Source organism: Apium graveolens, chromosome 6, assembly GCF_009905375.1.
Source record: "Apium graveolens cultivar Ventura chromosome 6, ASM990537v1, whole genome shotgun sequence".
NCBI lineage: Eukaryota > Viridiplantae > Streptophyta > Magnoliopsida > Apiales > Apiaceae > Apium > Apium graveolens.
This window is the reverse complement of record NC_133652.1, coordinates 23553723-23625811: the sequence shown is the minus strand read 5'-3', so window position 1 is coordinate 23625811 and position 72089 is coordinate 23553723. Positions and strand designations below refer to the sequence as shown.

Sequence of the window (72089 nt, the reverse complement as noted above, 5' to 3'; positions counted from 1 at the left end):
TTTGACAGATAAAGGAATTAAGAAGGGTCTTAACACAGCCTTCTTATTATCAGTAGATAATAAGTCAGTAAATGTTGGATTTTTAAACGCAGCGGGGCATGGCAAAACACTTTTACACATACAAAATCCAAATAAAAGCATATAAATCGTGAATAAAAATTTGAGGGATCGAATCTAACCTTTTAAAATTAATTCAGAGACAACGATCAGAGATCCTTAGCAGTTGCTCCTCAAGTGTGAAGCACTCCACCGGTATCCACCAAGAAAACGACTTTTAGGAGGAGGAGGAGGTGGAGAGAATTTGGTTTTCTAAAACTTTTGGGTTTTTTGGGGTTAGAATAAAATAGGGTCTATAATAGTGTATTTATAGGCAAAATTTTCAGCTGAAATTTTCCCATAAATATTATTATTATTATCCCATTTATTATTCTCATTAATAATTAAAACACCTTTTAATTATTAATCCTTTTTCTAAACACTTTAGAAATAATTCTCTCTCTTGATTTAATTTCCAAAAATTAAATCCTTAATTAATAATATTAAGAACTTTTCTTAATTAATTTATAATCAATTAAATCTCATTTAATCAATTATTAAATTTGCCAATTAATTATTTATTTCACAAATAAATAATTATTAGCCATTATTAATTAATTCCTCCACTATAAAATCATTCTCTTTTTATGGTGTGACCCTGTAGGTTCAATATTAAGCCGGTAGTAGAAATAAATAATAATAAAACTATTTTATCATTATTTATATAAATTCTCTAATTTATTAAATATGATTAATTAATTAATCACATTTATTCTACATCGTGAGTGATGCTTCTCAACATATCGCGACTATCCGGATAATATGAATTCACTGCTTAGAATACCAAGAACCTGTCAGTAAATAGTTACCGTACAATAAACTCCTTCTATCCTACAATGTCCCGATTAAATACAAGGCATGGATCTCGTGTCAAGCCTATCTAATTCAATCACTTGCTTACCATTTACTATGCATAGTTCTATGCAAATTAGAAACTCCTTTCTAATTTCATTTACTCTGGCCAGAGATTCCTGAACTAGCATAAGTGGATCAGCCTTGAACATTCGCTTCCTTCACTGGAAGGGGTAGATCCTTTATTGATCATACACTATCTTCGTGTACAAATTCCTATACCCAGAAGAGTCCTAATAATTGTCCCTGGAGACTAAGAACTAAACCAAAGCATAGTTCAGTGTATACAAGATGACTATGATGACCTCAAGTCTAAGGATACTTGTACAACTATCACTAAGTGAACAACTGCTGACACGTGAGTGAACTCCATCAGTTGTTCAGCTGTGCGAGTCATGTTCAGTGAACTTATTCCATAATAAGCACCTACATACTAGCTATAGTGTCACCACACAAATGTCTATGAGAACAGACATCCTTCATAATGAAGCAAGCATAGTATGTACCGATCTTTGCGGATTATTAATTACCAGTTAGTAATCCTACGACCAGGAACTATGTAAGTTCAGAGTTATCATCTTTTTAGGTCTCACTATTATGATCTCATCATAATCCATAAAAAGCTTTACTCTAAACTATGGTATATCTTATTTAAACACTTAAATAGATAAAGCCCGAAATAAAAACAAAACAAGTCTTTATTAATATCAATGAAATCAAAACAGATTACATAAAAGTTATTCCTAATTCCTAATACACGATTGGACTTAGGACATATTCCTTTCAATCTCCCACTTGTACTAAAGCCAATCACTCTGGTATCTAATACCCATCTTAACGATCAAAGTTACTTTCATAAAGTAGCTTTGTGAGTGGGTCTGCTATGTTGTTATGTGTGTCAACTCTATTTCAATACAATATAAGAAATGTTATCGCGCTCCCACTAACCCTTTTGTAGACGCATGGTTCATCTTCGTTTTTGATAAAATCAAACTCTTTGATTGTCTCATCAAAACGTATGTTCCATCTACGAGAAGCTTTCTTTAAACCACTTATGGTTCGCAGTAGCTTACACACTAGGTTTTCATTTCCCTCGGAAAGAAAACCATCTGGCTATTTGCCAGATCACATAGTCGTAGTAAGCAGCATTCGCAAGCAAAATCCGAACTGATTTCAACAGGGCTACAGGTAAAAAGTTTCATCAAAGTCAATCCATTGCCTTTGTTTGAATCCTTTTTCCAAAAGCCTGGCCTTAAAGGTCTCCACCTGGCCATTTGCTATAATCTATCTTTTGTATACCGTATACATAGATTTCATTCTGGATTTCATGGCACTATGCCATTTCTCTGAGTCAACACTACTCATAACCTCATTATAGGTCACAGGGTCGTCAACATCAATAATCGACAACTCATTGTCATTCTCAATGACAAGGCCATAATTCCTCTCAGGTTGGCGAGACACTCTCCCTGATCTATGAATGGGCTGTTCCACAAAAGGTTGTTCAGTCAGAACAGGTGTTTCCACTTGAACCGTAGTAGTTTGTGATTCTTGAACTTCATCAAGTTCAATTTTGCTCCCACTGTTTCCTTCAAGGATAAACTCCTTTTCCAAGAAGGTAGCATGACTGGAGACAAACACCCGATGATCGGTGCAAAAGTAATACCCTAAAGTCTCTTTAGGATATCCCACAAAACTACATTTTACGGATCGATATTCCAGCTTATCCGGGTCAACTTTCTTGACATAAGCTGGACATCCCCAAATCTTAACGTGTTTAAGACTCGGTTTCCTTTCTTTTCCATATCTCATACGGAGTTTGAGGAACAGATTTGGAAGGCACCTTATTCAGTAAATATGATGAGGTTTCCAATGCATAACCCCATAGGAATACTGAAAGATTTGCATAGCTCATCATGGACCGAACTATGTCTAACAAAGTTCGATTTCTCCTTTCAGATACCAATCTGGAGGCGTCCACTGGGAGACTATACCATTTACTTTGAGATAATCTAGAAACACTCCATTAAAGTATTCACCACCTCGATCTGATCGAAGAGTTATAATACTATGTTTGGTTGTTTCTCCACTTCATACTTATATTCTTTGAACTTTTCAAAGGCCTCAGACTTGTGTTTCATCAAACACATATCCGAATCCAGATCTATCATCTATGAAAGTAATGAAGTATGAAAATCCACCCATGGCTTGCTTAGACATTGGTCCACATACATTTGTGTGTACCATTCCTAGCAAATTTGCAGTCATCTCTCCATGTCTACTAAATGGAGACTGCAGTGCCACTATGAAGTGAGATTTTCATCATCCCTTTTCTTTTATTAGTTTGTTCAATCTGAAGTAAATTATGTCACATATATACAGACCATTATTTAAAGTACCACGTCCATAAAGAATATTATCTCTAAGAATAGAACATTCATTATTCTCAATAATAAATGAAAATCCATCCAAGTCTAACTTGGGAATAATATTCCTCACAATCGAGGGAACAAAATAACAATTATTTAAAACAATAGTCTTGCCCGTAGGCATATGTAAATGAAATGATTCTACATCTTCAGCAGCAACTCTTGCTCCATTTCCATCAGTAGAATCACCTCCTCTTCCTCAAGAGTCCTACTTCTCCTTGGTCCCTACAACAAATTGCAGATTTGAGAACCACAGGCGGTATCTAATACCCAAGTAGAAATTTGATTTAATGACATATTCATTTCTATCATGAACATACCTGAATCAGAAGCGGTAGTCTCACTACCCTTCTTCTTCAATTCTGCAAGGTAAACCTTGCAGTTCCTCTTCCAGTGCCCCACCTTGTTACAGTGAAAGTAAACAACTTTGCTCTCGGGGTCTTCAACTTTTGGTGGAACCGGCGTTTTCTCAACTACTTTCTTCTTCTTGGAAGAGTTCCTCTTCCTTTTCTTAGGATTGGAACCTTCACCAATTAGAAGAACAAAACTCTTCTTAGGGGTAAACTTCGATTCCGCAGTCTTCAACATGTTGTGGAGTTCAGGCAGGCTGACATCCAACTTATTCATGTGAAAGTTCACAACAAACTGCGAGAACGAACTCGGAAGCGATTACAAGACCAAGTCTTGGCTCAGTTCCCCATCCATGGCAAAACCAAGTTGTCCAAGACGTTCAATCAAATTGATCATCTTAAGTACATGGTCATTCACAGATGATCCCTCAGACATCCTACACCCGAACAGCTCCTTCGATATCTCATATCGAGCTGTCCTCCCTGCCACATCATACAACTCTTATAGATGCATGAGGATAGTGTGAGCATCCATATGCTCATGTTACTTCTGTAGCTCAATGTTTATGGAAGCTAGCATGATACATTGAGCAACATTTGCATCATCTATCCACTTATGATACATAACATGTTCATCATTATGTGCATCACTAGCAGGTTCAGTAGGCTTAGGTGAGTCAATCACGTATTCCAGCTTCTCAATCCTGAGAACAATTCTCAAGTTTCGAAGCCAGTCAGCATAATTAGGACCAGTCAATTTGTGAGCATCTAGTATGCACCTGAGTGATAGTGCAGAAGACATAACGTACAAAGTAAATCTGTAAATGATAAACACATAACAACACTTAGCAAATATTCGATTTCATTTTAAAACACTATATGAATCGGGTCTTTATTCATAAGTGGCTCCCACTAGTTTATCTAGTTTATTCAACCCTCTACGTGAAAAATTAAGCATTCATAATGCTAGTGGGAATAGGGATCCTACATTCCATTACACAACCCCGGCTGTGGCACGAAACGCCATGTAATGTTCAATAGGCAGACAACTCTTGTCAATTACATCTTATGTTATTCCCTAATCAAACTTTAGCCTCTTGAATAATTGAGTCACGGCTGTGGCACGACAAACTCAATATTCTAAGTCAAGTCAAACCCAACATTCCGTACAAATGAATCAGTCCCCAAAGGCCCACGGCTGTGGCACGTAACGACCTTTAGATTCTTATTCAATGTACACATCTCTATGTAATAGACAAGTATTTCTTATTTCGAAATCAAAGCCCTCGGCTGTGGCACGAAACGACAATGATTCAAAAATAAGAACTACTTTCTATCATGTTGGAAGGCTATGACCGACACAAGCCCGTTGTGTTATTGGCCAATTACTACTTGATATTATTTAATTTTAGAGGGATTATATTACGTTACAATCATAATCATATTATAAAGAGATTCTTCCTTTTAAATTAAATATTTCAAATCAATAATCAATAATTAGACGATTCCCAGATCGGGTGGAGCATTGTCAAGAGGCGTCACTTAATAACCCTTTCTTACAGATAGAAATCTGTTGTTGACAGAATCATCCTTTCTCTCATATCGAAAATTCATATTCAATTACGTGTTTCACAAACACAAGAATCTCATGATTGTATTCATAATATTATTCTTAAGGTTATGAAACAATTTCACTATACTAGGTTGTCTAACAAACGCCTTATGTTTATTTAAGTTCACCTAAATCTATCATCGCATGATAAACTAAGCATATATCACATATATCAACATGAATAAACATCAAGGTAGGCATGTTACATCATCTAGCACATTAGTCTAAGCATTATACATCTCTATGTATCACATGAAGCATTTAAAATCAATTAAAATAATCAAAAACAGCTTTAAAACACTTCATGGAAATATAAACAGTTCAAAACTTATATATAAACTAAAATTGATCACTCCATTAGATCCGTCTCGAAAAAACGAATCCAACGGTATATTGCACGCCTAAAACGGAGTTACGAAACTCCCAGAAAAACAATTTTAAAAATAACAGAGGGGCTGTAACGCATTACAGGAATGCGTTACAGGGCCTGTAATTCATTCCCGTGATGCGTTACACCCCTTATAAGCCAATATAGGGTGTAATGCATTCTACAAATGCGCAATAGGCTACCCGCGTGCGCTGCACGCGCCGACAGTTGCAGGCGGTTGTCAGCTACCTTTTCTGCTGTGTCTATCGTACCTATGCTGTCTTCTTTCTATTACCCGTGCAAACAACAGACAGCAGTACGGATTATGCAGATATAGATATATACATACATACAATTCATATATATATATAATTATTTAATTACGAATTTTAATTACAAGAACTTCAAAAATTCATAATAAAAAATCTATACATCATAAAATTATGAAAAAAATACCCAGACGATCTACAACACTTGTAGAACCCAGATCAACATTCAAAATTATTCTGAGAAACGATTTCTCATCAGACAAAATTAATCCATGATATAACTTGTAAAAATCATAATTAATTCATACAAGCACATAAAATTCTGAAATTTTTACCACAGATCTATATGCATACAAATTATGCTCTGATACCATTGTTGGATTTTTTTAACGCAGCGGGGCATGGCAAAACACTTTTACACATACAAAATCCAAATAAAAGCATATAAATCGTGAATAAAAATTTGAGGGATCGAATCTAACCTTTTAAAATTAATTCGGATACAACGATCAGAGATCCTTAGCAGTTGCTCCTCAAGTGTGAAGCACTCCACCGGTATCCACCAAGAAAACGACTTTTAGGAGGAGGAGGAGGTGGAGAGAATTTGGTTTTCTAAAACTTTTGGGTTTTTTGGGGTTAGAATAAAATAGGGTCTATAATAGTGTATTTATAGGCAAAATTTTCAGCTGAAATTTTCCCATAAATATTATTATTATTATCCCATTTATTATTCTCATTAATAATTAAAACACCTTTTAATTATTAATCCTTTTTCTAAACACTTTAGAAATAATTCTCTCTCTTGATTTAATTTCCAAAAATTAAATCCTTAATTAATAATATTAAGAACTTTTCTTAATTAATTTATAATCAATTAAATCTCATTTAATCAATTATTAAATTTGCCAATTAATTATTTATTTCACAAATAAATAATTATTAGCCATTATTAATTAATTCCTCCACCAATAAATCATTCTCTTTTTATGGTGTGACCCTGTAGGTTCAATATTAAGCCGGTAGTAGAAATAAATAATAATAAAACTATTTTATCATTATTTATATAAATTCTCTAATTTATTAAATATGATTAATTAATTAATCACATTTATTCTACATCGTGAGTGATGCTTCTCAACATATCGCGACTATCCGGATAATATGAATTCACTGCTTAGAATACCAAGAACCTGTCAGTGAATAGTTACCGTACAATAAACTCCTTCTACCCTACAATGTCCCGATTAAATACAAGGCATGGATCTCGTGTCAAGCCTATCTAATTCAATCACTTGCTTACCATTTACTATGTATAGTTCTATGCAAATTAGAAACTCCTTTCTAATTTCATTTACTCTAGCCTGAGATTCCTGAACTAGCATAAGTGGATCAGCCTTGAACATTCGCTTCCTTCACTGGAAGGGGTAGATCCTTTATTGATCATACACTATCTTCGTGTACAAATTCCTATACCCAGAAGAGCCCTAATAATTGTCCCTGGAGACTAAGAACTAAACCAAAGCATAGTTCAGTGTACACAAGATGACTATGATGACCTCAAGTCTAAGGATACTTGTACAACTATCACTAAGTGAACAACTGCTGACACTTGAGTGAACTCCATCAGTTGTTCAGCTGTGCAAGTCATGTTCAGTGAACTTATTCCATAATAAGCACCTACATACTAGCTATAGTGTCACCACACAAATGTCTATGAGAACAGACATCCTTCATAATGAAGCAAGCATAGTATGTACCGATCTTTGCGGATTATTAATTACCAGTTAGTAATCCTACGACCAGGAACTATTTAAGTTCAGAGTTATCATCTTTTTAGGTCTCACTATTATGATCTCATCATAATCCATAAAAAGCTTTACTCTAAACTATGGTATATCTTATTTAAACACTTAAATAGATAAAGCCCGTAATAAAAACAAAACAAGTCTTTATTAATATCAATGAAATCAAAACAGATTACATAAAAGTTATTCCTAAATCCTAATACACGATTGGACTTAGGACATATTCCTTTCAGTAAAAGCTCTTTTAGCTATTCTGAATGATGAAATTAATTCACTAGCATTTCTGGGCTTATTATCACAACAGAAACTATAGATAAGCTGACAAAATCTAGCAAAATAAATAGTAGATTTATCTTCATTCATTCTGTCCCCAATAAAACCTAAGACAACACTTGCATTGTCAAAATCAGTTTGATTTATGAGAGCATACTCGATTTGTTGGCTGAATATGGGAATTGCATCAAAATTGGAACATTTGTTTGCAAAAGCCTTGGTTATTCAATCAAAGAAGAAACTCCATTCCCTCCTTATGAAAGATCTCTTCAACTGGCCCAGCTTTGCCAATGTCCTCTCATATCCCAGACTGGCCATCATGTTTTGAAGAACTGGATCTTCAACAATAGAATAAACACAGTTCTCAGGTAGCTGCAGTGCTTGTCGAACCGTAGACAATGTCACAACATACTCATCCTCCCCTGATGAAAAAATAATACTCGGGGACCCTTGAGCACCACCATCATCATATACACCGCTTATCCAGAACTCCAATACTTGAGTACCAGAGACTGCTTCAGGTTCGGTCAGAGCATACCCACATAATAAATTATTATTACTGCTTTACCAATATTCTGTAAAAATATGACCAATGAGAGAATGACCATAAATAAACCAAGTAAACAAATACTGCCACGTCAGAATCAGAACTTGATTTTTATCAGAGCGAAAATGGTCATCAGAATATGGTTAGTATCAGGATTTAAAATGTCATCAGAATATGAAACGACTCAGAGACAAAATCTTGCAAAAAGATAAAATTTCATTCATATATTAAGCAAATACATTTCATGAAATTTAAATTACATGCTTAAAATTACAAGATTGTCCTAAGCTACAAATCCTAACATCAACAGCTTTAGTCCTAAGCTAAGAAGCCAGACAAAGCTGACGGTGAAGAGAAATAGATTGATAACAATTATTTCTTCTTCCTACTCTCAACAAAGAGAACAGCAAGACAAATGATTCGCTCCTGCTGTCGGAGAGCTTCTCTCCTTTCCTCTTCCAGACGCTCAAGATGGCGATGATAGTCCATGTAGAAGAATAAGAGGTCTATGAGAACCTCTTGGGGAACTGAGTCCCAGATATCATCAGGATTGGCAGTGACATGCCACTCCTGCTTCCACTCAGTACAGCTCAATTTAAAAGTGTCATAGTTCAGGACCAAGTTGAAACGAACCATGTTTTTGATGAGGATGTAAAAGGAGCGAGTTTGAGAGAAAATGAGAGATGTGTTGGCTGGAATGAGGTGTTGGTTTATATAACCAATAGAATACTAAGAGATGCAAGGAAAATTGAATGGTTATAGGTAAAAATAATTATACCTCATCTCCCTAGATTGATGAGAATAATAACAGCCATTGGAAGCTTAAAAACAGGATTTAATGCGCACACGAAACAAGTAAAAATTACTGTGCATAGACGAGTACCACTAACCCAAATTATGTTGACTGTTAATATCTCACCCAAACATATTCTGTTTTGAAATAAGACTGTTCCAGATTTTAATCAAAAATAAGTCAAGTAAAGAATCATGATTTAATATCAGAACTTAGACTTATATCAGAACTTAACAGTCATCAAAACATGATTTCTTAACTCGAAAGGTGAATGCCTATTTCTGTAATTATTCACACAAATTCTGATTTCGTCTCTTCAGAACTTAATCATCAGAACTTCCATCAGAAATTATCCTCAGAATTTATGCAACTGACACTTAAGCTGTTCATCTAAAATAACATTTATCACCACAGTAATTTTCATCATTCATATGGAGTGTATGTGTGTGCAGTAAGCTAAATATCAGATAAAGATTAAAGTCTGATTCACTTCAGTACATCTTAGAAATAAGGCATAACTGAGAACTTTGCTCAAAATCTATCATGATTCTGAAGTCTACTTTAGAATGAGTTCATGCATGAATCCACCTCAACTGTTTTGTGCTCATTTTATGCATCTTTTGAAATTCCATTTTACAGTGGCTTCTCAGTGTAAGTGAGTCACGACTGTTTATTAGAATTTATGCTATTATCAGAGTATTTCTCCAGTAATCATAGAGTGTGAAAAGTCACCAAGAAAATATTTATTTTGCTTTTCTGATGCATATTACTTAATACCAGCAATGCACTTGGGTCTTCCCTTCCACATTTTTACTCTAGATCTCAAAGGAGTACCTGATTTTTATTTCTTTTTCTTTTTCTTTTGATAAGTGAGGCTTATCAGCCCTTAGTATATTCACTAGATTTACTGACATCAGAACTTAACAGATAAAAAACATTATTCTAGTTTTTGACTTAGTAATAAGATAGACAAAGTAAACTTAACTAAGCTTAATATCAAAATTTGCTTGTGTTAAAAGATTTCCACATAAACAATTACTTCAAACATGGGAGCTTTAGTATATTAAAGACTACTAGGTCAAAATCTAGCATAGTTATCCTCATTGGATTGAATAGTCACAGAAACATTTATATCACTATCAGAGTTTAGAAATTCACATCAGACAACAATCAGTACTTAAGCAATTTTCAATTAAGCACATAATACACAAATATAGTAATATCTGTAAATACTGATCATAAAAACTGATGTATCAGAACATAAACTAAGCAGACTTAAAGAAAGAACCTGAAACCATTCCAAGTTCATTTACCAATCTTGTAAAAGTAGCTTCACATAGTGGTTTTGTGAAGATATCTGCTAGTTGTTGATCTGTTGGAACAAAGTGCAATTCCACTGTACCTTCATCCACATGTTCCCTTATGAAGTGGTACATAATGCTGATGTGCTTTGTCATTGAGTGTTGAACTGGATTACCTGTCATAGCAATAGCACTTTGATTATCACAGTAAATAGGGATTTTAAAGTATGTTAACCCATAATCCAGTAACTGATTCTTCATCCAAAGAATCCGTGCACAACAGCTTCCTGCAGCAATGTACTCTGCTTCTGAAGTTGATGTGGAAATTGACTTTTGTTTCTTGCTAAACTAAGAAACCAATCTACCTCCAAGAAATTGGCAGCTTTCACTTGTGCTTTTCCTGTCAATTTTGCATCCTGTAAAATCTGCATCTGAGTAACCTATTAGCTTAAAGTATGATTCTCTAGGATACCACAATCCCAGATCAGCTGTACCCTTAAGGTACTTAAAAATTCTTTTCACAGCTGTTAAGTGAGGTTCTCTTGGATCTGCTTGAAATCTTGTACAAAGACAGGTAGTATACATGATATCAGGTCTACTAGCAGTTAGATAGAGTAGTGAGCAAATCATACCTCTGTAATCAGTAATATCTACTGATATACCAGTATCCTTATCCAATTTTGTTGCAGTGGCCATGGGAGTGGATGCACTGGAACAATCTTGCATTCCAAATTTCTTCAGCAAATTTCTGGTATACTTGGATTGACAAATGAAAGTGCCTTCTTCATTCTGCTTGACTTGAAGGCCCAGAAAATAGCTAAGTTCCCCCATCATACTCATTTGATATCTTGACTGCATCAGTTTGGAAAACTTCTTGCAAAGTCTGTCATTTGTAGAACCAAAAATGATATCATCAACATATATATGCACCAAAAGTAAGTCATTTCCATGGTTGAGGTAGAACAGTGTTTTGTCAATAGTTCCTCTGTTAAATCCACTTTCCAGAAGAAACTGAGCTAAAGTCTCATACCATGCTCTTGGAGCTTGCTTAAGGCCATAAAGTGTTTTATCAAGCCTGTAGACATGATTTGGAAATTTGGAATCTACAAAGCCTGGAGGTTGTTCAACATAGACTTCCTCTTCCAATTCTCCATTGAGAAAAGCACTTTTCACATCCATTTGAAAGACTGTAAACTTTTTGTGAGCAGCATAAGCCAAAAATATCCTTATGGCTTCCAATCTAGCAACTGGTGCAAATGTTTCATCATAATCAATTCCCTTATATTGAGAACATCCTTTTGCAACCAGCCTTGATTTATTCCTTGTAATTATGCCATCACTATCAGTTTTGTTTCTGAACACCCACTTTGTACCAACAACAGATCTGTTCTTTGGTCTTGGCACTAGGGTCCAGACTTTGTTTCTTTCAAATTCATTTAACTCTTCCTGTATTGCTTGCACCCAATCAAGAAAGAAAAGAATTATAGAGACATTCACTTGAAGTAGTTGTTCTAGTTCTGACACCTGCGTTAGGATTTCCAATTATTAAATCAGGTGTATGTGATTTAGTCCACTTCCTTGCAGATGGAAGATTTTCTCTAGAACTGGATGCTCCCCATGATCCATGCTGTCTTTATCAACATTTTCTGATGCTCCCCCTGAAATTATGCTCTCTGAGTTGGATCCTTCAGAATTTGAGTTTCCAGAATTATCAGAACTTGGCTCATCAGAAATTGATGAATCAGAACTTGAAGAGCCAGTTATAGGTTCTGATGCTTCTTGAGATGTGGTTGTATCTTCAGTATGCTCCCCCTGCACAGGTGCATCTTCCTTTGGCGTAATCACCACAGTTTCAATAACATCAGAGTTTAATCCATCAGAGTTTGCAGTATCAGGATTTAGATTGTCAGGATTTTCGGTATCCGAATTTAAACCTTCATTTTCAAATCTCAGCTGATCATGATCATTGAAATTTTCAAGTCCAGTAATCTTCTTATCATCAAAAGAGCCATTGATAGATTCCATGACAACCCTTGTTCTTAAATTGTAGACTCTGAAGGCTTTTGTGGAAAGTGGATATCCAACAAAAATTCCTTCATCAGCTTTTAAATCAAATTTGGATAGCTATTCAGGATGAGTCTTAAGAACAAAACACTTGCATCCAAATACATGAAAATACTTCAGATTTGGCTTCTTTTTATTAACCATCTCATATGGTGTCTTTCCATGCTTGTTAATGAGTGTAGGATTCTGAGTAAAACAAGCAGTCTGCACAGCTTCAACCCAAAAATAGGTTGGTAGCTTTGCTTCATCAAGCATAGTTCGTGCAGCTTCAGTAAGAGTTCTATTCTTTCTTTCAACCACTCCATTTTGATGTGGAGTTCCAGGAGCAGAAAATTCCTGCTTGATTCCATGGTTTTTGCAGAACTCTTCCATAATCAAATTCTTGAACTCAGTGCCATTATCACTTCTTATTATCTTCACTGAATCTTTGACCAATTTATCCAGTTGCTTGACATGACCAATTAAGATAGATGCAGTCTCACTTCTTGTGTGCAAGAAATACACCCATGTGTATCTGGTGAACTCATCCACTATGACCATAGCATATTTCTTCTTTGCAATAGATATGACATTCATGGACCAAATAGATCAACATGTAGTAGGTGATAAGGATCAAGAATTGATGATTCAGTCTTGCTCTTGAATGAAGATTTTCTTTGTTTTGCCTTCTGACATGAATCACAAAGACCATCAGGAGCAAATACTGATTTTGGCAGTCCTCTCACAAGATCTTTCTTGACTAGTTTATTTATATTGTTGAAATTTAAATGAGAGAGTTTCTTGTGCCAATTCCAGCTTTCTTCAATTGATGCTCTACTCAACAGACAGATTGTAGAACCATCAGTACTTGTTGAAAGCTTGGCTTCATAAATGTTACCATGCCTCTATCCTTTCAGAACAACTTTTCCTGTAGATTTGCTTACAACTTCACAGTGTTCTTCAAAGAAATCCACATGATAACCTCTGTCACAAATTTGACTAACACTCAGCAGATTGCGTTTAAGTCCTGAGACCAGAGCTACTTCTTTAATGATGACATTCCCAAGATTGATATTGCCATATCCCAGTGTTTTTCCAATGTTGCCATCTCCATAAGAAACACTTGGGCCAGCTTTCTCCACAAAGTCTGATAGCAGGGCTTTATTTCCAGTCATATGTCCTGAGCATCCACTGTCCAGAACTAGGAGGTTTTTCCAGTTGTCCTACAATCACAAAGACCACTAATGATTAGTTTTAAGGACCCAGACTTGCTTGGATCCTTTGACTTTATTAAGTTTGTTAACATTTGCAGCAGATTTAGCATTAGAGTTTATGTTAATATTTTTCTTATCAGCATTTACACTATCAGACTTTGTATCAGAACTTACACTAGTTTGAACAATGCTAACTTTCTTTAAAGAAGGTTTTATTTGATAATAATCATAGTACAAACTGTAATATTCCTTATAAGTATAAATGGAATGCCATAAACTACCACAATGAAAACAAGGATTTTGTGGCCTATATCTAACAGACTGACTCTTAACTCCTGACTTTGAGGGTAAGGAGTTTATGTTTTTATTTTTCCTGTAAAAAGAGGCAAGATGGTTAGAACTTCCACAGTTATGACATATTTTTCTAGGAGCATTAGGAACAGGCTTAAAATTATTACTTTTATTTATACCTTCCTTTCCATTCCTATTTTTCCTAGGTGACTTAACTTGTTTATATTCTTAACATCTTTCAGCTTATGCTTAAGCTGCTTCTTTGTCATTAAGCATGCGTTAACTTCAGTTGGCTTTTCTTTTTATAGTTTGTGAGAAGATAATTCCTCTTTAACTTCTGATTTCTCAGTATCAGACTTTACAGCTACAAACTTAACAGGTTTTACCTTTGGCTTTTGTTTAACAACTATAGGCTTAATTTCTACAGTTCCTTTATCATTCTTGTCATCTCCATAACCTAAGCCCTCTTTCCAGTTTCCACTACTTAACAAATTTTGAGTTGTTCTGCCAGAGTTAGTCCAAGTCCTGATAATCTCTCTTTCCTTTTCTAACTCAGTTATTAGAGATTCATTCATTTTAAGTACTTCATCCCTAACATAGAAAGCATCATCTCTATCTTTTTGAGTTTGATGGAACATGACTAACTCGTTTTCTAAATAATCATTCCTCTTTTTACAAGCAAGATTTTCAGAAGTTAATCTTTCACATGTTAAAGTTTGATCTCTATAACTAATGAACATGGTTTTAAGATATCTTCTCAAATCATTAATGTCATCAGTATGAAAGGCATAAGTAGTTTGAGGTACCTTTAACTCAGCAGCTTCAGAACTGCTATCATCATTTGCCATCAAGGCATAATTCTCCTCACTTTCAGAATCTGAAGTGTCTGTCCAGCTTTTCTTCTTTGTGACAAGAGCCTTGCCTTTGTCACTCTTCACTTTCTTGCAATCAGGAGATATATGGCCTTTCTCACCACAGTTGTAGCATTTGACATTTGTGTAATCTCCTCTGTCAGACTTCCCTCCTTTGCCTTCAGTTTTTCTGAAATTCTTCTTATCAGAACTTGCACCTTTCCTGGAAAACTTCTTTCCCTTTCTGAATTTTCTGTATGCAATTCTTGTGATTCCTTTCACCATAAGAGCACACAGCTTCATCATCTCTTCATCAGCATCCATCTCAGGCAAGCTTTCAGTTTCCGAGTCATCATCACTATCAGAACTTGATGACTCAGTATCAGACTTTGTGAAGAGCGCTTTTCTCTTGCCTTTCCTTGAGGTAGCTGCTTTGGGGGATTCTTCCTCAGCCTTAAGAGCAACTGTCCTTGACTTTCCTCCTTTCCTCTTGCTTCTTTATTCCATCTCAAGTTCATGAGGCTTGAGCATCCCATAAATTTCACCAAGAGTTGTTTCTTCAAGATTATAGTTGTCTCTTATAATTGTGGCCTTCAAATCCCAACTTTCAGGAAGAACTAACATGAATTTAAGATTTGAATCTTCAAGATCATACTCCTTATCAACTAGTGACAAATCATTCAAGAGTTTGACAAATCTGTCATATAAATCAGTCAATGACTCATTAGGCTTTGAGTCAAAGTGTTAATACTCTTGAGTGAGTATAGTCTTCTTGTTCTTCTTAATCGAATCCGTTCCCTGGCATCTTGTCTCCAAGGCATCCCATATCTCCTTTGCAGTCTTGCAATTAACTACCCTGTTTGATATTACATTATCAATGGCACTATGCAGCAAATGTCGTACCTTAGCATCCTTAGCAATTGATGCCATATCTTCAGTAGTGTAATCACTCTTCTCCATTGGTACAGACTTTGCTGCTTCGCCTGCAACTACAACAGCGAATTTGGTTGGCTTGTGAGGTCTTTCATTGATTCTGTCAAGATATTCTGGATCTGTAGCTTCCAGAAATATAGTCATCCTCACCTTCCATATGGGGTATTCAGATGGTTTCAGTATGGGAACTCTGATAGCCTCATATCGACTATGGATTTGAGTCTTTGAAGGTTCTTCAGTTTTGGTGGGCTTGGTTGGAGTTTCTGCTTCAGACATGATTATTTTTCGATCTTAAACTGTTTTTGTGTTAACAGATAGGCTCTGATACCACTTGTTAGGTCACACACACTGTAGAAGGGGGGTTGAATACAATGAATATCACAATCAAATTGAATTCAAAGAACACAAGTAACAGAAAACAAACTTTATTAAACTCGGTTACAATGTAGAACTGTCCTATCTCAGTGATGAATAAATATCACGAGAGCTGCTAGGGTTATAATGAATATTATTCTCGATAATGATAACACTTATAGTGTAAATCATATGTCTGTGTTTATATACTACACTATTACAAGATAATCGCTAATTGATATGGAATATAATTTTGCTTCCTAAAATATATCAATCAGATATCTTTTCTTCCAAGTATTCTATTCTTCATAGAATTCCTTCTTCATGCATATCTCTTCTTGCGTTTGTCTTGATCTTCTTTCCTTTCAATCAGCCGCCTTCCTTATCTGAAAGTTTCCTAAAGTCCAGATATTATCTTCTGATAAATATCTCCTGATAACTTAAGTTCTGACAATTTAAGTTCTGACTTCAGTATAAGTGCTGATTTCCAGTTAAGTACTGATTTATCCTGTTTAAGTAAGATCTAAAAACTAAACACAAATCATATTAGACATGGCATTATCAAATATATCTAACATATTAATTTGGTTGCACCCCGACGATAGACCTAAAACAACTGAGCAAATTGATAAAATGGTATCAGTTGAAATTCCCGATCCAGAAATTGATCCAGTTGGATATAATGCCGTGAGCAATTATATGATCCACGTACCATGTGGTCCTGATTATACTAAATCTCCATGCATGGTCAAAGGCAACTGTATAAAGCATTTTCCTAAGAGGTATTTTCATTAAAATCCTTGAATTATAAATACTTTACTTTGTTAATACCTCCAGTTTTATTACCAGATTTTTTACAATTTTAAATATGTTTTGTTACAGGTATAATTCTCATACATTTTTTGATGAGTGTGGATTCCCCATATATAAAAGAAGGATGACTGGAATTACCATTAACAAGAAGGGGGTCAATCTTGATAATCGCTTTGTTGTCCCATTTAATTACGATATTTTGGTGCACTTTCAATGTCACATGAATATGGAGATTTGCAATAATTCAAGATCATTAAAGTACCTTTTCAAATACTGTTTAAAGGGTCATGAGACAGCAATAATGTGTTTGAGGAAAACACGTACAGGTACTTCTGCAACAATCCCAAAAAAGCACCAAAAGGTCCGATTGATGAGGTAAAACATTATTTGGATGGGAGATATGTTTGCGCGTCAGAAGCATCTTGGAGGATATTTGCTTTTGACATTCATTCCCGTTGGCCATCGGTAGAGAGGTTGCCGATACATTTACGCGAGAAGCATGTTTCGTTTAAGGCTGGAGATGTCTTGGAGGATGTTTGCGACAAGGCAATATAAAAAAAAACAAGTTAGAAGCATGGTTTGATGCAAATCAGACTTTCCCAAATACGAGGAATTATAGTTATTCTGAATTTCCAAATAAATTTACTTGGCATCCTCGACCTGGTATCTGGAAAGAAAGAAAAATAGGAGATGTTATTGGGAGACTCTCTGAAGTGCATTCATCAAGTGGTGAACTATTATATCTCCGCATGCTGTTACTTAGGAAGAAATGTTCCAGGTCTTTTGAAGATCTTAAAACTGTTAATGGACACATCCATGAAACATTCAAGGAAGCATGCGCGGCCCTTGGTCTTCTATAAAATGATAACCAATGACATGAAGCAATTGCCGAGAACTCCCATACATCATTGCCTCCACAGTTACGTGCAATGTTTGTCAATATTTTGGCATATAGTCCTATTTCAGATCCACTTAGACTTTGGGAAGCTAATTGGCAATGTATGTCAGACGATATTCTCATCATCAGGCGACATATGCTTAATGATCCTCATCTATACCTATCAGACGAAGATTTGAAGAATTATGCAGTTGCAGGTTTATATCTCATTATCATAATACCTGAATAATTAACATAATTCTGTTTTAGATATTATATGTAGTATACTTTTAAACTAAAATAACACTTCATATATATTTTTGCCCGCATAAATTGAAAAATTGTTTAATGACATCGGGAAGAGTTTGAAGGGCTACGCGACAATGCCATTTCCAAGTGAAGTTTATTTTAGCAATGCTGTTAATAGACTACTCCAAGAAGAAACTTCATATGATAAAGAAGAACTGAAAATTTTGCATGAAAAGAATCATGGAATGCTCAACCCTGAACATAAGAACGTTTACGATTCTATCATACAAAATGTTTATAATAAGGTAGGTGGTGTTTTCTTTGTATATGGAAGTGGAGGATGCGGCAAGACATTTCTGTGGCACACATTATGTTGTCGCCTTCGTTCAGAAGAAAAGATTGTGCTTCCTGTTGCCTCATGTGGAATAGCAGCCGTATTGTTGCCTGGTGGTAGAACTGCACATTCAAGATTCCATATTCCTTTGAAACTTGATCAGGACAGTACAGCCGAAATCAGACATGGAACCGATATTGCAGAATTAATCCAACAAACTGATTTGATCATTTGGGATGAAGCGCCAATACAACATCGTCATACCTTTGAATCTGTTGACCATTCTTTGAGGGATATAATGTCTGTTATTGACAAAAGGAGAGCAAAAAAGCCATTTGGTGGTATCACAGTAGTTTTTGGCGGAGATTATAGGCAGATTTTACCCGTGATTTTAAAGGCATCCAGAGATGAAGTAGTAGGTTCCACCCTCAATAAATCAAAGATTTGGGAATTTTTCCAAGTATTGTTACTTAAGCAAAATATGCGGCTTCATGCAGGAAATACAGAAATGGAGAATAAGGTTATAGCGGATTTCAGTAAATGGCAGCTTTTAGTTGGCGATGGTAAAGTTTAGAACTTTAGTCCTGATGCAAACACCGGTGAAATGCTAATAAAGATTCCAGATCAATATGTTATTCATACCATGCAAAATCCTATAGAAAGTCTTTTTAAAATTACTTACCCGGATTTTCTAAAAAACATGTCTTCACATTCTTATCTAAGATCAAGAGCTATCCTAACACCAACTAATGTTGTGGTGGACGACATCAATAACAGCATTCTTGAGAAAATTCCTGGAACTCTACACACATATCTTAGTCAGGATTCAATTGACCATGCTGGTGATGAAGATAATGATTTCAGATCAGTATTTCCAGTAGAGTACCTGAACTCATTAAATATGCCTTGCATTCCTAAGCACGAGTTAAACATCAAAGTTGGCGTCGTTGTCATGCTTATGAGAAATTTAAACCAAATTATAGGATTATGTAACGACACGCAAATGATTGTGACATCCTGCAAGAAGAATAGTATTGAGTGTAAAATATTATGCGGATCCCATGTTGGGTCAAAACATTTGATCCCGAGTATAAAGATGATTCCAACAGATACCAGCTGGCCTTTTGAGTTTAAAAGAATTCAGTTCCCACTCCAGACTTGTTATGCAATGACAATTAATAAGAGCCAGGGCCAATCACTTGACACGGTTGGTCTATACCTTCCCAGAGCAGTGTTTTCTCATGGTCATGTCTACGTTGCCAGCTCAAGAGTTACAAGACCAGAAGGTCTCCACATTCTCATCGACAGTATGATGGTACCACCACAAATATTACATCAAATATAGTCTATGAAGAAGTATTTTACAACCTACCGAGCATAAATGATGAGAATGTATCATATTAGTTATTTGTATTGCACATTTACAATCCTGACTAAGTTACTCATCATTTTATTATAATTGGTAGTTTGAGAAATTATTTGTTATTAAATTAGAATTACATCAGGTCATATTGGTTATTAATGCTCATATGTGAAGTAAAATGCAGGTTCTCGAATAGTTTTTTATGCATATCAAATTCTCAATATAATTAGATGTGATATGTTTTATATTGATAAGGAGATATTGTGATAATAAGAGAAGATTATGGGATAAAAACAATATTTATCAGATAACTAACTCATATTTAAATATTTGTTTAATATCACGTTTATGTTACTAATTGATCTTCTATTTTAACACAATCTTTTTTTCCATGCTAATATTAGTGTAAGCTGTTAAGGATCATCATACAACTCTAATAGATATCTATTGATTGAGATTTTCATGGACTAATTATCAGCATATCACCTTAACTATAAAGATAGTGTATATCTTTATTAAAATTATAGTCGATTGTCTTAAACGCTCCACACATTCGGATTTTTTTTTGCTATATATTCAACTCGCAAACTAATTTCAGAGTTCATATGGCAGAACATCCAAGTATAATTACAATTCATTACCTATTTGTTGATATGAACATTTAACATACTCCTTTTTTGATAACATCTATTAACTTTTTCATTACTCAGATATGCATGACCATCATCATTTATCCAATCTGGATGGTAATCATACTGCTTGGACTTTGAAGGTCCGTGTGACAAGAATGTGGGTATCAACTAATCGACAAGGTGTTTTAGTCAGGCACCATCTTATTCTATTGGACTGTGAGGTTTGATTGAATAACTATATGACTTATACCACATCTATGATTGTATTTTCCAGCCTCTATCCTAAGATTTTCTTTTTTTTCCAGAATAATCACATACTTGCAATTGTTCCACCAGCTCTTTGGAATTTATTTGCCTTTATCATTCATCCTGGCACATTGTTAGGCATCAGAAATGTCCAGGTTCTTCCAGCTGCTGGGTTTTTGAGGCCTGTACATTCTGCAAATTACATCATGTTTCTTCCCATAACTGTGGCGGTGTTGAAACCTGAGGAAATTTTGAGTATACCGCGCCATAAATTTGATTTGGTTCCTATGACGCTCATATATAATTCTCTTCATTGTTCTGCTCTCGACGAGCTTCCTATTTATTCCACTGGTATTGCGTATAAAATTTTAAAACAAATTGCTTATAATTTGTTGTTTTTAACTTTAAGTATATTGTTGTAGATGTTATTGGAATTGTTGAACTCCTGCAACCAGTACAATCTATTATGACAAGATTTGGTGAAAAGGAAGTGTTACGCTTCAGAATTGCAGATGGCGTGTAAGACTCTTCAATAATTTTTTTGAAAATTATAAAAATACTACACCATCATCCAATTTTCATATTTTACGTATTAACACTATTGAACATCCATAAGTGTTTGACGTTTTATTATATTCATTTTAGGAGGGCCATCCAAGTGTGTTTTAGTGGTTCTTTGCCAACAAATTTTGAATCATTGTACCAAGTTACTGAAATTGAACCCAATATTATGATTCTGGCATCTGTTAGAGTCTTTATGTATCGAGGTTAATGTCTTTTTTTATATTAAAAACCTTTAAAATTGTAAGCCTTCTCATAAGTTATATAATTTCTTCCAGCTCTTAAATAATATATATTTTTCGCTCTTAAAAACAGGAAGAGCGCAGATCATCAATATTCCGTCAACAAAGCTTTTTGTCAGTCTTGATTATCATGATGTCTTTTATTTAAAACAGAGGTAACTAAATATAAATTATATATTTTTGATTTTTACATCATTTTTTTCATATATATGCTTATAATTTTATATACTTTGCAATATAGGTTGATGGACATTTGACAAATCCAAATTTGACGCTGCAGAACCATTCCCGTCAACGAAGCTTGAAGACATTTTATTTTTACTGCATTTCTATTAAATTGATGAGACATGTCATTTTTCAATTGTTGGAATACTGATAAACTTCCTGATTCAACCGCATTGTCGTATTTGTTTTTATTAAACTTATTTACCACGCTATGGATTATTTTATAATTTCTGTGTAAAACATAATTCTCTCAGTATTTGTCTTTATTAAATGTTGGAACAATTTTGATCACATTATCTCAACTCAACAGTTTAAATAAATATATTAATTTAATATGTATATTCTAAAGTTCTGAATTTTTTTTATATATAATTCCATTTCGAAAAAATTAAACAGATTCTGTTATAAATATTCATATCATTTTCATATCTTATGCATATTTTTAAATGAATTAGAGAAACAGACAGAGTTATGAACAAAAATATACAAGTTAATAAAAAAATGGAATCAATAACACTTTGATTGTGATGATTGGATTAATTTAATTGATTAACCTTAATTAATTAGTTAACTCAAAATTTAAAATATAATATTCCGTTACATCTAAATTATACTTATATATTCAAGAATTATATTGAATAGATAGGAAGATAATTGATGATTAATGATATAATCATTCATGATTATATTGTTGTCGGTCTTTATCATACATATTTAAAAAAATTATCAATTAGCATCAACTTACCATATTGAATAAGATAATTGATGAATAATTAGATAATCAATCAGGACCATATTGTTGGCAGTCTTTATCATACAGTTAAAATAGAGTATCAATTAACATCAATTTACCAGTTTGAATAGTAATCATAACCTATCAAGTTGAATATATCATTTGCAAATGCATTTAAATTTCATGCCATGAGATAAACATCAAACATACTCTGACACTAAAAATAAAACTTTAGGTTTCCTCTCAATTTGTTCTCTCTAAAAACATTATTGATTGGTACGAAATGATCTAATATGTTATCATTATTTCTTCATCGTGCATGCTGTCAATTTTTGTTAATATTTTGTAGGCTTTAATTCCTCAATTGTTAATGCTTGACACTTTGTTTATTTGACTTGAACAAAAGCTTTAATGGAGTCTGCAGTATTCAATCTTATTGAAGACCTTGATCAATCGACTACCAATTGGAAGATTAAGGCTAGAGTAACTAGGATGTGGACCAGCGTTAGCTCTGAGAATGGATCAGTCAAAGGATATAATGTCATTCTGCTTGATGATGATGTAAGTCTTATGTTGTAAAATTTTATTATGGTATTACGTAAAATCCTACCTTCTTTTGTATACCAAATATAACATCTTTTTTTATTTTAGAATAATCACGTCCATGCATTTGCTTATCCCAATATTTGGAATGGATTCAAAACTCCGGTGATTGAAGGAGGCGTTTATGTTTTTGACCAATTTTCTGTGAAAGATGTTGTCGGTAATCTGAAGCCTGCACAAGCTGATATATGCATCAGATTTTCACAATATACTACGGTCACCACTGTTGAAGACGATGACATGATTCCTGCCTACAAATTCGAATTTCTGGATTTAGGTGATCTTTTTGCTGAGGCCAGCAAATATCAGCCACAACAACAGCCTGAATTTGCTAAAGGTGACCTTAATATAATACTCTTTTGGTTCATATTATTAGTTTTTTTAAAATGCGTACCTTAATATTTCACTGCATTTTATCTTTCACTAAATTAAATATATTGCTCTGTTTAATTTAGATGTAATTGGAGTTATTGAGGATTTTGAACCTCTAACGAAACTTTGCCATCTTCAAAATTGTACCTCAACCTAGATGATGAATCTGTGACTGATATGAGGATGAGTTACTACGATTAAGAATTATAATAATTACATAATTACAACACATTTGCATGTTTAATAACAGTTGATAGGAGGCTGAGTTAATAAACATCAATGTTTACCTTTGTAGGTTGAAGGAGGAGGGATATTTGTCAAAAATAGAAAAATATCTTAAGTCGGAAAAATCTGAATTTGTTCAAACCTTTATGGAAAGAATGACATTAACGGATCTCAATGAAAAGCTGACATATGATGACTTGAAGGTTTTATAACCTTTATAAAATTTGCACGACACAACCATATTGAATATGATTTATTTTAAATCTAAACTTTTTTCACTTCAAACAGAAAAGGATATACACCACGTTCCCAATTGTTAAGGTGGATGAGGATGTAGCATGGTGGTTTTACAGTTGTAACAAATGTCAACAAGAGGTTGAGCGGCTTGACAGGAGATTTCGATGTAATAATTGCCTTCGCATAATTCCGGTTGCCCCTAAAAGGTAGAACAAATTAGAGTTATATCAAAAATTTATTATGCTTTACTCTGTATTAAAGTCAACTTTCAATACTTATCACATAATTTTTTATAAATTCAGGTTTCATATCATGGTCCTTGCCGAAGATGATACATTTTTATGTAATGTTATGTTCATGGACCGAGCTGCTAGAAGGATTGTTGGCACAAGTGCAACAAAATCGTATAATGATTTTGAGAAGGTATAAATTCATTACAACAAAGCAGATCCAATGTAATGTTCTAAATTATCAATTAAAGTGTTTAATAATTATTACATTGTCTCAGGCTCCTGAAGAAGGCCTTCCTCAGGTAGTTAAAGATTTGGTTGGAAAGGAAGTCACTGTTATTATTCAGTTGAACAAAGCAAATGTAACTGAGGATAGTACCATATTTGATGCAAATGACATATTTGATACGACTACGCAGAGTCCAAGTCCATCTGAATCTGCACATATATCAGAATCTTCCTCCATCAACTTTTCCGTTAATGTAAGTTTGGTTTTTTTATGTTATGATACTCGAACCATTATAAATTTATAACTTTTAGTCTTCCAACAAATCTTTATAAAGCGTAATTATTTTTGTGTTAGTCTGTCGATCTTGATGCCATTGATCATACTCCAGGCTCTGCAAAATCAGTTACCAAAAAAATTAAAAAGGTAAGATACATTTATGCATTGTATTTTGTTTTTTTTTGCATTAAATCACTTACATTCCGTTCATTAATTATCCTCATAAGTTGTAAGATAAGTTGTTTTTCTACGTTAAATTTAAAGGATTACATATTGGTTTTGGTTCTTGGCGTAAGTCTAAGTTACATTACAATTTGATATAAATTGAATGGTAAAAATATATTAATAAGTACCTATATTCAATAAATTTTTTCTGTTATTTTGGTCATATTCTAAGAATTTTTAATTTGATAAAATTTGCAGGAGAAGTAATACAACAGTTTATCACTCAATTATTTTGCTTGATGTTATGTAAGAAAGCTGGATTGGATTGGTGTTTAGCATTTCTGAATTTCGTTTTAAATAATGACCATTATCATGTTGTTATCATCATATTCCATCTTTCATAACTTTGTTTTCCAGAATTGATGCAAATGAATTTTGCAGATCGGACAAGTTGTACGTACTATGATCCAGTTTCTTTCAATTTCCAGAATTTCTATAATAATTTCTTTCAGTACTTTATATCATTATTAAGGATTGCTTCATATATTTATCTATGTAATCCGGTACTTAGAATCCTATTTTTAGTTTTCTTTAATTCTATCCATTGTACAAATTATTAAAGTTAAGATATAAAAGATTGACCAAATATTTATACTCCACAAGTACTCAATCAAACTTTTCGATAAACATACGATAAAATGTAAACATACGATATTATTATTAGATAACCAATTATTAAACTTATGACTTTATATTTTTTGGTAGTTAATCAGAAATTGTAAACATACGATAAAACAAAATAATTTCTAACTACTCTACAAAAATATAACAACTTAAAGCCAGTAATTAAATTCCAACAAAACGTTCCCGAATCAATAAAGTAGTTACACAACCATAATAAATTAACATGTTAGAAAAACATGATGAGAACGAGAAACAGTAGTCTGAGACATTAACAGAACCGAAAAACATAGTCTTAAAGCTGCTTATATGGGAAAAAACATCTCAAGGCCTGTGTGGGAAAGTCACCAGAAAAACTACAGCCTGATCTTCTTCCCATAATTGAAATACAACTATTTCATATAATGAGATCTCATTGTCTTTAACAAACTGATTCCATCCACTTGAAAACCTAAACATCTTCCCCGATCTGACAACACCAACATACCAACTCCCGGCAGCAGTTCTCAAATTTACCATGTCACCAGCTATCCATTGTCCATTTGGTGATTCAATGTAGCTTGGGATATACTACAATACAGATGTAAAAAATAAGTACAAGTCAAAGTATTAAAAAAATAGGGCAACTGTGTTATAAAATTTTATAAAATATTTTCGTACCACTCCATGAGATGTGTTGTCCACATTGGATGTTGTCATGACATGGGTAAAAGTCATGTTCTCATTGTTGTGAACATCAACTTCCAGGTTAACAGGAAGTTAAACAGGTTCATCAACAATCTCCATCTCTGAATCTGTAGTATAAATAACATTAAATTTTTAAAAAAATGAATATGTAAGTTTAAAATTAATTACATGCTTTGTATAGTAGATATAACCTGAACTTTCGGAATCTTGGTCAAGCATCATTGCTTCCACATTTGAATTATCAAATATCATAACAAAAAAGTTTCTTTCACCAAAGTAGGTAAACAAAACTTTGTCAGTCTCGCTTAAACCATATTCTTGCATAAGATCTTCAATGCCATACATCTTTCTCTCAGTTTTGGAACACGTTCCTTCATATCGACTTCCATTTCTCATATAGAATTGGACTTTAGGTGGTAGCAGCTTCCCAAATGCTCTCCAGAAATGTGCAGGAATTGGCTATCAAAGATCAAAGATTAATAAAGTACCAGCTTTTATATTTTACTAATAAATGGATAAATTACTAAAGTGCACAGAATTATAGGCTCTGTACAAGTGGATATGGCCGATAACACTGTAATCTACTTTTTTTAACCTAAATATCAGAAACATAAAATAAATGACTTCGACAGAAAATAGCGTTCTTACAATTTCTCCATTTTGAGATGCAGGATTGTTAAGAAACACCAGGAACTTTCATCTTAAATCTGAAAAAACATATCATTCATAAGAAACTTTATTTTTATCATAGTAGTTCAACAAGAGTTTTATGAAGTTTGTTTATAGTACCTTGATCATAGAAAGTGCCGCGTGGAATTGTCCTATTCTTGAAGTATATAACCTCGCAGAGGTCATCCTTCAAACAAATCACAAAGAATTTCCCAGAGCCCTTATAAGAGTAAATCAAAGTGGAACTGAACAAACCTCGACAATCAATGTTGAACTCTTTCATGTGATAGAGAGACTGTTCCGACTTCTTGAAATTCACATAGGTTTCACGTCCATTAGCAAGTACAAGAATTACTTTACTAGGAATAGATTCTCGAAGACTATTGACAAAGTTATCAGGTAGTTTCTGGAAATTGACAAATTTGTTTTCACATTAGTACTTTTAAATTATATAATATCATTAAACTCTTCAGGCATGCAATAAGATCAAATGATAGTAGAATGCACATTAGCATTATATTAGTAATAAATTCAACTACTTTTGACCTATATCCTTTTTATGGCAGACAAAGGTTAAATCCATGATTTTTTTAGAATTTGATTTGAGGTTATAAATTGTTCGCAATACAGACAAAAAACATTAATGTCTTAAGTACAATAACAGGAAGAGGTCGCTGATAAAGTCTTTCCAGCAATTTTGCATGAGATGAAGGGGGAATAAATTATTGCTGTTGTTGAAGTTCACGCAGCTAACGATGATCCTGAGAAATTCATCATCAAAGCCCAGGACATGTATGATTCAAACATGTATGCCATGTCAAATACTGAATCATCCAATCATGTTGAGTTCCCTCCCCTTAATTTGTCAGAGGTATGGAAAACATTTCATAAATGACTGTGATTTCATTTGTGGGAATATAGTTAAACAATACTTACTAAATTTACCTATTATAGTCATTTGATCAGGCTAAGAGTTCAAAGACACCAGGCTCTTGCAAAACCGTCAGTAAGAAGATAAAAATGGTAAATACCAATAATAGTATTTCAATTAATCTTTTATCAAAATTGTCTCTTACAATTTATGCTCTAATATTACAGGAGAAGTGATGATGTGCATCTTTTATCTGGCATGGATGCAGCATTTGTGTTGGCAATCCAATTTCCTCAGTTTTTAATTATTAAATTTCCTTATAACATTGAACTCTAAACTTGATTTGCTGATGTTGAAAGTTTGTTTTTCCTATTTGAATCAATGAAGAATGCGTTTTGTTTTTTTTTGTCATTTATTTCGTATTATTGTCAAATTGCGTTATTCATATTTAATACAATTGTAATGGGAACACCAAAGTTTAGTAAGCAGTTTTTAGTTATAATTGTTTCAAGTTAGTATTATAGTATAAGTATAACTGTTTTAAGTTAGTTTTTTTCAAGTCACAAATTGGTAGCCATTCCCCAATAGTCACATCTTTCCATTGTATTTTGTATTTATAGAAGTGTGTCATTACATTTGAGATTAGTTATTCTGTCAACCTTTGATTAAACCCAAAGAAACACATAAATCATGGAACATGTTGAATGTGTATGGCAATTCCCTGCTCAAGGTTGGATGAAGATAAATGTTCACAGTGAGTTTATTCAGAATGCTCCTGAAGGTCAGAATAGAAATGGCATTGGCGTTGTTGTGAGAGATTCAAATGGCCTTCTTATTCGATTAACATATGGCACTATTCCAGGCCTAACTAATCTTAATAGTGCCTTATGGGCTATTTTGATAGGAATGCGTAGAGCATTTCAAGACCAGTACGAACGTGTTATCATTGAGACTGATAATATCCAGGCTTACCGTGAATGCAAGTATTACAGAAAGGATGGAATAACACCACATACTAGGAGTACATTCAGATGTATCCTTTCACATCTTAATGATCCTAACATTTGTTATGAAATTAATTTGGTACATCCGCAGAGGAACTCTGTTGCAAGACATCTGGCATCAATTGGTAGACAAAATCTGCACGATTTGCAGACATTGGACCGGCCTGTTGACAACATTCAAGAATTTCTTAATATGGATTTAGGTCTTGGCCCTCCACAAGCATGATTTCAGGATGTTGAGATTAATGACCCTGAACCTGTTCAAGATGGACATGTTGTGAATTTCTAAGCATGTTCAATGGTTGGTGATTGTTCCTGTTAAGTATGTATATGTGAATATGTAACAAATTTGTAAACTTTGGTTATATATATGAATGCAAATAATTATTATAATTGTGAAAAATGTTTTTTGTAAAAGATAATGATTAGATGTTACATGCATTGTCCATCACTAAATTTGACCCACATCTATAAAGTTGTATCTTTCTTACTGACACGTTTATCAATTCGAGGCATGATTATGTTGATTTCCACAAGGCACATATATATTGGAAATTGTTTTTATTACTACAAGTCATAATGATGTACTATTCCTTTCCAATAATCCAAGCGACCCCATTGTTTCAATACATTTTTCTGAATTTACATATTTTTAAACAATTACAAAGTAGAGTAGGAAATGAAAAGGTTTTATTCACATTCAATGCAGTTAACTCCAATATTTGGAATACATAAAGCATCTTATCTTTTCCCAAACTTGCTCAGCTCCAAGTGTGCTATCAATTACATATATAATAGTTGTAGCACATTTCCTTTTTTCTAGATCTTATCACAGTCAGTTAAAATTCTAATTGTGCTTTATTGCCCAAAATACTCTCTTCAGTTCATCATGCCAAACTTTAACATTTTCACCGTCAATACTGACATTATGTCTATATTGTTTGGCTTCTTAATACACGATCTTGATAGCTTTCAAATGTTCGAAAAGTTTCTGATGGCCTACTATACCAAATCTAGCCGAATACAAGTTAAGGAGATGTTGCAGAAGCTCAACTGGGATGCTCTATACCAGTACCATAATCATTATTTAGAAGTTCGGCGTGACCAATTCCATGGTTTCATTCTTTTTGCCATTTATCTGGAAGTTGAGCAAGCTATGTTTTATAACTCGGTTCAAATGTTTTTCATGCGCAACAATGTGGATCATAATATTGAAACTCTCTCTTTTCTCTCCATTAATCATTTCCCATCTTATTTTAGTTATGTGTTTTTTAGAGCAGTTTACAGACCATATGAAAGAGATCAGGTTGTTGAAGAAATGTCTCATATTCTTACAATGCTTGATCTTAAATCGAAGTTATTAGACATTGTTTATTTGCTTAAAGATATATACTGGAACATATCGGACGTAGATAATCTGCTTTTTATTTCTAAATTTTGTCCAAATGCAATAAATAAAGACCCGATCAATAGGACTGAAGGGAATCCTTTTGGTGAAGAGCTTTGGTATTCACTTTGTGAGTTGACTGTTAAGGAGAAGTACAGTGAAGAAGGTGATTTCTATCATGCACGCTTAACCATGTCACATATCTGGAATTCAAGTTGTGGTCATTGCAAAGTTCAGCTACTTTTATTCAAGATTTTGCTGGGTGGTGTTTGTGATTGATGTGTTGCACTTTTATTTAATTTTAGTACAAAATTAAAACCTTTGATAGTTGAACTTATGTTATTTCTAGCCTTGATAATGAATGCTCTATTGTTGTTCTTTCCTTTTGTTTAAAGTTACATGACAATGATCTGTAATATATATATTTTGAACATGGAAATGACATTATTGTGGTATATAGTCCAAGATAGATTGTATGACACAATCTTTTGTTATAAAAAATAAGAATATGATAAATACAACAATTATTTAAGTAAAGATTTTGTTATGTCATTTCCAAAATTAAAATATTGATCAGACTACATAATTTTCCCATTTTTTGGAGAACTTGGGATTATGTCATACTAACATAACCTTAAAGTTATTTGACGTGGTTAGTTGGAAATCTTCATTAACTAAAAGTATCCCTGATTTGTAGCTAATGATGTACCAAAACAATACCAAACCCATATTAGTGTCTAACAAATCAAGTGTAACTGAACAGATTTAAAATATACAAAGGCTTTATTTTTATGCCATGAATTTATGTTATGATTAGGTAAGTACCTTAATTAAAGCATGGAAGAAATTAGTACATATGCCCAATGGCGTGTGTACCCAATAGTTATCACATAATATTTAAATCCAGTAATAGCCAATCATACAAATCCCATTATGTACGCATTGCGTCTATGAATTAAATCCATGCCACAACAATTGGCTAAAGTATGAACATTACATGTCTTGAAACCGAGAGCATAAGTTATAAACATTATAAAAGTAGCATAAATGCAAGCATAGTAATGAGATGTATTCAGACCAATTCATCTCCATTGCATTATCCCTGAAGTGTTTCCTGGTCATTCTCTGCATCAAGAGAAAGATCATTTCAAGATTTAGATGTGTGTGAAAGAATGTAGTCAAACAATCATGTTTTAATCAAGTAAAAAGAAGTTATGTAAGGTAAGCAATTATTGTCAATTAATATGACCATATTGTATTACAATTTTGTTATTAGTAGAGTTCTCACCAGCCTCTGGGGTCTGATCTTCAAACAACTTCTGCACTTCATCTTTGTCAAAAATGAAAGCATCAAACCGACCAGCTTCCCAGTTTGTGAACACTATAAAATCTCCCATGTTGAGGCTAAGTTTTGCTGGAATTTTATAGAGACTAAAGAACCGCTTCTCATAATCGCAAAAATAACCTGTAAACATTGTATCCAAAGGGAAACAGTAGAGAACAACTTATGGGATATGCTTGCCACATCGTGCCACAAAAGGATGTGGAATATCCTGCAATAGGAGTTAGATCATATTAATCCTATATTTTTATATTTTGTAAAAAAAAGCACATGTGCATAACAGATTACAAGTTAATGAAAAAATAACTTACAACTATGCCATCATAGATTGTTTTCTCAGTAGCTTCAACTAGAATTTTAACTCCAGCTCCAACAACATTGGCTGATCATGTATATAAACAGTCTAATAACGATCATGACTTAAGATCGGCTTTCCAATGTGTAACCAAATATTAAGAGCAGAAGACAGTATTACCTCTCTTTGCCGCATAGAGATTTGGATCTTCAGGCTTGACATAGTTTATCTCACATCCAGTCTTATCAAATATGTGACCCCAGTAATTTCCTTTAGATTCAAAATAGAGAAGAAGCTTACAAGCACTTCCTTTTGCGTAAACTCGAACTCGTTATTGAGCTCGAGCTCGAACAAGATTTTAGGCTCGATTAAAAACTCGAGCCGAACCGAGTTTTTTTGAACTCGACTCGAGCTCGACTCGATAAACTCGAACTCGAACTCGACTCGACTCGAACTCGAACTCGGTTAATTTTTTTATATTTTATTAATATTTTTATTTTTTATATATGTTATTACTTATGTTATTAATATTACTTATTTTTTTCTATATTTTTATTTTTTCCATTAATATAACTTGATGCTATTTTTATTTGTTATTTACATGATTAATGATATTTTATTTTACTTATATTATTAATATGACTTATGTCTTTCTATATTTGTTATTTACATGATTGATAATTTTTTCTGGATATGTATATATATTTTGATATTGGTAGTCCTTTCATCACTTTGTGTATATTTGAGGGGACCCCTTACATACTTTTATTTGTTTGAAAATGTTTGCATTTGTTTTTTTTCAATCGGTTGCTTCAAAGTTCAGATGCATTCCTATATATTGTCCCTTTTTCTACCTAATGGTGTTTTTTTGGTCAACCTTAATAAAGATTATTTAATTTAAATATTTTTTTATTTTTTCTCAATATATATGTAATTGTGTTATTCCATTATACATATAAATTATAAAATATTTTAGCCACCGACATTATAAAGCCTTCTTTATTGTCATTGTACACAAAATAGGGCAAATATGATTATCAAAAAAATATTTTAATTTCAATATATATGTAATTGTTATTTATTAATGATTTAATGTCTATTGCGTACTTTTGTTTTAAAAAAGATAAAAATTACTATTCTCCCCCGAGTCCCGACAATAATAAAATTATCATTTTACTTTATTTATCATATATATAATATATACAATATACAATATAGAAAAATAAGTATATTTTTAAGAAATATGAAGATAGAGTTAAACAAAATTAATAAAATAGATGATTTGAAAAATTATACTAACAAAGGTGTTGTTATTTGTTTTCTAGTTTATACATGTATTTGAATATGTTAGATTTACCTCAGAACATATGTATGTTATTTTGAACATTTATTTATTGTTATTAATAGTGAAACTAATGTTTTTAAATTATAAGTCAAAATTTCAAAAAAGAAAAATTTTTATGAAGGTAAAAATAAAACTCGAATAACTCGATAAGAACCCGATAACTCGAAAACATGTTAAAAACTCGATAAACTCGTAGGCTCGGTAAACTCGATAAGGACTCGATAACTCGAAAATATGTGAAAAACTCGATAAACTCGAAAACTCGTTAAAAACTCGTTAAACTCGAAAACTCGTTAAAAAACTCGTTAAGTTCGAAAACTCGCGAACTGCTCGAACTCGGCTCGTGTATTATCCGAGCCGAGCTCGAACACACAATTCAGGCTCGATTATTTTCAGGCTCGACTCGACTCGATAAAAAAAAAGCTCGAACTCGACTGCAAAAAACTCGAACTCGGCTCGGCTCGGCTCGAATTACAGCCCTATTTACAATGATTTTGCAACATATAAGTCAACATATAATATGACAATACTGTATACAAAAATATCCAATATGAATCAATACACAATCTTTTCATCAGATTACAATGACAAATCTATTTAATGTTAATAACTAATTTCATAGCATCATGAATGTAGACTATTCAGAATACTTATATGTAAACAAAGATGAGCAAGATTGATCAAATCAAATTCAATTAACACAAAACAAAGATTTATCTACATTCATCACATTACTAATTGAATGACAGAGTATACATACCTCCATGAGTTGAGTAGAATGATGAAAATCAAAAGTCACCTGACGATTGTTTGTGCCGAGTTTGGAGTTTTGTTCGGTGTTAGTATTGATGAGAATGGTCTTTTGCATGCAAGGGTTTATTTTGACAAGTGAACAAAAGTCAATCAACACGGTTCTCTATGTGTAATTACAATAAGTGCTTATTTAATGGAAAAGATGTAATAAAATTTACATGTTAGGTACATAATTATAAATATTAAATAAGATTACATATTTTAAGTATGCATTCAAATTATGTATTTGAAAAAATATTTAAATTTTACAAACTTACAATCGAGAAGAATATTAAGTTATTATTTTTCCAATATTAAAATTTAAGTTAGAAAACATTATGCTGTAGTTTTAACAGAATTGTACTATAGAATAATTTTGATTAATTTTCAAAAAGTTTATTTGTCTGAATATGCCCTGAATACGGATTATAAAATTACTATTTATATTATTAAAATACACAGCACTAATAAATTTTGATTTTAATAGATTATGTGTCATTTTTTTATACATGTTCTCTCATATCTTCATGTATAAGCATTCAATAGTTTAAAAATAGTATTTGGTATCTTTTGTAAATCTTTGGAGGTGTATTATATATGTTATTGTAATAAGATGTTTTGTAATTGTAATTTAATAAAAATAATAATAGGCTTATAGACTTATTATATTTATGTCTAAAGTTTTGACGAAGAAAGTAATTCGAACAATCATTATCAAATGTCTATTAAATATTAAACATCTCAACTACAGAACATAATAAATATATTTATTATTGATTGTATTATATTAATTTTTTAACCCTATGGTAAAGGCTTAAAATTAAAAAAAACATTTGTTTTTAAAACATTAAGACTTATTCGAGCTAATTTATTTTAAAATATTTTCTTATGATCGTTTAGTTTTGTATTTTACGCCATAATATCATCAGAGGTGAAAATTTCTAATAACCGTTGTATTTAATAGATTATGTGTTATTTTGGAATCCATGTTTAGTCATCTTCCCATGATAAAGTTGCAATAGATATTCCATTTGTTGTTCCAATTTTTTTTCATATTCATACAATTTGGAAGAGAATTCAATATAACATAAACTATTGCAATACCATTTTTGATGAGAATAAATGTTTGCATTGATCAAGATAATATCATCACACTTATTCCTACCGAATCGAGATAATTAATTTCAAATTATATTCTTTTGAGGTTTTAAAATTGCTTATGTAGGAAATGATTACTGTAAGTATAATTTGTTAAAATAGATTAACAAATAGTTTTTCATAATTAATGTACCAATCCAGTTTAGGTGTACGAAAATGATAACACCCATGAAATAATTAATGTACAAACTTATATTTGAGAAGAATATTTGTTATTATTTTTCCAATAAAAAAATTTAATTTGTAAAACATTATGCCAAAGTTTGAACAGAATAATACTATAAATTATTTTTTCTATATTTCAAATAGTTTATTTGTTCGAATATGTCATACGCTGGATTATAAATATTACTATTTATCTGAGAAAATTAATTTCTAAATAGTTTTGCATGAGGTTTTATATTAGCCAATTCACGCTAATATATCATCAAAATACACAACACTAATAATGATTGATTTTAATAGATTGTGTGTCATGTTTTTATACATGTTCTCTCATATCTCCATGTAAAATTTGTAATAGTTTCCAAAATACATTTGGTATCTGATAAGATTTTTTGGACCTGTATTAAATATCTTTTTGCAATAAGATGCTTTGTAATTGTAATTGGAATAAAAATAATAGTAGACTTATAGAGAAAATAGATTTTTCAGAAAAGTTTTGACGAACAAAATAATTCGAACAATTGTTATCAAATGTTGGGTAAATATTAAATATCTCAACTACAGAAAAGAATAAATGTCTTTATTATTTATTATAGTGTATTATTTTTTAACCGCATGCTACAGTCTTAAAAAAAACTATATGGTATTTTCAAACATTAAGACTTATTTCTACTAATTTTTTTAAAATTTAGTTCTTATGAACTTTTATATTTCCATTTTATGCCATAATATCATCACAATTAAAATTAATAATAACCATAGTTCGTCATAATTAACGTACAAATCGAGTTTTTATGTACGAAAATGATAATTCCCATGAAATAATTTTCGTGAATATTGTATCTGACAATTTAACCTAAATTTAAGATCATGTTGATACCACGTTAACTTACTAAAATTATTTGCAGAATATTGCATTTGTAATGGAGAAGTAAAATCCTAACAAACTTTTATCTAAAGATCACGCCAACTATGTTAACATCAATCATGTACCTAAATCCATGGCTGACGTACTAATCCTCATATATATATATAGTTTTCATGTGTTATATGAATATCATAAAGTAATAACCCTTTAAGAAAAATTTGTTGTTAGTTAACCTTTTGTGATTGCTGCCATGGAAGATAACCTTCCATTGGTTAATATCACTAGGACTGATTGGAGGGTTCGTGCACGTATTACTAGGATGTGGCCTTCATTTTCTCGCATTCAACAATTCCGAGGTGTTAATCTAATTGTGCTTGATTTAGAGGTAATGTCTTGCATTTTGTGTAGTAGTAGTATATGATTATTGTTTGTATAGAAGAGTTTCCAATGAGCTTTTATTATGCAGGATTGTCATGTCTTTGCATTTGTAAATCGTGTGATTTGGCATGATGTTAGCAATATCATACTTGAAGGAAACATATATGATATTCATAATTTTGTAGTAATGGAACCTGCAGGACTTATGAGGCATGTATCTACTGATAAGATAATTATTTTTTCACATGATACCGTTGTCCATCCTATTCCGTTTTATATTGACTGAAGTTAGATATAGTAAACCCATTTTTAAAAGTTATAAATTATATTAATATTGAGATTTAACTATTTGTACAATTAAACAAATATGTTTTCTTAAACACGGCATAGCATTTGTGGGGACATTAGAGTTAAAACATTTTATATATTGCATCTCCCAAGAAAAATGACGTCATGCAAAAGATTAATGTATTAAAGTTTATTTATTATGACACGTGTTATAGCCAAAATTTGGTATTGGATCATCTCGGGTCAAATACGGGTCAATTGGAATTGAATTGGGGCAAAATGATGAAGAATCAGGTTTTGGGCTGCAACGCACGAGGGGAGGACGCGCCCTAGGGGTAGGACGCGCCCAATATTGGGTGAAGTGAGTAATATGAGTCATTTGAAAGTAAGATACAATGGGTGCACCCCGTAGAGTGAGGACGCGCCCTAGGGTTGGACACACTCTCATTAGATGAAATGCGGGGTATGGATTATCTATGTGTTTGGATTACAATACAAGGGATAATGTGTGCATTACACAGGGTGAGGACGCATCCTAGCCTAGGGAGATGCATGCTTTTGGATTCATCTGGATAGTTGGGCTTGTTCTCACCTAGGACAAGGAAAATAAGGACAAGTTCAAGACAAGGCAAACATGGAAGGAGCAATGGATGATTATGGAACTAACGTAATTGTTGTAGGTACTCTTTGAAGAATTCCCTCCTTGAGTCGGTCAAGGAGGGGGATGTCCGTGAAAAGTTTGACGGTCTCCAAGGGTATGCCTGATGATTGAAGGCCTCCTCCTGTATTCAACGAGTGTCCTCATTGGGGATGCGGGGTTAACTTTGGTGTGTGCTTTGGGAACTCTGTTCTTGTATTCAACGGGTGTCCTCGTTGGAGAACTTTGGAGTCATCCTGCACTTTGTACCCAAGAGCTTGGGTTCACCTGTCCTGCTATCTGGTGAGTTATCCTCATTCGGGGGACAGGGACGCGTTTTGTATTTGGGGTGAACCGTGGCTATACCTGTGTTCGTAATTCAACTGAGATAGCTGTAGTGGAATGTTATCCTTGCACAGGTGTTAGGATGAAAACACGCGTTAATATTCACGCAAGTATACTCGTTCACAAGTAGTATAATATATAAATCAGATTCGTTCCCACAGAGACTGGTTTAGGTTAAGTTCAATTTATGCACCTATGCAACAATGTATGGTTATCGCTCAATGCTAAGACAAATAACAAATTGGGTTTTTATTAAACTAAGAGATTATACTAAATAACATTAACTAAGAGAATTGAGGTTGAATTACTATATATGACAAACATGGAATTCTAACTTCATTACTACTTCATTCCAAGTCATTGTTCTTAACCTTAGCATGTGATGGTGATGACACTAATCAGATAACACGAAACTAGTAAACGCTAACTTTCGATGTACGAATACCCCACTACCAAGCATCCACAAAAGAGATAGAAGTTGAATAGACACCAATTATGCTTAGTCCTTATATATCTATAAGAATTATAAATATAACGGTTTAATGCGCAAGTTATCTATCGTGATTACATAGGGCAAGTACGATGGTTAAAATTACCTACGAATCATGCCTAAGAAATACATGAACCTATGCTAGCATGGCAAGTTTTAAACCTCTATATTCACTGTCGCTTCAATAGAGATTAACACGCTATTTTATATGTTAGCTATGCACATAAGACGAATAAGCACAACCAATATCAGGATATCAATCAATCACCACACACTAAGATATCGGAATAAATTAACTATATAAATCCATAAATAAATCCGTTAGAACTCTATGATAACGATTAGCCCATATTAGAACTCATCGTCACCATGGGTTCATATGAAAGCATGTTAATAACACAACTATATAAGGCTGAAAAAAATACTTAATAAATAGTGAAGTACGTCACAAGAGTATTAAGGTTCAAAGCATAGAGAAAACTAGCATCCATTGTTACAATGAATTAAAAGAATCACGAGATAAACTAATGTACCCTCTTCTTTGTTGTTGTGTGCTAAAACAGTCTTCTCAATCTTCTTGCCTTCGCTCTTGTTTTTAAGAAAATGTCTTCCCATAAGGTTTATATAAGAGTCCAGGAGTCACCGCGCCAACAGAAGCCCAAACAGAATTGAAAACAAATAAAACCAGAATCTGAAATTCCGCACGCACGCGGTCGCATGCTCCCTCCACGCGGCCGCCTGCTGGCACGCGGCCGCGTGCTCCTAGCGCGCGGTAGCGTGTTACCCTTCTGGAAAATTCTTCATTTTACTCCTGTTTATGCTGATTTCTTTGCTCATCACCCCTAGACTGATTCCAAGTACTTCCTTAAGCTTTATTTGATGAAAACCATTTATCTAAGCAAGTTATACCCTGAAATGCAAAAACACTAGAAAACGCGTCAAATACACAAAATACTTGAGTCCAAGACACCAATTCAAGCTATTATGAGACACTTTAAATGGTATAAAATGCCACTTATCACACCCCCAAACTTGAATCGATGCTTTTCCTCAAGCATCACAGACTCAAACTCAGAATAAATCATGCATGAATGCAACTATATGAATGCGGCGATCCTCTCGCGATGACTAAACCAACCAACACATGACATATCAATAAATGCAATTAGGCGACTAAAGATCAAGAAAATCATGCAAGCTAACATACAACTAGAAACGTGGTGTGTGCGAATGCTTAATAGATATGCCTCGAAACTAGATCAATCATCATAACTTAATTATCCTCAAGGCAATCACACGCTTATACGAAGAATATATTCTAGACACAAAATGAATTATAAGACTACAAGATTATTGGAGTTTATTACGAATTCATGCTTTTATTCAACACATAAAACAAATGCTTATTTGATCGTGCAATGAGTGAGGTCCACAAAAGATTTTTGCAATGGTACCCATTTAGCGAGAGTTAGGTTAGCGGATCCCAGACTATAAAAATCTTAGGTCACTAGGCACGAAGTCCCCTAAGAACTTAATAACTCGAATACCAAAGAGCCCACTCATGATCAATTGTGTATTAAACCATATTTTTTTCTGTCTCTTTTTTTTTCTATTTCACACATATATATTTTTTCAATTTCCGAGCAAGTGCGTTTCGCTCCATCTTGCTCAACCCTAGACTACTCGTATACAATACGAGCCGGCTACTAACCATTTGACGCCTAGCCACAACTAGCAATGAATTCCAATTTTCTATCTCCAATTTTTACCTTTTCATGTCTTTTATCAATAAGAGCCTAGCATGCATTCTAAGTATAAGCAATAGATTAACCTCAAAAACCATCAAACCATGACAACGATCTAGTCCTTAAGCATACTCTAAGACTTAGTGAAATTATAAGTGTTTCTAGCATGCATGTCAACGTAACACGATTCAACACACTTCAACGCTATCACTACACTCGCATCAATATCACATATTAATCGGTAAAGCAACACAAAGGGATCATGACATATGCATGAAAATGCAACTATATGGACTCACATAATAACATAAACAAATATGCAAACAAATATGTCCTAAATGAACAATCATGCAAAAATATGAATGAACTATAACTAAACATGTAATATGAATATATATATATGAATCTATATAGACACACACACACACTACTAATCCTTACATTATCACCCCCAAACTTAAAATTTTCAATTTCCTCATTGACGGTAATAATAAGGATTTCAGGCAAACCTAATTAGCGGGAGAATCACCCTCGTCGGGTAGAGGATCAGGTGGCCAATCAACCTCGCCACCAGTGTCTCGAACAACAGTACCGAAAGCGTGTGTCAAATCTTCAGCAAAATATTGGTGGATGACATGCATGGCCTCCATACGCCTAGTCAATCTTTTATACTGTGCATCACCAATACCAGTCCTATCAACTACCTATTGCACATGATAAGAACACTCTGTAGGCACGGGAATATCCGTCCATCCACTCTCTACATCATCAAAATTATAACCCAATCCCTTATCATGGGGTGCACCTAAGAATGAATAACTCAAGTGATCTGGCATTCATTTGAGCTCAAGTTTAGGAGCTTCTTGAATAAATGGTTCAAAACGCTCCTGAGAAATTTTCAGCTCTGCTAACCCAAGAGAATCGAATGGCATATCCAACCTCCTCATCCACGGAGGTGCATTCAAATCCTGCAATTGCTCTACTCCTTCTTTATCTTCAATAACTGATTCCCCTATTAAGGATCTCTCTAAGGTATCTGACTTTGGCAATTGCTCAGGCTCTGAATTTACTACAGAGTCGACCACTCTACTTTAAAGCACTCCTCTTTAGTTGTGGGTAACTTTATTTCCTTGAACACATTAAAAGTGACCTTTTAATCGTAAAACTTCATCGAAAGCTCTCTTTTTTGCATATCGATCATAATTCGGCCTGTAGCCAAGACTGGTCTTCCCAAGATAATGGGAATCTTCTTATCTTCCTCGAAATCAAGAATTTCAAAGTCAGCAGGGAAGATGAGTTTATCCACCTTGACCAAGACATCCTCCACTATACCTCGTGGATAAGCGATGGAACGATCAGCTAGTTACAATGACATGTATATTGGTTTTGGTTCACGCAGACCAAGATTCTTGAAGATAGATAAGGGAATCAGATTGATGATAGCTCATAAATCACATAAACACTTGCCGAACGACAAGTTTCCGATGGTGCAAGGAATAGTGAAGCTTCCAAGATCTTTAAGCTTCAGAGGCAACTACTATTGTAGCACAACATTGCATTCCTCCGTTAGAGCAATGATCTCTAAGTCATCGAGCTTCACGTTCTGAGAGAGAATACCTTTTATAAACCTCGCATAGCTAGGCATCTGTTCAAGAGCTTCAGCGAAAGGTATGTTGATATGAAATTTCTTGAACACCTCCAAAAACTTCTCAAACTGCTTATCCAGCTTTTTCTTCTGCAGCCTCTTAGGAAAAGGAGGTGGAGGATAGATCTGTTTCTCCCCTGTATTACCCTCAGGAGGAGTGTGTTCCACATAATTCTTCCTTGATTCCACCTCTGCTTCCTTCTACACTTCTTCTTCAGCTACAACTGCATTTTATGAAACTTGAGATTTTTCAGGCTCTTCGTCTTGCTGAATTTTGGGGCTTGCGACCTTTCCAGACCTCAAATTGATGGTGTTCACCTGTTCTTCAACTTCCCTCTTGCCTGGATTTATTTATGTATCACTAGGAAGCGTTCATGGTGGTCGATTCAATAAGGCATTAGCAATTTGCCCTATTTGGTTCTCCAGAGTCTTGATGGAAACAGCCTGGCTTTGGCATATAAGAGCCTGGTTTTTGCACATAAGCCGCAACTCCTCCAATTCAGATTTTTCATTCGAAGATAGACATGCACCATAAGTTTATTGTTTTGGTGTAATTTGTTGCTGAAAACCAGGAGGGTTGAATAGCTTATTTCCAAACTACTGGAACGGCTGTTGCATCGCATTCTAATTGTTGCTCCAGCTGAAGTTAGGATGATTCCAGTTGTCAGGATGATAAGTGTCTGGAACTGGTTGCTGCGATATCTGAAAGTTGCTCACAAATCGAGCTGAATCACTAGATATAGCACATTGCTCCGTCACATGCGGACCTGCACACAGCTCACAAACACTAATTATCTGCTTAACATCATAGTTAGCCAGAGAATCGATCTTCATAGACAACGCATTTAGTTAAGCAGTGATAGTCGTAGCTGTATCCACTTCAAGAACTCCTGCTACCTTGCCCTGTAAATATATCTGGGTTGAATACTGATATTCATTAGCAGACATCAGTTCAATTAGATCATAAGCTTTCTCATAGCTCTTTGCCTATAATGCTCCGCCTGATGCTGCATCGAGCATGGGTCCGGACTGTGCTCCCAACCCATTGTAAAAATAATTGATGATCATCTAATCAGGCATTCCATGATGAGGACACTTCCTAAGCATCTCCTTGTAGCGCTCCCAAGCTTCACATAGCGATTCTCCCGTTTGCTGCACAAATTGAGTAATAGCATTCCTGAGTGCAGTTGTCTTTGCCATAGGGAAGAATTTAGTAAGAAACTTCTGAGAAATATATTCCCAAGTAGTAATCGAACCAGCTGGTAGAGAGTGTAACCAGCTCTTAGCCTTGTCCCTCAGAGAGAATGGGAAGAGTATCAGCTTCACAGAATCTTTAGAAATACCGTTGAACTTGAAGGTGTCGCAGATATCAATGAAATCCCTAATGTGCATATTGGGATCTTCAGTTGAAGAACCCCCAAACTGGATTGAATTCTGCACCTATTGAATTATGCCAGGCTTGATCTCAAAGGTATTAGCTGTTATAGCTGGCCGGACAATGCTAGATTGAATGTCATTGATCTTGAGTTGAGAAAAATCCATCAAGGCTTTCGTTCATGCTGCTGGATCTCCCATTGTACCGAGTACCTGAAACACAAACAAATAAACCGTGAGAGTAAAAGAGTCCGAGTCAGTGAACTTTAACGACCACTGATGACAAGAACATAAACTAAAAATTAACACCGAGTCCCCAGCAGCGGCGCCAAAAACTTGTTAGGGCGAAAACAAGCGCTAATATTCACGCAAGTATACGCGTTCACAAGTAGTATAAGATATAAATCAGATTCGTTCCCACAGAGACTGGTTTAGGTTAAGTTCAATTTATGCACCTATGCAACAATGTATGGTTATCACTCAATGCTAAGACAAATAACAAATTGGGTTTTTATTAAACTAAGAGATTATACTAAATAACATTAACTATGAGAATTGAGGTTGAATTACTATATATGACAAACATGGAATTCTAACTTCATTACCACTTCATTCCAAGTCATTGTTCTTAACCTTAGCATGTGATGGTGATGACACTAATCAGATAACACGAAACTAGTAAACGCCAACTTTCGTTGTACGAATACCCTACTACCAAGCATCCACAAAAGAGATAGAAGTTGAATAGACACCAATTACTCTTATTCCTTATATGTCTATAAGAATTGAAAATATAACGGTTTAATGCGCAAGTTAGCTATCGTAATTACATAGGGCAAGTACGATGGTTAAAATTACCTACGAATCATGCATAACAAATACATGAACCTATGTTAGCATGACAAGTTTTAAACTTCTATATTCACTGTCGCTTCAATAGAGATTAACACGCTATCTTATATGTTAGCTACGCACATAAGGCGAATAAGCATAACCAATACCAGGATATCAGTCAATCACCACACACTAAGGTATCGGAATAAATTAACTATAGAAATCCATAAGTAAATCCGTTAGAACCTTATGATAACGATTAGCCCATATTAGAACTCATCGTCACCATGGGTTCATATGAAAGCATGTTAATAACACAACTATATAAGGCTGAAAAAAATACTTAATAAATAGTGAAGTACGTCACAAGAGTATTAAGGTTCAAAGCATAGAGAAAACTAGCATCCACTGTTACAACGAATTAAAAGAATCACGAGATAAACTAATGCTCCCTCTTCTTCGTTGTTATGTGCTAAAACGGTCTTCTCAATCTTCTTGCCTTCGCTCTTATTTTAAGAAAACGTCTTCCCATAAGGTTTATATAAGAGTCTAGGAGTCACCGCGCCAACAGAAGCCCAAACAGAATTGAAAACAAATAAAACCAGAATCTGAAATTCCGCACGCACGCGGTCGCATGCTCCCTCCACGCGGTCGCCTGCTGGCACGCGGTCGTGTGCTTCTAACGTGCGGTCGCATGTTACCCTTCTGGAAAATTCTTCATTTTGCTCCTGTTTGTGCTGATTTTTTTGCTCATTACCCCTAGACTGATTCCAAGTACTTCCTTAAGCTTTATTTGATGAAAACCACCTATCTAAGCAAGTTATACCCTGAAATGCAAAAATACTAGAAAACACGCCAAATACACAAAATACTTAAGTCCAAGACACTAAGGAGGAATAAATGTCTCAAACTTTGTAGATCTTGATTCCGGCGACAAAACTCAAACTTTGTTGATACCAAATTCCTCTGTCAACAAATTGGCGCTAGAAGGAGGGGTGCTGATCAAGATCATAATCTAAGGAGGAATAAATGTCTCGTCACGATGAAGGTTCTTTGACGCAAGAATTGAAAGATAACCACGGAGGAGTTGCATACAACGGCCATGAAGGAGATCCGTGAATAACTGTTTTCGGCCTGGGGGTTCGAAGGAGATTTGAGTGTAGTATCCGCGGCCACGAGGAAGATCCATGGATGATGATATCCAGCCATGGAGGTTGAAGTTTGCAGCCATAGCCACGAAGGAGCGAAATTGGATGGAAAATTCGGATTTGATGGGTTAAGCGATTTGCTTACACTATTTGGGTCGTATCTCGAGTTCCGTAAGTCAGATTTGAACGATCTTAAAGTCTACACGAAGCTTGTGGAATTATCTTTAATTCGGAGATAACATGATTACGAGAATAAAAGTTGAACAGTCCGAAAATAGAGGAAAACAGTAGCTGCGAATTTTTACCAAAAAATTCTATTTGGTTTAGAAGATTGGGAGAATCCTATTTGGTTTAGAACATTGGGAGAAACCTATTTGGTATTGAAGATTGGAGTATCCTATTCTAATTAGAAGATTGAAGAATCATATTCGATATAGAAAATTGGGGAATCCTATTCTAATTAGAAGATTGAAGAATCCTATTCCATTAAGGAGATTGGAGTATCCTATTCCAACAAGAAGACTGAAGAATCCTATTTGATTTAGAATATTTGAGAATATTATTCAGTTCAGAGGACTTAACCAGGAGCAAATCTGAGGAGGATCGGGAGGAGAACACTCCAAGAAGAAGGCATTACTACCATGAGCTAGTCATCGCCGTTAAGACGATTCCTCGAGGTAACACTCGACTAGTTTTGTTGTATTTTCCGTTAATTGTTTCTGGGACTTGTGCAGAAAGAATATTGTAAAAGATATTTAGCACGGAGGAGATCCCCATAAACACTTAGAACGCGCCTTGATGAAGACATTCGAGGGCCAGGAGACTTCCAACAAATATCAGGAGAGTTTGCTGATTGGACACGTCCGTCCCACTAGGACGCGTCCTCCAGGTAACATTTAAAGTTTCATATAAATTTGTATTTCTTGCAGGTAGGAAATCTTATCTGGAAAAAATCTCATGATTTGCCAAGCACAGTATCACAATCTATTAAGGCGCGCCCTCTGCATGTGAGACATTCAGTGGAAAATTGCCTTCCCAGGGCGCACCCTTTGAATAAAAAGTCTATGGAAGTTTTCAATGAAGATGTCTTGATGATCAGATGAGTTATAGTAAGTAGTTGAAGAATGGCTCGACTGGAACTAATTCCTTGTCTTTCAAAACATACCCTTTCTTTAAGGCGCGCCTTCAGAAAAATATTGATGGTGAGGTGAAATTTATTGACTACAAGGAGAATCTTAATATTGGAACTTTAGAAGAAAAGAAGCTATCAGAGTAGAGGCACCATGAATCCTAGGATGCGCCCCTTGATTGTCAAGGTGAGGCCCCAGGACATGAATGAGCTCCTCCATCTCAGGATATAATGTTATATACTCAACAATTATAAGTAAACTCTTCAAGGCTATCTCTCTTAAGGCGCACCTTCATTGAAATACCCATGTCATCTTCCTCGATATTACATACATGATTTATAAAGAAGCAAATGAAGTACAATGATCTTCCTAATATGTCGAAAGTTTAGTTTCAGCGAACGCGCCCTCACATCCTCAATAATCTGAGTGAGTTTTCAGGACACGCCTTGAGCATATCTGGCTCATATGTTAAGACTTCTTCTTTAGATATGATTATCAATGTCATTTGGTTGTCTTTAGCAAAAAGAAAATATGGGAGTTGCATTAGAAACAAATGAGGAAGATGAGGCTACAAAGTGTTTTTGACAGGGTGCACGCTTGGGGGTAGGTCACCTCTCATTAGTTATGTGGTGTTACGTATTGCCACATGAGTAAGATATATGGCTTTTCCTAAAAATCAGAGAGATGCTCAAGGTCAGGAAAACATCCATGTTTAAGAAAATGCTCAACTTCATGAAAATGTCTCTGAGAGTGAGATGCCCTTTATCAGATACCACTTCGTGAGATGCCTCGCTGAGAGATGTTTCAACAAGAGATAATTTCTGCATCCCTTGAGCTTTGTTGTAGATAAAAGCCTTCTAAGAATATTGATCTTTGATTAAGTTTTGTTACATGAAGATTCTGTAGAAGACCCATATCGAGGTAGATGCTTCTCTTATAGAGGATGCGCCCTCCAAGGATGATTCCCCTTATCGAGGTAGATGCTCTTCTTACAGAGGACGCGCCCTCCAAGAATGATTTCCCTTGTCGAGGTGGATGCGTTCTGACAGAGGACGCGCCCTCCAAGGATGATTTCCCTTGTCGAGGTGGATGCGTCTCTAACAGATGACGCGCCCTCCAAGGATGAATACCCTTGTTGAGGTGGATGCGTCTCTGACAGAGGACGCGTCCTCCAAGGATGAATACTCTTGTCGAGGTGGATGCGTCTCTGACAGAGGCCACGCCCTCCAAGGATGATTTCCCTTGTCGAGGTGAATGTGTCTCTGACAGAGGACGCGCCCTCCAAGGATGATTTCCTTTGTCGAGGTGGATGCATCTCTGACAGAGGACGCCCCCTCTAAGGATGATTTCCCTTGTCGAGGTGGATGCGTCTCTGATAGGGGACGCGCCCTCCGAGGATGAATACCCTTGTCAAGATGGATGCGTCTCTGACAGAGGACGCGCCCTCCAAGGATGATTTCCCTCGTCGAGGTGGATGCGTCTCTGACAGAGGACGTGCCCTCCAAGGATGATTTTCCTTGTCGAGTTGGATGCGTCTCTGACAGAGGACGCGCCCTCCAAGGATGATTTCCCTTGTCGAGGTGGATGCGTCTTTGACAGAGGACGCTCCCTCCAAGGATGATTTCCCTTGTCGAGGTGGATGCGTCGTTGACAGAGGACGCGCCCTCCAAGGATGAATACCCTTGTCGAGGTGGATGTGTCTCTGATAGAGGACGCGTCCTCCAAGGATAAATACTCTTGTCGAGGTGGATGCGTCTCTGACAGAGGATGCGCCCTCCAAGGATGATTACCCTTGTCGAGGTGGATGCGTCTCTGACAGAGGACGCGTTATCCAAGGATGATTTCTCTTGTCGAGGTGGATGCGTCTCTGACAAAGGACGCACCCTCCAAGGATGAATACCCTTGTGGAGGTGGACGCTCCACTTATAGAGGACACGCCCTCCAAAGGATTTTCCTTATCAAGATAGACGCGCCTTATATAAAGGACACGCCCACCAAAGATGAACACTTTTTTTGAGCAAAACGCCCCTCATAAAGAGGACGCGCCCTTTAATGATGTTAATTATTTGAGGAAGACACTGACACTATAAATGGCGCATTTTTTGAAATTAAATGATTGTAGAAATCATAAAAGTTTTGATTTTGGTTTGAATAAAAGAATCACACTTTTTGTGGAAAATAAGAGATCAGTGGTTTGGAGCTATGATTTGGCAAGAAGCAAGATATCAAATATGGAGTAATATTATGTCATCGGTGGAAGGATCACTCTCAGTAACAAGACACATCCTCCTTGCATCAAAGATTATGTATTACTTGAAGATTATAGAGCTAGTGTTTTATTCTGGTCGCGCTTTCCTTAGAGCGCGCCCTCATATGATGACCCTTTCAGTTTAAGGCGCGTTCATGTGAGACCAATATTGGGATGAAAAAGTTAGAGAACCCTCAAACCTTTGTTAATGGATTGTGCTTTTCCAAGGTATGTGAGGTGCACACTTTTGTACAAATTCTCTTATTTCTTACGCCGAGTTAGCTCATGTAAGCTTAGAGATGTGGTACATAAGTGGTAAACCTCTCTAGACAAACCAAGGTTAAAGTTATCAAGAAGAGAAGGGGTATTCATAGGTGAAGGCGGGAAGAAATGTGAATGACAATTGTGAATGCGGCAAAGAGTGAGAGCGCGCCATCATGGTCAATAAGGAGGATAAAAATCCGAAGACGCGGCCTTAATTGAGAACGCGCCCTCATAAAGGAAGATGCAGAAGACGCATACTCATATGAGTGCAGGATGACACAAATTTTTGCTTGGATTTAGATATTAGAATTCCAATTTTGTTTCCAACTTTATATGGAATTCAGAGGGTAGTTGTTATAGCCAAAATTTGGTATTGGATCATCTCGGGTCAAATACGGGTTAATTGGAATTGAATTGGGACAAAAGGATGAAGAATTAGGTTTTGGGCTGCAACGCACGAGGGGATGACGTGCCCTAGGGGTAGGACGCGCCCAATTTTGGGTGAAGTGAGTAATATGAGTTATTTGAAAGTAAGATACAATGGGTGCACCCCTTAGAGTGAGGACGCGCCCTAGGGTTGGACGCACTCTCATTAGATGAAATGTAGGATATGGATTATCTATGTGTTTGGACTATAATACAAGGGATAATTTATGCATTACACAGGGTGAGGACGCGTCCTAGCCTAGGGAGATGCATGCTTTTGGATTCATCTGGATAGTTGGGCTTGTTCTCACCTAGGACAAGGAAAATAAGGACAAGTTCAGGACAAGGCAAACATGGAAGGAGCAATGGATGATTATGGTACTAACATATTTGTTGTAGGTACTCTTTGAAGAATTCCCTCCTTGGGTCGGTCAAGGAGGGGGATGTCCGTGAAAAGCTTGAAGGCCTCCAGGGGTATGCCTGATGATTGAAGGCCTCCTCCTGTATTCAACGGATGTCCTCGTTGGGGATGCGGAGTTAACTATGGTGTGTGCTTTGGGAACTCTATTCTTGTATTCAACGGGTGTCCTTGTTGGAGAACTTTGGAGTCATCCTGCATTTTACACCCAAGAGCTTGGGATCACCTGTCCTGCTATCTGGTAGGTTATCCTCATTCAAGGGACAGGGACACGTCTGGCATTTGGGGTGAACCGTGGCTATACCTGCGTACGTAATTTAAGGGAGATAGTTGTAGCGGAATGTTATCCTTGCGCGGGGAGATGCATTATCCGTGAAGTCCTACGATTACAAACGAGCCTTGGGCCTTCGCAGTTGGGCCTCATAGTTGGACATTCCTAAAGCTAGCGGAAGATGGATTATGGATCGGGCCTAGGAATAAGAAGTCTAAACCCATTAGATTTCTTATTTCCCAAGAACTACGTGGGCTTGATTTCCTATAAATAGGGATACGTATGCAAATTATAAGGGGTCGGGAGCGAGAGCCTTAAGGAGCCACCACCAACCCTAAGCAATCTCAGCCCCCAATTCATCACAACCACCACACTCCGCCCACTTTTCAGGCAAAGAACCACCATCGTAGATCTTGATTCCGGCGACGAACCTCAAATTTTGTTGATACCAAATTCCTCCGTCAACAACACGTATTACACACTAAAGTATGATGAACATTCTTACATCATCAACTGGAAAATCTAAATATAAGATCTTTTACTTAAAAACATAACTATAGAAGGTGAAGAGTCTATTTGGCCTCACTGTTACACATGCATGTATTCAATTTGATGATAAGCTCATTAAGTATAATTATAATTAATTTAACACAACCTTTTCATTATCTCATCTAGACAACTCTTCACAATGTTTTTACTCTATCATATTATCTATTTCATTCAACTGTCATTTCTGAGAATAACCAAAATAATGAAAAATCTTCAATCAGACATTATCAGTTTAATCTTTTCTTACATTATTATCCAGGCAGATGATTTCAACAGTTTTGCAAGACTGTTAATGGTTTGGCTAAATAGGCAAACCTCACTGAGAATCAAAGAAGTGTTGGACAAGATGGATTGGAGGCACTGTATCAGTTTCATCAGAATCCATTCGAGGTTACAAGTGATCGTTTTCATGGTTTCATAGCTTTTGTAGTTCCTAACAATGTTGATCAAGCGATGTTCTACAACTCAGTTCAGAATCTGTTTTTGAGGCAAAATATTGATCACCATCTCGCAGTGTTGGCTCATATATCAGGTAATCATTTATCATCTTTGTTCAGCTATATTTTCTTTGAATCTATATTTAGAGGCCTTGAAAGAAGTCAGACTTGCCAGGAGATGTTTGAATTGCTCAGTAGAACTGACATGAGGTCGAAGCTGATAGAAATTTTTAGGTTGTTTTAAGAGATGTATGCTTACATTACAAACATAAACTATCTTTTGCCTATATATAAGTTTTGCCCAAATGCACGAAATTTAGATCCAATGTACCCGTTAGAAGGTCATCCTTATGGAGAAGAATTATGGATATCCCTTTGCGATAGGACTGTTAAGCCCGACTTTCATGTTGAGGGCGAAGTATACAACAAAAATTTGAATATGTCTCATTTGTGGAACACTAAGTGTGAGCATTATGCTACTCAACTCATTATGTACAGGATTCTCCTAAGTAGTTTCACTGATTAAGCATCTTAGATATTCTCCTACATTGCATGTGTTTTAAAGTACAATACGTTCAAAAGTAGAAGGTGGTCCAAAAGACAAGTACATGTTATGGATTTTTATATTTTTGAACATATGTCGTGAATTTTCAAGGCCTATAGTAGGAGCAATGTACAACTAACTTATTCACGGTATAATTTAGGCATTGACATTATGCACTATTGGACTTCTTATAATCGTAATTTGCTTAACGCAAAAATCTAATTGGAGAAGATAATCCTCGCTTTGATTTTATATTTTAATGAATTAATAGGTTCCCGTAGTTTTCTTTTAAAATGCCGATTAATCCTCGCATTGATTTGAGATTTTAATCAAGCAATAGATTCCTGTAGTTTTTTTTGAAATTGACGATTATGTTTTTTGGTACATCTTTATTATTTTTTATTTGTTTATTAATATAATTAAAAGTTCACCATTTCAGAATACGATATGCCAATTTCTTTCATTTATATAACAGTTTATGTTTAAAAAATTGTCGGAAAACAAGTTTGCGTAACGCGGGCAAAAGTCCCTAGTATAGATTAATGGATGAACTCGAACCTCTCTCATGATTTCTAAATATTTCACATTCCGTCTTAATTTTTCAAACAATTGATGTATTTGAAGTATACGAGACGGGCGGTGAAAACCGAATAATTTTTATTTTTCTAATTATATTATATAAATTTCACAAAAAATGATTAATTTAATCATTAAAGTTTGAAAATTGACGAATATATTAAGGCTTTGAACCCACCGTCTTACTTCGTGCATTATTTCTTCATATAGCAGGTGCCTGATTAAATACTCATATATAGAACGATGACATCATCATAACCTAAACTAGACAGTTAGCACGTTGTTTTAGCGTAGATTACCAGCTGATTACGATTAAATTAACAGAATAAACCAATTACTCAATCGATCGGATCAGGAGGAATCAAAATTACTATATACTAATAGCAAACAATATTGCATGTCCTGTTTCTGATGACATCAATACATGTTGCATGAACAGTTTTCCACTGAATTACACCCAAATTTTATGTTTCTTTAATCGGGACAAAGACTAAAATGACTTAAAGAAGTCAGAAAGTATAAGAAAACAAATTAGTTGTAGAAAAGGTTTTACATATTAAAAAAACAAATTTTGCTCATCCTAATCGATGAATTAAAGGCGGTGTACCCTCAGCTACAATGGGTTTAAGGTCCAATTATGAAATCCTTGAAAAAAGAGGATGAATCGAAAAAGGGATTAAATATAGTGATGAGTGATTTTATTGAATTCATATTTATGAGTATTTTAATACAAGGAAGTTTTTATACTTAATATTAATACGAAATTAAGGATATTAACAATAAAAAATATGTATTGTAAACTGTCCAACACAAATACGAAACATTTTTAGGGATATAAATTAACTGTAAAAACATTCTACTGGTTGTTTGATTAGAAAGCTGAAATGTTCCCAGACAATCAGCACGTTAAGTATCTGAATTCTTGCATTAAGATTGGTGGATTAAGTAAATATTTAGCTACCCTCGCATATAGACAACAGCCAAACTATAATATAGTGTGTTAAAGCTGCTATATATAATCATGCATTACTCGATTTTAGAAACCTCTTAATTTTATCAACTCTACTTAACCCTGTTTAGCCACTCTTCAATGTTCAAAGTGTCTCCTCGAATTAATCAGACACCCTTGAGTTCAACAAATTGCTCAAGAGATAGCACATATACTATATGGATGAAATCTCTTCTGTTCAATGGATGTGGATGCACCATTTTTAATTCAGATGGTGAAATTGTTTATCGTATCGATAACTATAACAAGAAATGCGGAAGCCAAGTGCAGCTCATGAACCTTCATGGTGAAGTTCTGCTATTGTTACGACGAAAGGTGATAATCTTTTCCCTTTTGCTTTGGTTGATGAGATTTTTATTGTGTAACGAGGCTGGTTTTTTTTTGGTGTGTGTATGTGTGAATTATTGCAGAGATTTAGGATTTTCGAAGAATGGGAAGGCTTTAGATTGAACGTAATTAGCGGGGATATGAGGAGGCAAAAGCCATGGTTTAACGTAAGAAGAGATTGCAAGATTCTGAGAAGAAGTATGACTAGTTGTCATGTTAGGTTTGGATGTGATCACAAAGTCAGAGGAAATGGTTACAGAATTGTAGGGTTCCCTGGAAAATCCGAACTCAAAATAATACGAGGAGAGAACCAACTTGTTGCTGAGGTAATTAAGAAGTTATAATAAGATGATCATAATTTTACATATTATTGTTATTTAGGGAAATATAATTGAATGTGTGTTAAACGGTGTGCAGGTGAAAAGAAAGCAGTCATGTAGCGGAGTAATATTAGGAGAAGATGTATTGAGTTTAAGAGTGGAAGCCTTGCCCCAGATTAATCATTTGCTTATTATGGCTCTTGTGATTGTCTATGGACTAATCGAGGAACAACTTTAACTCTTACGCCATAAATTTAAACGATCTATTTAAATTGCGACACTTTATCATGATGCAAGTGCAACGGTCGAAATAGTATCTAGGATCGGATTGATTTCTGAGAAAGAAGCTGCATCCCAAAATGCATAAGAAAGAAACAACTGTAATGGTTTATTATGCAATAAAAATGGGTAATTCTTATTAAGCAGACTTGTTTGTGGCTAATACAACACCGTCGTTACAAAAATCTTGCCGCTATTTTGTACTAATTTGTTTGACTAATAAGACTTATATTCAGTTGAGATTTTGAAGGATTGATTATAATTCAAGGATTTTACAAGATTTTTGTAGATCTTAAATGTTTCCGGATTTTGACGGAGTTAATTAAAAAAATCTTGCAAAATCTTTATGATTTTGTGGTTTTTTTTTTAAAATCCTTTCAAAATCCAATGTATTTTGGTGAGATTTCAAATTCAAAATGTACTACCAAATTCATCAAAATCCACATATTTTTCAAATAAAATAAAATTCATGAACTTTTGAATGCCATCATATTTTTTCAGTGGAATTTTTAAAATCTAAATTGAATATCCTAATATTTTGATAGATTTTTTTAAATCTAAATTGAATACGTTTTTTTACAATTCAAAATGAATACCTCCATTTTGAAGAATTTTTCAAAATCTAAATTGAATACTCATGAATTTTGAAAATTCTTAAAAAAAATTTAAAATATTGATTGAATACACCCCTACATATATGTTCTAAAAAATACATGTGAAAATCTTGATTGAATACACCCCTACATATATGGTCTCAGAAATATATGTGAATTGATTAATTAGTAAACACTTGAGTTGTCCAATCCAACTCTATACTAATTTAAGTAACTCTATACTAATTTAAGTAGTAATTAATTTGGAAAAGACAATAATTCAAAATTTCATGATGCGGATCAACAATGATCGTCTTTAAGGAGAGCTAGATTTATTTCAATCTGACTCATTTAAATACATGTGTTGTGAGTGTGGGTAGTAAGAACCCTAATTACAATTCTTATTTCTTGGCAGGCACAACAAATTAAGATAGAATTTGATGATCAAGCATTATGCAGTTGATTAAATCAATTCATTCGGCGTGGATTACAATATACATACGGATAACGGTGGGATGGTGAATCACCATGCACCAAGTAGAGAGCAAACATGAACTAATATTGCGGCTATTAGTTTTTTCATCAACTTATCCGGGATAACAGGATTAGTAACCCAATCATGATTAGTTATCTGACTGACTACATATATTATACTCTCTTACTAATCCATCGTGACATAAGAAAAAAGGTGTTCTTGTTTTTTTTATTTCTAACATTCCTAAAACAAATACAAAACAACAAAGCTAGGGCGTTTGTGGGAGAACTCTGGAGCACCACAAGTCCATATTATAAACAAGTCCCTTTCCGGATAGCTCGTCTGGTTGATACCGAGATTTTAGAAATTTACCATCTAATATTATATGTTCGATTGTAGAAAGATACAAGAATTTAAACAGGGAGTCATGAGTCTCATGACAGATGGAAAGTTTTGGTAACCCTTGGAAGACTGTGAGAGCTCCAACTACACATATTACAGACAGGAACCAACTTAATTGGCAAAGAACGCCACCCTCGACCAAGAGTGAGTGGAGCCCTTGCAAAAAAGGCCTAATTATGATACGAGATGTGCGATCTATCTACACAGCCTTCCCTTATGAGATGATAACATGGTGGGGAGCTACAAAAAATTGAAATTTGGCTTTGGCTGCATGCACCTTCCCGGTACCACCATTCGAGAGCTTGTGGAATAATCCCATCTAAGAAGCGTGTCTATTCAATTAACGGTAGGCCCAACTCATTTCATACTTTCCATCAACTTTTTGACCATTATTTTATTGCGTGGGCGGTTCTATTTCTATAGGGCGGTCATGTATGCTTATTCAATTTTGAAATTAAGCACCAAAATATCAGTCATTTTTAAATAATTGGAGTATTATACAATCATTGCATCATTATAAGTACGAAGGAAATAGAACGCGATAAAATAGTTTGAATTGCTAAGAGACATATTAAATTCGATTTCAAAATTTATTGCAAGATATATAAGTTAAATTAACAAAAAAAAGTAGGAGCCAAATATATGATGGTATACATTAACATACATACAAGCCATACAATTTTCTCCCAATTTATAATTTGGTGAAATAGATAGATAAATTTATTTAAATACGTTTTTGATATTTTAATTTTTAAGAGTCAAGCAAGATAATCATTTTAAAAACAAAAATATTATTTGTACTCAAATGACCACAGTGTAAATGTGTAATATACAAATACAACCACGTATACTAAGGGACCCCAAGCTTAAAATAATGTTTTCCCACTGACGCATATAGTGACATTTGTAGGACAATGCACAGTGTTCTGAGTGCTACCTCCAGTCATCACTAAAACGTGACACATCGCATATTTGACCAATCAAATACTCTAAATTATACCATCCTGTAGATTATTTCTTAATTCTATTCATATTTGGATAGACACAATGGATGTCATGTTATATTATTAATTACTTAATAAATAATATTTCTTATTCTCAAGCTCTCATTGCAACACTTTTGGATCTCAACATTCTATAGCCCACACCAACACTACAAACCTCTGTGTATATAAACTCAATTGTTACCATATGTAAGTGTCATACACTTCTTAATATTTTCACTTGTTTTACAATATGGCCAAGGTTTATCCCTGCAAAGCCTCCCCCTCCATCTCAACTTGTTCTCCTCAAACTAGTAGTGGAAAAACTTATACAATATGGATGAAATCACTTGTTGCTAATGGAAATGGTTTCACTGTCTATGATTCTTTCGGCAAAGTTGTTTATCGCATCGATAATTACAATAACAAGTGTTCCAGACAAGTTTATCTCATGGATCTTCATGGCAATGTTCTCTTTTCCATGTTTCAAAAGGTAAATTTACATACTCCTTCTATACTATGCTAGACCTTCATTCATAGTTATGCTTATCATTTTGATAGTATGTGTCGGGAGTCTTGTGCACTGAGAACGACTAACTAACTGACCAGAAACATGTTTGTGCAGAAACTATTTGGATTTGGACAATGGAATGGCTACAGGACAGATGTTCAAGTAAAGAATGACAAGCCGTATTTCGAAGTTCACAACACCAGCAAAGTTTTGAAGAGAAAAGAAACAGAGTATCATGTAAATATGGGATGCGACGGTACTAGTTTCTATAAGATTAAAGGGATGGTAGGAAAATCGGAATTTAAGATAACAGACAAGCAAGAAAGAGTACTTGCAGAGGTGAAACAGAAACAATCTTCATCCGGAGTTTTGTTAGGACAAGATGTATTAAGCTTGAAGCTGGAGCCTCTCGTTGATGATGATGATTTTATCATGGCCCTGGTGGCCGTGCACGGGTTATTAACAAGAAAAATGTAAATTCTTTCAACAGGTTCCATTAACCATAGTCCATAGGGTAGAAATATCAATAAGTTGACCTTTTGGTGACTTACCTGGGGCTTCCCCTATTACATCTACACTTAAAGCCTTAAATATTTAAAGTTTTGATCGAATGTTTTTGAGAAAACTGATGGTTTGCAGGCCAGGCAGAGTAAAAACTACTAGATCTGGGTTTTTTGCTAGGCAGCTTACTTGTTTATGCCACTGCTCAGAATAGATTCACTCAATATTTTTGGCCAGTCATTCCAATAAATCCTCCTCCCAACGACCTAAGTGTCGTAAAAAAGTTGGTAACTTGACATGAATCACATAATAATACAAGGCAAGAGACGTAACTCCTAAATAAGTATTGATTCTTGGCCAGGCAAAAGACTCATTTCTCGCTCTGAACATAATTGACTGTTGCTTCCAAGATATGAAGCTTCTACAATAGTATAACATTCAGAATGGCCCTTCCGAATCATTCATGTGCTTAATCACGTTCCAGGGGTGCAATGCAATTTCTGGCAACAACCTGATCATATATACAGCCCTTAAATCTGATCAAAAAAACAAGTCCACCCAGATTAAACACATTTTAACTCCAACAAAACAACACTAAAAACGATCACATGACTTATGTATACTAGTACATCCAATATAAGGCTTGAAAATGAAAAGTTTGTTCTGAAAATAACATTTCTCCGTGAAAGTTTCATGACAAAACCAGGTAGAACAGCTACAGATCTAAATTACTCAAGTTAAAGGGCATTTTTTTTAAAAATAAAAATAAAAATAAAAATAGAGCAGGATTGAACTGTACTAATTCAGAAATATATGACTAAGACGTATTTTTTCCCCAAAAAGGACTAGCGTGCATATTCAGAATAATTTTATGGGCAATATGTTGATAACTTAATTTTTTTTTTGCTAAATTGATAACTTAATTTTAACAGTACAAGCATTCTTTTCAATCCTCACGGTGGTTTTGTGCTGTAACGTGCCTTAATTTTTTCCCCAAAAGTAACAGATACATCACCCCCTCACAGGGAATAAAAACTTATTTCGTTGAATAAATTAGATGCATAATTGTAGGAATATTTACCATTGGCTTTGGATGCTTGGCTGCTTGTTTCGTCAGTACATGCAATGCAACCCCTAAAAGCAAGAGAATAATCTTTAATTACCTTTAATTGGGTTGGTTGGGTGCATTTTGCATATCATTTATTCACAACAACGTAGCAAATTGATCTAACAAAGCATTTGCACATCGGTATATTATTTGGTATTATTTGATATAACAAAAGTTGAACTACCCCTCTTGGGATACAAAGACAATACAGATAAAAAAAGATATGAACAATGTTGAAATGAAATCTTCATCTTTGTATGTTTGCTGCGAAGTTGGACCATTTAGTACATTAGGAAACTTAAATAATTGGAGAAAATGCACGCAAAGGATGATCACTCATACCTTGAATAAAAAATGATACTGATATTTTAGTCGTTTATAATTGATTTTTATTATTAAGAGTCGTCTTTTCACCACTTGAGTCTTGTCTCTTTAACACTCAGCAGATATATATATTCACAACCCCAAGACTTGGTCTCTTCATCATTGAATCGTCTCTTTAACAATTAGCAGATACTTATATATACTTACATACGTAACATTTGAAGTGTCCGATTACAGATATAGAGAAGAAACATGGTTCTCGTAATAGTTTCAATTAAATACAAATATTTTGTGTAGTAAATTTTAGTAAACAAGATTATTTTTACCGAACAAGAAATGTTCTTAATTAAATGTTTCTAAATGAATTTCACCCCAAAGCCAAGATACAGACATGCACATTATAAAGGTTCAGTAAAAGCATGGAGAACCGAAGAGGGTGCATGAATGAAGCGTATATAATTGCAGTGTTGCATACTCTCTTAAGTTTCATCTTTAAAATGGCTGTATTATACTGACTTTGTTGTTGTACAACGCTTCAATTCTTGTCACTGTACACACATGCACTAAAACGTGATGCATAGTCTATTTCAGCACTCAAAAAACGCATACCACCTGCAATAATTCTGCATTATTGGATATTCGGATGAGGTACAATGTTGATCATGTTGCAATATTACTGATTCTTGGTATTATTGTTGTTTCAAGCCCTCTTTACAAGAATTCCTAACATACAGTAGCCACACATTTGTACATGGTCAAAGTTGTGGCTGCATCAGCGCGTTCAGATTATCCCCTCTATATAAACAAAATTTATCTGCTTCTTAAGTATCATATAGTAACATAATATCATTTCTTTAACAATATGGCCAAGGTGTATCCCTGCAAACCCTCCTCCTCCTCTGCATCTTGTTCTAGTAGTGGAAAAACGTATACGATATGGATGAAATCACTTGTAGCAAATGGAAATGGTTTCACTGTCTATGATTCATTTGGTAAAGTTGTTTATCGCATCGACAATTACAGTAATAAGTCTTGCAGAGAAGTTTATCTTATGGATCTTCATGGCAGTGTTCTGTTTTCCATGTTTCAAAAGGTAATTCACAAACAATATGTTTTATGATGCTAAAAGTTTTCGTAATTATTGCTTCTAGATTACATCAGGACCTTCCTGTACTACTTTCCTTTCCCTTAGAGTTTGAACTTGATAAACTGATCATAGACTCCTTTTGTACAGAAATTATTTGGATTTGGGCAATGGAATGGCTACAATAAAGATGCTAAAGTAAAGAATGAGAGGCCGTGGTTTGAAGTTAAAAACTCCAACAATTTTCTGAAGAGAAGAGAGACGGAATATCATGTTACTATGGGCTCTGATAGTACTAGTTTCTATAAGATTAAAGGGATAAAAGGCAAATGCGAATTTAACATAACTGACAAACAAGGAAGAGTGGTTGCAGAGGTTAAACAGAAACAATCTTCTTCTGGAGTTTTGTTAGGACAAGATGTATTAAGCTTGAAGCTGGAGCCGCTTGTTGATGATCATGACTTCATCATGGCTCTTGTCGCGGTGCATGGATTATTAACTCGAAAGATGTAAAATTCGTTAACAGTTCCATTTAGCTATGGTCTATGGACTTTTCATCACTCACAAAGGCAGAAATCTGTAACATTTAGTTTAGAAATATATACTTTACTGATGGTAGCTAGCATTGTCTATATTACTTTTTTCTTGTGTGTTCATTTTATGAATGACAAACTACATCTTTTCCTGATCCTTTATGTTTATCCATTAGACATATGAATGTAGAATCATAATTTAGTATTTATAGTTTCTTGGTAAAGATCTGAATATATTGCAGTCTAGTATTTAAGAATGTCTTTTTATTGACCGCAAGAGTTATTTTTTTCATTCTGCATCTTTGTTCAAATGGACATTACGAGAAGTGAAGACAATACCTTCATTCTTGATTGCATCATATCGATATAACGTTTTAGTTCACCACATTTAGTATTGAGAATTTCGACCTGTGACTGAAGACTTCCAGCTATTAACTATGTTTCAACCTTGACACTCCTCAAGTGTTTAATTCCTTTTGTAACTTTTCTACTTCTATCCGAACTCTGAAGCAATGCACTTGTAAGTTCTAATTCATTGGTCTCAGTGATGCTTCTTAATACCAGAATCTCAGTCTCCTCGATTGATGCCTTCATTTGTTTTAGCGCGACTCTTAAAGTTTGAATCTGCTCTTGCTGCTCAGAGAAGCCACCATATACTTGTGTAAGCCTTTCAATTTGTTCTAGCGCAGCTCTCAAAGTTTCTTTCTGCTTTTCCTGCTCAGACAATAAACTATTTTCTAGTGTAAGTCTTACTATTTCAAACCGCGGCATGGAGATCTCTTTTGAGAGGAGTATGCGAGTTTATTCAGAATGCCTCGTGTTTCAATCATATTGGACTTGTACGCGATCTGTGCTTGCATTTGTTCCACTTGTGTTGTCTTGAAATGTAATTGGCTTAAAACTTTGAACAATTTCGCTTCATAAAGGTCCTTAAATGAGTGTAGCTCTTTGTTACTCCCTCCTCCGTTTCTTATTTGTGTTGGACACGTTTGCCACACTTTTGATGGTTAATATCTTTAATTTTGTATTATTATTAAATATAAATTTTTTATTATATTAAAGTACTCATAAATACGAATTCAACAAAATTACTCATGACTATATTTGATCTTATAGATTAAACGTAAATTACTAGTCAATCGCTTATCATGAATAGTGTAAAAAGTCAAAATGAGAAACGTAATATGGGACGAAGGGAGTAGCCTGTTGGAGCATTTCCTTCAAATACTCGTGGGTAGCCCCGACTATACGCCCACAAGACTTGCGCCTAGGGCTCTCAAGGGTCTCAAAAATTTCAATTCCCTTAAGTAATATATCTAAAATTGCATGTGTTATGGCCAAAATTTGGTTATGGATCATTTCCGGTCAAGAATGGGTCAATTGAGGTTACATTGGAGCGAAAAGATGAAGGATAGGATTGTGGCGCCCCGAAATCCGGGGTCGGGAATCTCGGAGGCCACGCCATCTAAACCACTATAAACCACATACCTTGCACCACAACATATAAATACTCACACTTTACAACCCCACACTTATCACACACATACTTACAGGTTATTTTCTTGGAAACGAACCATTCATTACTAGAGTAGATTAAACCGCAAAGTGATATTTATTACAACCCAAGAGTAATTAAGTCTTACCGGGGAATAACCTTTAGGTAAGGCTAGTCCGTCGGCCAAATATACGTTTCTTATTTATTACCTTACATTAGTCATAATTATAAATAAGCCGAACTAAAAATAACTGAAAACTTATTCGGACTACCTGCGGTACAGCACCAAACAATCTACGGAACAGCTGGCCATTTCCTACCCGTTTTCTGGCTGTGGTTCTCATGGTAGGCATCTTGATTCAATGTTGTGTTGTGTCATTTAAAGAAAGCAAGAGTGAGCTATAGTGCTCAGCATAATAATGTACAGTATGAAAATGACTGTATTATAAGCTTACGTAAAACATCATATATGATAATTATGTTTTATTCGAAATTAGTTTTCCTTGGTGATACTCACCTTCTTATGAAAACAATTCTTTATGGGATTTTATTATCCTGCGAATACCTTAATAGTAAACCCAACACCTAGGCTTGGGTTACAGTATTGCATCACAATTCCAATTGGAAGAATAGGTCACTCATTGGAGCCACCGCATACGATGATCAGTCGTAATACGATAATAGTAACATTTTCTACTAGTAGAAGGACGACACCTTCGTATCCCGGTTATCACCCTTGCCGCATTCGGGCTACGTGTCCCATTTTTGGGTATATACATACTTCACAAGTTCCTGAGTACACAGAGTACCTTCGCCTGCGGTACCTTTGGTAGTCCATCTATCACACATAGTACCAGAGTCTACCCCTCCCTTGTCCTTTTAAAAGAATTCTATCATATCTCGAGAACTCGAACCACATCGAAGTTCCCCAAGCGTTTTGCTTGTTGATAGAAACAGTTTATCTTACTAAGATATAAATGTATATATATATATACGTACTTCCGAAATTTTCGGAGGAAGTACTAAGAATGTGAGTTGACCGTTGTCAACAGATAATTAAATAAGGGGGAAAAGTTTCTCCTTGAAACTATATTCAAAATATTAAATAAGTCGGGATAATATTCTCCGGCGATCTGAAATTATTCGAATGATTTTCAAAAATGAGAAAGTAATTTAAATCCGGTTATATGATTTTTAAATCATAAATAAACCATTTAATAAATAGTAAATAATTAAATGATAATCGATAAATAATTAAACCTCAAAGGAGTTTACTTTTAAAAGAATAAAATAATATTCCTCAAGTGATTAATATATTAATAACTTTAATATTTAATCGAGATTGAAGTAAATATTTACTGGAGAACACTTCTCCCTAATAAATGAATAGTAAGTAAATATTTCTTGTCCTACGATCTTTGGAAATCGTTTTAATAAAAGTTCGAGGTGTTTAATATTGGTAAGTGGACGTTGAGTCCCTTTAAAACGTACTACTATAGACTTGTAATCGTCCTATAATATCACCGGAATGATTCCCGGGTTTTTCTCTTAAAATCTCGACTGACTCTCGGTCTTATTATAATACGTCACGCTTATAGCGGAATTAAACATTTCACGATATATATTTATCGTACAATATCGCTATATCATGCGAAAATTCAATAACTATGTATCATGACAAACATGGTATTTATGCAATGATAATAAAACAATCCTTTCACAACACAACAGTAAATGGAATTGGGTTCGTAAACTTGCCTGGGTATCTCGAGGTGGAGGATGCTCTAGGTTCCGCTCGGAAATCTATAATTATGAACACAATTCATTTCGTTAGGTCCCGTTCTAATTTACGGCTATCCGCACTCATGCGCTAATTAATATGCACCCTCTCAACTTATTTTATCATTATTATTCTTTTAAGTCCTTATTCACATCATGGTCGCTTCCTTTTTCAAAGTATCTTAAGTTCATTTTCGTTTTCGTCATCGGCTCCACTAATGGATTCTACGGTTTTTAATCGCGCGGTCTCGGCTCCGATATTTTTATAAAATTGAAAATCATTATTTTCACTTGAAATTTTTATGGAAGTTAGTAAACTCAAAATACTACTCTATGTAAAAATTTCATGATTTATGAACATTCTTAAGTCGATCCTTTATATTTTCAAAATTTGTAATTCGTAGCAGTTTTTGTCGTGTAAATCACTTTTAGTAAAACGACCATAACTTTTGATCCGTAAATCGGAATCAAGCGATTCAAGCGTCTAAACGATCCTTATAACATTGCCTATCATAATCAAGGGTTATTTTTCAAGAAACTATATTTTACATCTTCGGGACTTTCTGCAGAAACTTAAAGTTACGTTTTGTTCGTTTTAACGAGATTACGTTTACGATCGGAGTTTCGTTTACGCCTTAAATCTTTATACTACCACCAACAATCATCATATCATCATCAACACACTAACTCATCTCAAGAACATCATGTTCTTGAGACAACAACAATCAACCTTAAATCTACTTAACTAAACATCAAGATCTTAACAATATCACCACTAAAACTAGGTAGATGTTCTTGAGACAACAACAATCAACCTTAAATCTACTTAACTAAACATCAAGATCTTAACAATATCACCACTAAAACTAGGTTTATAACTACATACTAAAAGGATTTTGAAATTGAATTTAAATAAAGTTGGGTCAAAGATTTTTACCTTTTTTGAAAGATTGAGATGTGTTCTTGATGATGATGAAGTCTTAGGAGTGCTTGGTATGGTTTTTAGAACCTAAAACCACCATTGAAATCAAGAAACCAAAGAAGAGTTATTATTTATACTATTCATTCTCAACTTTCTTGATTTTATTTCACCCATCAAACCTTAATAAAAAGAGATCAAAGATTTATCTTACCTTAGTTTGGTTGTTAGGAAGCTTGAGAATTAATGGGAGGATTTAACCATGGCTAGAACTTGAGGTTTTGAATTTGATTTCTCTTGTTTTTAGGATGGGGCCGAATGAAGCTTGATGAAGAAGTGGGGAGAGAGTTTTTATGCTTGCTTCCTTGGTTGCTTCTAGGAAATTATGTTGGTGATATCTTATATTGATTTGATATTCTCTAGTTTAGAATCCTAGGTTTATTCTTGTTGCCAAATCCATGGACAAATCTAACTAGCTTCCTAGTTTACAAGCTAAGCTACTTGTTTTAGCTTCCTTAGCTCACTATTTCATTAGCCTTGGTTGATCATCCTATATCTAGTTCATTATTTGATAAAGTAACCATGGTTACTTTCTTACCATGGTTAGTTAGTGCGTTACGTTTATTTAATCGTTTACGCGTTCGCTCGGTCGCTTAAACGTTTCCGTAATACTTCCTCGTAAATGGTTCACGACGTAATTCCTTTCGTATTTATTCCTTATGTTTTGAATTATCATACTTGGATATAAATCCGTAGGGTTTTAATCTTGTAATTATATTGTGATTCCCGTAATCCTCGATGAGTCGTAAATATGGTCGTTTTTCAAAGTTCGTTTTCTTCGAAAACTAATAGCGTTTACATACACTCATTTGGTACGTATAATCATAATATCAACTCCGAAACTCATTTTCTCATACACTACATAGTGTGGGCTCAAAAGTTTTTTCCGTCCGTCAGAGTTACTATTCATTAAATATTTTACAAGGTCTCAAAAATTTGAATTATTATAAGGATTTTGGGTTGCAACGTGAGAGGCGAGGGCATGCCCACAACGTTATGACGCGTCCAAACATTGTGCAGACCGTGTAAGATTGCAGTGCCTAGAGATGGGTATGACGCGCTCAGGGCCTAGGAGGCGCTCTTTTAGTGTAAAGTGAGAAGATTGAATTGATCATGTGCCAGAGTCACAATACAAGGGAGAATGTGTGCATTCTACGAGAGGAGGACACATCCCGTCCTTTGAAGATGCATACTTTTGGATTCATTTGGGGAGTTGGGCTTGTCCTCACCTAGGACAAGGAAAACAAGGACAAGTTCAGAACATGGCAAGCATGGAATGAGCAGTGGAGGGTTATTTTTACTAACGTATTTGTTGCAGGTACTCTCTGAAGAATTCCCTCCTTGAGACGGTGAGGGGATGTCCGTGCAAAGTTTGAAGGCCTCTAGGGGTATGCCTGATGATTGAAGGCCTCCTCCTGTATTTAACGGGTGTCCTCGTTGGGGATGCGGGGTTAACTTTGGTGTGTGCTTTAAGAACTCTGTTCTTGGATTCTGAGAGGACTTCTACGGGGCCTAGGAATAAGGATTCTAAGCCCATTAGATTTCTTGTTCCCAAGAACTATGTCATGTTTGATCTCTATATAAAGGGTACGTAAGTACATTGAAAGGAGTAAGAAGTTGAGAGCTGAAAAGAAGTAAGCACTTGCCCTAATCAATCTCAACCATCAATTAACACACAACCACCATACAACATTTGATTTTCCGGCGAAAAACCACCGTCACAGATCTTGATTCCGGCGAGAAATCTCAAATTTTGTTGTTAACAGCTTCATCAACAACATATTATATGTATGTTAGGATACCATAAATTGATTTTAACTAGAGGCTCGCGAATCCGAGGACGCTGGCCCTGCAAATGCTTAATCTCTGGAATAAGTTCATTTGCTTCAGTTAGTGCATTTGTAGCTAGGTTATAATTCACATCACAAGTTTATGACATCTACAGATAAAGCCCTTTGAGTTCCTTTTGCAACCATTGGGCTTGTACTTCTCAATCTTTTAGGAACTGATATGAAATCAGGAGTCTTTCGGCCACACAAATCGGCCTATAAACGAAGCCCATGTAATATTTTGGTCAAGTTATTAGCATTAAATTTCCTCGATAAATATTAATTGAAATGTTTTTGGTTGAGGCATCATATTTCCTCAGAATACGACATTTGAGGCAATATATTACATATGTCAAGTTTAATTGGTAATGAGGAAACAAACAATGGTTATTTATTATGCCTTGAAAATAAAAACACAAAAAGAGAAATAGCTAAAACTATCTATAGTAACTTAAATAATTATATCAACTTCCGAAGAAACATTCCTATTATTGTTCACGGTACTTTGTATATTACGTTTGATATGATTTTTAGCTGGCCGTCCACAATCTTTTCCAACCATATTTGGCATTTTCTAACTTGCAATTCTTTTTTACCTAACCCTTTCAACACCCTCTATACATCAAACCTTCTCAACTATTCTTTTGTTTTCTCACATCATTCGGCACTTGAAGGCAGCACACACATACAGTGAACCAGATTAAAAGTTGGACTAGAGAATAATCAAGCCAAAAGCTGCAGTTTCTATGGACCAGGTTCCTTCCTCCAAGCATTCCCCGGACGAGGTTTCTGCTTCCAAGCGTTCTCCCATTCATGAAAGTAAATATCTATCTTAAATTGTTTTATATTGCATCAACTACAACTGTATAACATGATTCTTGATCTTATTATATGTTTTTTATAGTCCTATGTTAATATGCAGATGTTGGATATGTTGCAGATGCGGTTGCAGAGGATCACGCTGAAAACAAAGGCACTGATGATTCTAACGACAGAGGTAACAACATGTTATGGCTAATTTTCTGTGTGATATTTGGATATGTACAGCCAACACAAATTAACTCTAAAGTATAAAAAGTGTGTCATATTCTGCGATTCTCTCATATTCAGTTGCTGCACTGACGAGGGTTGAAACTGAGAAGCGATTGGCTTTGATTAAGGCATGGGAAGATAATGAGAAAACAAAAGCAGAGAACAAGTTATGATTTAAACTCTAAACTCTTTGTTTTTTTGGAAAAAATCTCATGATGTCTTGTTGATGAATTCTTATAAAACTATAATTATTATGCAGGGCATATAAGAAGTTGTCTGCAATTGGAGCCCAGGAAAACACTAAAAGAGCACTTGTTGAGGTTCAACTCAAGCAAATTGAGGTAGTAAATAAGTATATTTGTAGGTTAATTTATTTCTCCAGCAAAATTAAGAACTCATTACAAACATTGTACCATCATACCTAAGAAATTGTTGTACTATTACCGGATAATTTGTATATGAATTTTCTGGTTTAAGATGAATTTTAGTGGAACATAACAACACTGTGTGTGTGATGGCAACAGGAAGAAATAGAAAAAGAGAAGGCAGAAAAGGTAGAGAAGATTAAGAACAAGATAGCTACACTCCACCAAAAAGCAGAAGTAAAGAGAGCTGCCGTTGAAGCTAAACGTGGGGAAGATATCCTCAAGGCTGAAGCTGCTGGAGCTAAACATAGACAAAATGGAACCACGCCTACAAAGTTTCGTCGATGCTTTTGGTGTTGATTTGTTTTCAAGTTCTTGACTGAAATTTGTTTATTTTTATGGTGTTTTGATTCATATAAAATATTATGTTCATTGTTATATTTAGCTGGAAAACGACACAAGTTCTTATAGCTAATCTCAATTCCTATGTTTTTTGGTTAATGTATGCTCCATATCTGATCACAAAACCACGAAACATGTAGTACTTTCAAGTTGCATGGCCACTGGGTCTCAAAGGCGGCAATTCTTACAAAATTATACTCCAGTACTTTGTACCTTTGTATGAAAGAACTTTCATGTCATTTTAGAAAGGTATATATTATTTCGAGAGATGAATCAAAATATCACTATTCAAGCAAAAAATATTTAAAATATCACTTTCTAGAATAAAGGTCCAAAATATCATTTGATAATGGGTGTTCTTGTACCGTTTTGTAAATAGTACAAAAACGTCACCTGAAGTAACGTTTTGAGGTTAAAAATATATTTTTTTGTTGCTTTTCTACAAAACGTCAGTTTATTTTCCGTTTTACATATATATAAAAAAAATCAAAGTACCAAAATGCTATTTTATCTACCGTTTTGCATATATAAAAAAAATCAAAGTGTCAAAACGGAACACGATGTAACGTTTTGGATCTGTTGCATAAACGTTACATAATATATCATTTTGAAGTGACATTTAGGGCCATTTTTTTTCAAAGGTGATATTTTGAACCATTTTTAACCCTAAAGTGATATTCAGGGTCACCACCCTGTCCTTGAAAATTAGATATCCTATACGAGATTTGAAAATGGTGTCTCATTTTTTCACGTCTATAAATTAAAATATTATACAATGCAAAAAAAAATAAGAATGCATCACATTTTAAGTCTTGATTTCTAATTTTCTCAACATCACAAATCTGATAAAATCAGTTCATTAAAGAAAACTTAAGAAAACTTACTTCAATAGAAAATAACAAGCGATACTAATTTATTTCAAAGTGTATTTTATATAGAGTGAGAGCCGAGCCGAGGTGAGTCGAGCCGAGTTCTGTCCAAATTGAGCTGAACTTTACTTTTTTTTAAACGAGACGAGCCGAGCCGAGTTTCAGGACCGAGCCAAAAATGATGTTCACGATCGGCTCGTTTATAACTGAGCTGAGTTCGAGCCGAACACAAGTTTGTTCACGAACAACCAAGCCGAGCAGAACTCAAGCCGAGTTCAAACATGGTGAGTTATCCACTAACAGCTCCCATAAATTTTTTAATCGACCTACTTTAAGGTATAATTTTATAATTTTACAAGTTATATGAAAATAAAATATTAGTCTTATTTTATAATTACATATGCACACTCACACTTTATATTTTGTTTTGTGACATTCCGTCGGGCAATGGCCCTTAGCATCACAATTTCGGGCAATGACCCTTACAAATATAATTATTATATATTAATAAAAAAATGATTTGGATATGATATTATAAATATTATTTTATAAGAAATTAAAAAATTTAAAATAAAAAAAATTGAACACGTGTAGGAATAGAAATATAGTATATAGGATTTGTACACCTACGATAAAACTATTAATATAATATTTATAAGTGGGAGATGACTTTTCTATTTCCCCCCAAATTGAAATACCTATACGGTTATACTAATTAGTTTCTTCTCAACTAGACTAGTCAATATATGAAATTGTTGTGAATATGTTATTCTTTCTTACTTTCATTTTATCCAAAATCAAACTCTCATCGATCATCCTTCGTACTATTAATTACGTGAAGAGCTTTGAAAAGGGATAAATGACTTATTCTAAAAAATTATTAATTATATAAAAATATATTAATTTATATAACTATTATAATTAAATCAATCATTTTAGTTTAAGTTGTATCTTAAATTTTAAATTATAAAAATTAGAAAAATTTATATAATTGATAAGTAAATATTTATTATTGTTGTATATATAAACTTAATTCGAGCCGAGCCGAGTTACCGAGTTTGAGTTGAGTTCGAGCCGAGTCCGAGCTAAACGAACCGAGTCCAAACCGAACATACGAAAAACTCAGCTCTGCTCGTTTATTTATCCGAACTCATTTTTATATTAAAGATCGGCGCGTTTAAGCAAACGAATCGAAACGAGTTCACTTAAACGAGCTGATCCCGAGTTTTGTTCACGAACGACTTTGTTCATTTGCAGCCCTAATTTTATATATGTGTGTGATTTTTTCTCCAATCCCCACTTTTAACTTTTGTTACCATCTAATTCCTATGTGTATATTTACTTCTTTTTGTGTTTCATTATGAATATCTAATTATGTGTGTTAAATTAGATTAATTATTATAGTTAAGATTATTTTTTCAAATAAGTATTTTAGTATATTTTAAATTTTAGTTTTTTTTAACTTTAAATTTTAAAAATATTTATCAATTTAAATAATTTAATTTATCATTAATTAATTTGGTGTCTCAAAAATATTTTTATATTAATGTATTTTGAATTAAATTTATATTTAAAATAAAAAATACACTTATATATATACATATATAATACATGGAAACTTTATCTAAAAAACACATAGGTCCAATAATAATATAAGTTATATTTTTCCCCTGGAATGTTTTCAGGTGGTGATCAAAAGAGGGCTAGATTATAATATATTTTTTATTTATTAATAGCTAGGTTATGACTTTGATCGTGTAAATATTTAAATCCAGTTTTAAAATATTAGGTTTACCTATTATGTGTTTCTTGAATTTTAATTCTCTTTTGAAAGTGTTTAACTTAATTTGAACAAAAACAAATATGATGTCTGCAAGGGTGGCTCAGTTGGTTAAAAAGGGGATAACTATCCTCTTGGTCACAGGTTCGAATCCCACGGGAGAAGAATTTATGATTATGGCTCCTGAGCCAGAGCATGTCGCTTAAATGCGGTTTACCTTGGTTCACGTGATTTGCAAGCTATTGCGTGAGCCCGTAGAGTTTACCCAGTGCGCACCCGAAGTGTAACGGCTGCGGGTTACCTACGAAAAAAAGAAGCAAATATGAATTTATAATGATAAATTGTTTGACAATAAACACAAGACAAAATATCAAAACTCACTTGATTGTATTAATCAAATTTGGTTTGCTACAAATCCGTGTTCTTAAAAATAAGAACTCAGTTACAAGTTTTGAGAGAGAATACAAGATTTTCTATATCTGTTTTTGTTACATCTAAACTAAGGACATGTGCACGCTTTATAGACCAACATCATGGATTTACAAAACTTGCGCTAAAATGTACTAACACGGTTTCTAAAGTAACCTTGTCTATTTTCTTTTCCGGTGTTAGCAAATATGTGCAAAATCTTGTAGGTATGTCACCATCTTTTATCAAGTGTATCTTGGCCCTTGATCTTGTATTCTTCAAGCTGCTTTTATAGTCTTTCCAATTCAGTGAATGAATTATTTGTTGACTGATAATCTTTAATCTTGAACTTGTCTGAATTCTGAATTATGAGATAGGTTGTCGATGTCTCCTTTTGTTCTGTAGAGAAATGACATATTCATAAGTGAAATGACTTATCAATATCTCAAGTTCTCGACATATATAGATGACTTGTCGAGGTCTCTAGTTCTCGACATGTAGAATAGCTTGTCGACATCTCTAGTTCTCGATATAAGCTTTTAACTTGTCCATATCTTGAGTTCTCTACATGAGGATTTTGACTTGTCGATATCTCTAGATCTCTACATGAAAAAATGACTTGTTGATATCTCCAGTTCTCTACATAAACATTTTGACTTGTCGATATTTGAGATCTTTACATGTAGATTAACTTATCGA

General features: G+C 34.4%; 6 protein-coding genes and 1 non-coding gene across 8 annotated transcripts; all 7 read left to right on the top strand.

Moving 5' to 3' along the window:
- The first annotated feature begins 18453 nt into the window (after positions 1 to 18453).
- Positions 18454 to 19227, top strand: LOC141664779 (uncharacterized). Its single transcript, XM_074470735.1, has one exon. It carries the CDS (start codon positions 18454 to 18456, stop codon positions 19225 to 19227), a length of 774 nt encoding a protein of 257 aa, XP_074326836.1.
- A 3839-nt stretch (positions 19228 to 23066) lies between these two features.
- On the top strand, positions 23067 to 25259 carry LOC141664778 (uncharacterized). The gene is made up of 9 exons (XM_074470734.1): positions 23067 to 23216; positions 23307 to 23620; positions 23926 to 24058; positions 24144 to 24298; positions 24395 to 24515; positions 24601 to 24804; positions 24906 to 24974; positions 25092 to 25118; positions 25251 to 25259. Exons 1-9 carry the CDS (start codon positions 23067 to 23069, stop codon positions 25257 to 25259), a joined length of 1182 nt encoding a protein of 393 aa, XP_074326835.1.
- Positions 25260 to 36506: 11247 nt separating this feature from the next.
- Positions 36507 to 54000, top strand: LOC141664776 (uncharacterized). Its single transcript, XM_074470733.1, has 6 exons — positions 36507 to 36641; positions 36723 to 36848; positions 50756 to 50978; positions 53104 to 53327; positions 53423 to 53665; positions 53757 to 54000. Exons 1-6 carry the CDS (start codon positions 36507 to 36509, stop codon positions 53895 to 53897), a joined length of 1092 nt encoding a protein of 363 aa, XP_074326834.1. The 3' UTR covers positions 53898 to 54000.
- Positions 42863 to 42969, top strand: LOC141669896 (small nucleolar RNA R71). Its single transcript, XR_012554142.1, has one exon. It is a non-coding gene; the product is annotated as a small nucleolar RNA R71 (small nucleolar RNA).
- A 2508-nt stretch (positions 54001 to 56508) lies between the features above and the next one.
- LOC141663613 (protein LURP-one-related 11-like) lies at positions 56509 to 57508 on the top strand. The gene is made up of 2 exons (XM_074469400.1): positions 56509 to 56884; positions 57017 to 57508. Exons 1-2 carry the CDS (start codon positions 56645 to 56647, stop codon positions 57377 to 57379), a joined length of 603 nt encoding a protein of 200 aa, XP_074325501.1. The 5' UTR covers positions 56509 to 56644; the 3' UTR covers positions 57380 to 57508.
- Positions 57509 to 59568: 2060 nt separating this feature from the next.
- Positions 59569 to 60607, top strand: LOC141667239 (protein LURP-one-related 4-like). The gene is made up of 2 exons (XM_074473647.1): positions 59569 to 59928; positions 60070 to 60607. The coding sequence occupies exons 1-2, from the start codon at positions 59698 to 59700 to the stop codon at positions 60430 to 60432; spliced, it is 594 nt and encodes a 197-aa protein (XP_074329748.1). The 5' UTR covers positions 59569 to 59697; the 3' UTR covers positions 60433 to 60607.
- A 6520-nt stretch (positions 60608 to 67127) lies between these two features.
- Positions 67128 to 68458, top strand: LOC141668355 (remorin-like). 2 transcript variants are annotated; one of them, XM_074475209.1, is made up of 5 exons: positions 67128 to 67353; positions 67475 to 67531; positions 67645 to 67732; positions 67826 to 67907; positions 68091 to 68458. In XM_074475209.1, exons 1-5 carry the CDS (start codon positions 67281 to 67283, stop codon positions 68289 to 68291), a joined length of 501 nt encoding a protein of 166 aa, XP_074331310.1. In that variant the 5' UTR covers positions 67128 to 67280; the 3' UTR covers positions 68292 to 68458. The 2 variants fall into 2 exon arrangements, with proteins under 2 accessions (XP_074331310.1, XP_074331309.1); XM_074475208.1 differs by having other exon boundaries at positions 67457 to 67531.
- Positions 68459 to 72089: the final 3631 nt, after the last annotated feature.

Excerpts from the sequence above, each read along its gene's own strand:
- LOC141664779 (XM_074470735.1), top strand. The coding sequence starts at position 18,454 with ATGCCATTTCCAAGTGAAGTTTATTTTAGCAATGCTGTTAATAGACTA.
- LOC141664778 (XM_074470734.1), top strand. The coding sequence starts at position 23,067 with ATGGAGTCTGCAGTATTCAATCTTATTGAAGACCTTGATCAATCGACT. Across the intron at positions 23,621-23,925 it reads CTTAATATAATACTCTTTTG|GTTGAAGGAGGAGGGATATT; the intron begins GTTCATATTATT and ends TTACCTTTGTAG. Across the intron at positions 24,059-24,143 it reads TGACATATGATGACTTGAAG|AAAAGGATATACACCACGTT; the intron begins GTTTTATAACCT and ends CACTTCAAACAG.
- LOC141664776 (XM_074470733.1), top strand. The coding sequence starts at position 36,507 with ATGGAAGATAACCTTCCATTGGTTAATATCACTAGGACTGATTGGAGG. Across the intron at positions 36,849-50,755 it reads CTGCAGGACTTATGAGGCAT|GCAAACCTCACTGAGAATCA; the intron begins GTATCTACTGAT and ends TTGGCTAAATAG. Across the intron at positions 53,666-53,756 it reads AGAACCAACTTGTTGCTGAG|GTGAAAAGAAAGCAGTCATG; the intron begins GTAATTAAGAAG and ends AACGGTGTGCAG.
- LOC141663613 (XM_074469400.1), top strand. The coding sequence starts at position 56,645 with ATGGCCAAGGTTTATCCCTGCAAAGCCTCCCCCTCCATCTCAACTTGT. Across the intron at positions 56,885-57,016 it reads TCTTTTCCATGTTTCAAAAG|AAACTATTTGGATTTGGACA; the intron begins GTAAATTTACAT and ends ATGTTTGTGCAG.
- LOC141667239 (XM_074473647.1), top strand. The coding sequence starts at position 59,698 with ATGGCCAAGGTGTATCCCTGCAAACCCTCCTCCTCCTCTGCATCTTGT. Across the intron at positions 59,929-60,069 it reads TGTTTTCCATGTTTCAAAAG|AAATTATTTGGATTTGGGCA; the intron begins GTAATTCACAAA and ends CCTTTTGTACAG.
- LOC141668355 (XM_074475208.1), top strand. The coding sequence starts at position 67,281 with ATGGACCAGGTTCCTTCCTCCAAGCATTCCCCGGACGAGGTTTCTGCT. Across the intron at positions 67,354-67,456 it reads GCGTTCTCCCATTCATGAAA|ATGTTGGATATGTTGCAGAT; the intron begins GTAAATATCTAT and ends GTTAATATGCAG. Across the intron at positions 67,532-67,644 it reads TGATGATTCTAACGACAGAG|TTGCTGCACTGACGAGGGTT; the intron begins GTAACAACATGT and ends TCTCATATTCAG.